General features: G+C 45.9%; 1 pseudogene; it reads right to left on the reverse strand.

The window, feature by feature from the left end:
* Positions 1 to 40,911: 40,911 nt before the first annotated feature.
* LOC124803982 lies at positions 40,912 to 41,029 on the reverse strand (annotated as a pseudogene).
* Between the last annotated feature and the right edge of the window lie 31,060 nt (positions 41,030 to 72,089).

Raw genomic sequence — 72,089 nt, forward strand, 5'->3', positions numbered from 1 at the left:
TCTAACGGAAACTTTTTAATCGATGTAATGATACGTCCGAAAAGCAGTACCTGTTGATGTATGGGCCTATCTGTCCTCTCATTTCCATTTGTTACGTAGAAGCAGACGCTATAGGCACTGCTGCGTGTGATTACCACGTATCCCGATATCCTTCAGCCCTTCTTCGCAGTGAATCACGCACTCTTTCGAATACACCTGGCATTATTTGTGTTGAATAAATGATAATTAATTGAACCCTCAGCTACCGACAGGTGTTGTTGATATACATCGATGGGGACAGCTGAAAATGTGTGCCCCGACCGGGACTCGAACCCGCGATCTCCTCCTTACATGGCAGACGCTCTATCCATGTGAGCCACCGAGGACACGCATGAATAGCAGGGACTTATCCCTTGCACGCTTCCCGTGAGATCCACACATTTACGGATAAGTCCTTGCAGTCGTGCTATTCATCTGTGTCCTCGGTGGCTCAGATGGGATGGATAGAGCGTTTGCCATGTAAGCAGGAGATCCCGGGTTCGAGTCCCGGTCGGGGCACACATTTTCAGCTGTTCCCATTGAGGTACGTCAACAAAACCTGTCGGTAGCTGAGGGTTCAATTAACTATCTTTTATTTCAGAGAAGCTGCACGGTCATCAATGGTATCTGTTCTTTCGAGAACAGTTACTATCTTCATATATATTATTTGTGTTGCGTCAAATGCATCGGTCACACACACTTATAACGCCTACACACTGTCGATGTGTTAGGCACAGGCTAGTGCTTTTAAATTCAGGTCCGGTGAACTGGAAGGCCTTGCTACAGGATCCCCTTGACGAATTCATCACCCATGAAACGTCGCGGTGGGGTACTGTCGCACGGTCCGTACGAAATGAGGTGGTCCTCCTTCGTGCATAAACCACAGTCGTTGTCTTTCTACAAGGGTGACGTTCTCCAACAACGCTGCTACCTTATCGTGGAAAAAGCGGTCATGCACATTTAATGTGCTTGGTAAAGTATAATGGCCCTGTAAGGCTAACTTCGACAGTTCCTGCCCATACATTGATACCATAGCGACCCTGATGCCTCACACGTCCGTGACTGCTCGATGATTTGCTACCCACGTGTGCATGTTGTGCTAATTTACTGTCCCATCGCCGGCCGGAGTGGCCGTGCGGTTCTAGGCGCTACAATCTGGAGCCGAGCGACCGCTACGGTCGCAAGTTCGAATCCTGCCTCGGGCATGGATGTGTGTGATGTCCTTAGGTTAGTTAGGTTTAATTAGTTCTAAGCGACTGATGACCTCAGAAGTTAAGTCGCATAGTGCTCAGAGCCATTTGAACCATTTTACTGTCCCATCTGTTGTACGGCCTACACCAGAGGATAGTACACGTCACTCGTCACAAGGAAACGACCCATACCTCAGCAGGTATTTCTTCTAGTTTGTATCAATACCATCTCCTGTAGGAATATATGAAATGTGTCAGAGGGAGACATAACAAACTGTGACAGCTCCTCTTTCCAGAAACGAATCCTGGATCTGCGCTTGCATAACCGAGGAAAAAAAAAAAAAAAAAAAAAAAAAAAGAAAAAAAAAAAAAAAAACCACGCTATTGCGTCAGCTTCCTGCCCGAAGGCAGAGGCTTCACTTCTGGTGGTGAAAAATTTTCATCTCCAGGATATCCCCGTCGAAATGGTGGCATATTGCCGCTCACAGACAGATTGGCCGAAGTTATATCCAAAGCGTAAGCCGTGCTTGCTGTAGAGCAAGAACACGAGACGCTGTTGAAGATCTGTCGAGAAGGTGGACATTAAACTCGGCAGCCCCTGCGAGGAGCGGACCCGCGCCTGCGCAGTGTTTGGCCCTCACCCTCGCCTCAACAACAGGACAAACACTAGGCGAGGCTGCGCGCCCACTGCTCTGTCATCCAGTCCCGGCAGATGCTCTTCGGGCGCGGACACTCACAATTCAACGGCGAGAGAGCCGACGGTGGGCGAGGGCCTAAAGCCAACTCGCCAGCTGTACAAACTTTGCATGCCTCCCTGCACTAACGCCGTACGTATTAGCAGCAGCTGCTACGAGCTGTTTATACCCAGTTCCTCACTCTTAACAGTCAGTTATAACCCATACACATTACGCATAAAAATGGCTGTTCGTGTGCACCGTGTTTTATGGACTATAAAAGGCTACGGACTATAAGTCGCACTCTAAGTTTTAAGCAAATTTAAAATTTTTTTTTACCATTTTTAACACTAGACTGCAAATCCAGACTAAAAAGTTCTTAGTTTAGAAAACCGAACTGACCTTTAGAATCCCTGAAAATCGTCATCTGAACTTTCTTCTTCCTCGTCATCGTTGTCCTCTTCATATGTGAGATGGTCTTTACTGCCACACTTCTTGAAAGAGTTAACAATAATGTTTTGGTCTCATTCTAGACCACGACTGTTTCATCCACCGACACACTTGTTTGATTGAAGGTCGTTTTAAAGCTCCCTTCAGTTTGAATTCATATTGGGTTTCATCCACCATCCATTTCCTCCACTCCTCTCTCATACACACTTTAAATGGTTTATTTGTCGAGGCATCAAGAAATTGCAATTGTGAAATACGTGCTCCCGAATAACAGCAAGCTCTGTATTTCCGCCGGCCGGAGTGGCCACGCGGTTCTAGGCGCTACAGTCTGGAACCGCGGGACCGCTACGGTCGCAGGTTCGAATCCTGCCTCGGGCATGGATGTGTGTGATGTCCTTAGGTTAGTTAGGTTTAAATAGTTCTAAGTTCTAGGGGACTGATGACCTGAGAAGTTGAGTCCCATAGTGCTCAGAGCCATTTGAACCATTTTGAATCTGTATTCCCTGATTCAATTTCTCTTTCACAGAATTTTCCAAATGACTGACAAACTAATCTAGCACAAGAAGAGACTCTTCTTCAATCAAGCACCTTCCCTTGTCTCCCACACTCTTAATCCGTAAGTTTATACCAGCTTCGTCCAGCCAAGCCCTGTCGTGTACGGTATTTCAGGAGATTCTGGCATTGGTTTGCGCTTGAAAATGATCATTGGATTAAGTTTAGTACTGTCAGCACAACATGAAAGCACAACAGTGCAGTGCATTTTTTCATGTCCTCTTGTTTTTATAGTTACGGTTTTAGCACGTTTCATGGCAATAGTGCTGTTACTCGGCGCATCAAATACCAGCGGAGTTTCGTCCATATTCGCTATTTGGCTTAGTGCCACAGCGGTTTTCTTTCGATGTTGTATAATAATGCGATGGAAAGATAATATTCCCTATTCATATTCTTGTGGCATTTCCTGAGATATTTTCGTTTCGGTTCGCAAAAAAATTGGTTCAAATGGCTCTGAGCACTATGGGACTTAACATCTGAGGTCATCAGTCCCCTAGAACTTAGAACTACTTAAACCTAACTAACCTAAGGACATCACACACATCCATGCCCGAGGCAGGATTCGAACCTGCGACCGTAGCGGTCACGCGTTTCGGTTCGCATGCTAAGTCCATGACACTTCTTAAACTTGTAGCACCAACCAACTTCACCCTTAGAACTCTTACGTCCCACTGTAGCGCTATAGTTCAATTCTTTTATCTTGGCGGCTCGCGCATGCCCGCCCAGACGCGGGAGATTGCTGCGTTGCCAGTTGCACACGACGCACGCGCCAATAGAAGCAGCGCCATAGTATAGCATAGTTCGCAAGCTTACGTTTAGGAGAAAGCGCGCAGTTCATGAAGTAAAGCCACCACGGCCGCATTAACCCTTTCGCTGCTACAAAGACGTGCTCCCTGCATTCCGCGCTGTGCGCGATTTTGTCACTGCACTGCGCGCCTGTGCAGACACATCGTGTTCCGACTGCTTTGACACTCTTATCATTCGATTCCACAAAAATTATTTGGCCCAAAAATTAGATTTTTACACATCTTCTTGACTGATACCTTCCCCCCATAAATGACTTAATTTTGTTTCGATGTTCAACGCAGTTATTATGCAGCATTAAATATAGCAAAGCATTGCACGAAATTTTGAAGAGTTTGCAGAGGTAGAAGTCCATAGAGTATACTTTCCGTATGGTCGATTTTAGTTGCCACAATGTTGAGAATGAAATGTAGACAAGATACCTAAATTTCATATAAAATTTACTTTATAACAATATCTCATTTAATTTAAGTACCACATAGGTGTCGTAGGTAATATTGAGAAATATTCCGTCTTTCGCGACTGTAACAAAAGTTTTGTTTACACTGAGCACGTTTGGCTTTATTTTAAAGCACTTCAATCAATCAAAAGGAAGTAGACTAAATACGTTAAACAAAACTGTGGACTTACAAAAACATTAGGGCTTGAATATACCGTCTATCAGTGAAGTGCTCTGAGCTATGTCAAATATCATTTTTGTGTGTGGCACACACAAACATCATTTATTTGCTAAAACACTGATCAGCCAACACAAACGTTGAATATTGTGTTACCGCAGCACAAAACTACTAAAGGTGACTTGGCAATGGAGGAGACAAAATACTGTTCACTGAAGATGCTTCAAAAGAGAAAAACGCGTCTGGTCTAAATAAGTCGCTTATTACAGTTGCAGAAGAGGAATATATTTCAGTACCATTGGTAAAACTGCGACTGTGGAACAAAAACAAGAAAGAGCACATGAGTACCATTGTGTATGTGCCATACCTTTCATTGATTGAAGTGCTTTAAAATAAAGCCAAACGCGTCCGGTGTAAATAAAACTTTTATTACAGTCGCGAAAGACGGAATATTTCTCAATATTACCTACGACACCTATGTGGTACTTAAATTAAATGAGATATTGTTGTACAGTAAATTTTATATGAAATTTAGGTATCTTGTCCACATTTCATTCTCAACATTGTGGCAACTAAAATCGACCATACGGAAAGTATACGCTATGGACTTCTACCTCTGCAAACTCTTCAAAATTTCGTGCAATGGTTTACTACATTTAATGCTGCATAATAACTGCGTTGAACATCGAAACAAAATTAAGTCATTTATGGGGGGAAGGTATCAGTCAAGAAGACGTGTAAAAATCAAATTTTTGGGCCAAATAGGTTTTGTGAAATCGAATGATAAGCGTGTCAAGGCAGTGGGAATACCATGTGTCTGCACAGGCGAGCAGTGCAGTGATGACAAAATCGCCCACAGCGCGGAATACGGGGAGCACGTGTCTGCAGCAGCGAAAGGGTTAATGAAGAGACAAAGCACTAGAAATTTCAAAAAATTGCATTCAAACGAATATAATTCGTGAAGTAAGCACTTCGATATTGTTTTTAAATAATGAAAATATTAAGCACTGTACAAGGTTTGAACACAGAACTCTTCGCATAGAAGCCAAACACCTTAACCATTACGCTATCACAGCTCGTCCGCTGACAGAATGCCATAAGGACTATTTAACACGTCACGCAAAATACTGACAAACACTGCTGGTATAACTATGAATTACTCACGCTTCGTCGAAGTACAATAGGAAATAAACAATTACCGCTGTTCTTTATTGCGACAAAGCAGTATAAAAGAAAGTCTGCTATCAAGACATTGCTTTTGTTCTATTACTTTATTTATGACTGAACGTTTCTAAAACTGAAGACACTCGTCCATGCTCTGCACTGCAGTCGAGATCTGGCAACGTCGTTCTCTGTTCATTGGCTGACTGTGTTTTGTGACGTCAGATGCGCAGAACGAACCTAAACTCGGCCGCCAACATAAATGACGCGCACTTTAGTTTACTAACATGTATCTGAATCATTTTTGTATTAATTCCAGTGCCATTTTGACGGTGTTCATGAATCCACTTCAATACGTCATCATCTAGTTTCGGCCATTTTGCATTTAGTTCTCTGTTTGCACATTTAGTCTTCTTTTTTTCAGTTCTTCTTTACTAGCTCGCCACAGCGAATGTTTTTTTTTTTTTTTTTTTTCCTGTTGGTGGAGAGTCGAAATGCCGCTCAGCTGCTCTGTTTCTATATTCTTCTGTTACTACTTTCGATTTATAGCCGGCACCATATCAATACCTTTTATTTTTTTAAATTACGAAACTAGCTACTAACAAAAATATTGTACTGTTACAGATAACACTAATCACTTGCAATAGTTATAAGTTCTGGTCCGAAAATGTCAGATGAAATTTTAATAAACCAAGGTGTTCGATAAGGACGCTGTCTATCACCGACATTATTGAATTTATATGTTCACAACCTAGTTATGAGGTGGAAAGATGAAATACACCTAGGTATTAAAATAGGAACTAGCGTACCATTAAATACTCTGTTGTATATTGATGATACGACAATTATACGGGAAAAAGAAGGTAATTTACAAAGAGCAATATAGAGATGGAGCCAAAACGCAATATACTACTACTTAACTACATCTGCAAGTAAGACAAAGATAATGGCTATCAAAGGAAAGAATCCAGTTAGATCGAAAATAATAATAAATGAGAAAATTTTATAGCAAGTAGCCAACTTCAGTTATTTAGGATATGATATTACTTTTAACTATGAAAAGATGAGGAGAAGACGGTTAATAAATACTCAGATGTCTGCGGAACAACTGGAAGAACTTTGGGAAGAAAAACAAGACAATAAACAGGAACGAAATTCTATAAAGTTATGGTATAATTTACTCTTGTATATACAGGGTGTTTCAAAAATGACCGGTATATTTGAAACGGCAATAAAAACTAAACGAGCAGCGATAGAAATACACCATTTGTTGCAATATGCTTGGGACAACAGTACATTTTCGGGCAGACAAACTTTCGAAATTACAGTAGTTACAATTTTCAACAACAGATGGCGCTGCGGTCTGGGAAACTCTATAGTACGATATTTTCCACATATCCACCATGCGTAGCAATAATATGGCGTAGTCTCTGAATGAAATTACCCGAAACCTTTGACAACGTGTCTGGCGGAATGGCTTCACATGCAGATGAGATGTACTGCTTCAGCTGTTCAATTGTTTCTGGATTCTGGCGGTACACCTGGTCTTTCAAGTGTCCCCACAGAAAGAAGTCACAGGGGTTCATGTCTGGCGAATAGGGAGGCCAATCCACGCCGCCTCCTGTATGTTTCGGATAGCCCAAAGTAATCACACGATCATCGAAATATTCATTCAGGAAATTAAAGACGTCGGCCGTGCGATGTGGCCGGGCACCATCTTGCATAAACCACGAGGTGTTCGCAGTGTCGTCTAAGGCAGTTTGTACCGCCACAAATTCACGAAGAATGTCCAGATAGCGTGATGCAGTAATCGTTTCGGATCTGAAAAATGGGCCAATGATTCCTTTGGAAGAAATGGCGGCCCAGACCAGTACTTTTTGGGGATGCAGGGACGATGGGACTGCAACATGGGGCTTTTCGGTTCCCCATGTGCGCCAGTTCTGTTTATTGACGAAGCCGTCCAGGTAAAAATAAGCTTCGTCAGTAAACCAAATGCTGCCCACATGCATATCGCCGTCATCAATCCTGTGCACTACATCGTTAGCGAATGTCTCTCGTGCAGCAATGGTAGCGGCGCTGAGGGGTTGCCGCGTTTGAATTTTGTATGGATAGAGGTGTAAACTCTGGCGCATGAGACGATACGTGGACGTTGGCGTCATTTGGACCGCAGCTGCAACACGGCGAATGGAAACCCGAGGCCGCTGTTGGATCACCTGCTGCACTAGCTGCGCGTTGCCCTCTGTGGTTGCCGTACGCGGTCGCCCTACCTTTCCAGCACGTTCATCCGTCATGTTCCCAGTCCGTTGAAATTTTTCAAACAGATCCTTTATTGTATCGCTTTTCGGTCCTTTGGTTACATTAAACCTCCGTTGAAAACTTCGTCTTGTTGCAACAACTCTGTGTTCTAGGCGGTGGAATTCCAACACCAGAAAAATCCTCTGTTCTAAGGAATAAACCATGTTGTCCACAGCACACTTGCACGTTGTGAACAGCACACGCTTACAGCAGAAAGACGACGTACAGAATGGCGCATCCACAGACGGCGTTATCTTCTATATCTTTCACATCACTTGCAGCGCCATCTGTTGTTGAAAATTGTAACTACTGTAATTTCGAAAGTTTGTCCGCCTGAAAATGTACTGTTGTCCCAAGCATATTGCAACAAACGGTGTATTTCTATCGCTGCTCGTTTAGTTTTTATTGCCGTTTCAAATATACCGGTCATTTTTGAAACACCCTGTATATCCTAATCATGGACAGTAACAAAAAAATCGCGTATACAAGCAGCAGAGAGGAAGTTCATGAGGTACTGTATGTAACAGGCTGTAACAAAGTGTATAAAATAAGGACAAACAATATGACCAGATTTAAAAATCTTTTCAGAGAGAAGAGAAGAGAATAGAATGAAATGGAAGGATCACGTTGACAAAATTACAGAAAACAGATTGCCAATAAAGATAATGAATTATCGGCCGACTGGAAAGAGAGAACTAGGTAGGCCTCGTAAGGGATGGATGGATGGATGAAAGACACCGGAACAGGTGATTGCAACACCTAATACTTGGAAGGAAATGATGACTAAAACATATTAAACAAACATATGAAGAGGAAGAGGAGGAGGAAAAAGAGGAAGAGGAGGCGGCGACAACGAATAAGAATAAAATGACAAGGGAAAAAAGATGTAATGATGAAAGGAAAAGGTGAGATACATACAAAGGGAACAAAATGACGAACTTTGTTTCGAAATGTGACAAAAATCAGTCTGAAATAAAAGTTAAGTCTCTGGTCTGACTGTAACGAAACCCCAAAACGATAATAAATCAGAGTAAGAGATCTTATTTATATTGTTTCACGCCTGCATAGTCTAGTATCCGTGTAAGTTAGGCTGAATTATAATGAAGTCTCTGTCAGTAATTTGGGTTATTCGAAGTACAAATGACACTTGACGGTTTTCAAATGTAAATTTACTCCAGCTACAGATATCTCCACATAAACGCTCCACAACTAGTTAAAAAAAAATAAAAAAAAATTCTAAGAATGTGAAATAGTCTGATTATTTTGATACAACGCGGTAACGCACCTGAGCTCGCCACGCAAAACGCCGCTTGTTGCAAGGTTAATATTAGATAAAAGTACGAATGGCTTCCTCTGTTGCTTCTATATTTTGTTCTCATATCCATTTTTAATAACAGAATATGCTTCGATTTAAAGGAGTTTTACTGTTCAGTTCCCGTCTTCGGATTTCATAAACCCGAACTTAAGTTTACCGAGTGCAGAGCGACTAGCACACCTTCCAAGTGTTACAGCCTATCGAACTATTGGTCGTATGCGCAGGCACGCCCCTCGGCTCACAAAGGCAGGCACGAGGGAGTCCAACGCAGCAGGCTCATGTGTCAACATCAATCACAGACCAGTCTAAACGTAGGGCCGCACCCTACACGGGGAAGGGGGGGGGGGGTGGGGGGGGGGAGGGGGATTCTGGGAGGCTCTTCAAACCGCCTGCTGTTGCCAAAGAAATAGAAATGCTGCCGAGAGCAGCTGAACAAACACGGCATCAAAGTTAATCGTGTACGGCGCAAGAGAACAACACTGCCGCCGTCGCATTCCTATCTTACGCAAATACAGCAATAGCATCTTAGTCCATATATTTTCGTGATCTCGTAACATCAGTGGACTTTACAACTTTTTTTTCAGGAAGAAGACGAGCGTCCCAACTAAATCACAACAGGAACTTGATAGAATACGCTTGATAAAACAACCATATTCGGAAATAATTTCTTGTCAGACTAAAACAGTGTGCCGTAACGGGACTCCAACCCTGTATATTTTAAATCTTCCAGGAAGTTTCAGATCAGTGCACGCCTTGTAACGGCCTTACTTGGTTTATGTTGTTATACTTTACACCTACTACTACTCATCGTTGTCCTGTAAATCATTAATGAAATCTGTATGTATTTTTTCTGTATGTTTTTCTTTTCTGTGTTAACGTTGCTCATCTTGCATTATAATGCTTTTGTATATAGAGAGGCAATGTACTGTATTATGTAGAATCAATATTACTATTTTTTGTGTAGTGTTGTTCCCATGTATTATGTAATTTCGTTGTAATTCGAGAAGCTTTAACCCATTAGAAAAATTAATATCTGTGGAAAGTGTTGCAAAGAGACAGCTGAGGAGCGATAGTGAGTGATTGTAAGCTACAGTTACGAGTAAAGCTGAACACTTACGAGCGAGAGAAACTGTCGTTACTTCAGACAGTGAACTGTGTATGGTCGGGATCCGTATGCTCGAAACCGCTTCTGGAATTTATGTAAGGGCTGGGTTCCTAACAATTTCATTCTGTCGTTGTGAAAAATAAACAGGCGGACTGCGTGTCAGGATGCATAGTCGACCGTCCGTCCACTGTTGTATCCTGGAAATCATCTTGTGTTCTTAATGCTAAATTTACTCTATCAGCCTGTCCCTTCCTTCTGAAACATGGAAAGTTTACTATGGAGTATTTTGGCGAGTCGGACAGCAACGAGACAGCGAAGCATCGACACCAGAGATCCTACAACAGTCGTCTCAGGTAGGAAGTTGCAGCACACATATCTCTGCAAATCGCACTGCCGATTGTCAACAGACAAGACACTGCTGTGAGTTGTCAATACGAATTCCCATTGATAGACATTATTAAAGTGCATTCGTAAATTCAAGTGAGTTTTCAATTTACCCTTCAAAAATTCTCCAACAACATCTCAGATTAGAATTACGTTCTGTGCTGTAAAAAGCTACTCTGAATGCCAGAACTTTACGTAGTTGTCTACAAAGCGTTTTGATATAACCGTGTATACTGAGACCTTTGTAATCACTTAAGTACCACTGTAAGTCAAAACTCCTTACAGACACATTATCTAAAGCCGAGTCATCACTCATTTTTTGCGCTAACATTAACTTTATTCCAATCAGCAATCATTTATTTGTTTGTTTGTTTGTTGATTGTCCTGCTTAATAATTAAAGTTTCCCACCAACCACATTCTGAATTCTAACAGATCTCAACTATTAATATTAATAACCCAATACGCACCAAATTAGCCAGCTTGGTGAAAGGAATTTTCCGTATAACTTGCACTGCCCACCCACATTTCCAGAGTTATTTATTGCAACAGCAGCCCTTACTCAATAAAGTGGGGCTCAGAAAAATGTAGACACTCTTTGATAGTCAATATCTTTAGAACAAAATGACGTTTCGTTGAAATTTTGCGCGGTAGTGCAGCCCATTGTTTTCTCAACAGGTCTTCGCGCTCGTTTTGCGGCAGATGACAGTGCAGCATTGAATGCAGTAAGGTTGTCGTTTGGGCAACGCAAGTGGTACTGGAATTGCGAAAACATGGTGGAGGTACAACGTAAGTGAAGCAATGTGTACGGACCTCAGCCACCAACACGTACATCAATTTATCGTATTTGGGATAAATTTGAAGCCGACAGTACTGTGCAGGAAAGATCTGGCCGACCAAAAACATCAACAAGTCCAGCTTCCAGAGCTGCTGTGTTTACTAGGTCATCTCAAAAATCTGTGAAGTAGGGTGCAGCGGGGTAAGCCGATCAAGAGTGCGACGAATTCTTAGGATTGTGGAAAGTGTACATTTCAAGATCGATGCACGCTATGAACGAGGACGGGCCGGATCAAAGGAGGGAGTACTGCGAATGGTATGGAGGCATGCTTGCGAGGATGAACGATTTGCAGGGATGGTTATCTGGTCTGACGAGGTGCAATTCAGACTGATTGGTACTGTAAACCACCGCTACTGTGTGTACTGGGCTCCTGAATATCGTCACGGTCACGCGAACAAAAATGTTAATTTGTCGGGTGTTAATGTGCGATGTGATCTGTCATTGGTTCAAATGGCTCTAAGCACTGTGGGACTTAACATCTGAAGTCATCGGTCCCCTAGACTTAGAACTACTTAATCCTAACTAACCTAAGGACATCACACACATCCATGCCCGAGGCAGGATTCGAACCTGCGACCGTAGCGGTCGCACGGTTCCTGACTGAAGCGCCTAGAACCGCTCGGCCACAGCGGCCGACGATCTGTCACTGTGCGATTTGATTGAGCCATTGTTCTTTGAGGGTACCATAAATGGTAAGGGGTATCTTCATAAGCTGCAAACATCGATTTGCCTGCCATCCCAGAGGCGTTTGGAAACGAAAGATTTTACCTGCAACAAGATGGCGCTCCGCCTCACTACCGCAGAGATGTCACAGCCTACTTGGATGAAACCCCAACGGGACGATGTATAGGTCGGAGAGGAACTCTTGAGTACCTTCGGACCTTAAACCTCTTAACTTCTACCTACGGGGGACCTTGAAGAATGAAGTTTATCAACAGACCCCAGCTACACAAAACGAGGTACGAGAAACCATCGAGGCATCCTGTGCAGCTATCACACCGGCAACCATGACACCCGTAGTTCGATCAACAGTTCAGCGGCATCGATGTTCTTTGGCTGCTAATGCGGGTCACTTTAAACACACAAAATAACCTTCCCTCCGTACGAGAATGGTAAAGGTATGTCATTTTGTTCCATTACTATTAACTATCAAAGACTCTACATTTTTGTGGGCCCCTCTGTAGTATTTTATCTGTTTGTGTCTCATTTATATGTACTTAATGAATTGCATCCGGGTTAGAATTTTATTAGTCGACCACAATGTTACTGCGCCTGGGGATGAGAGCGCTTAGGTCGGCTTCTCGTGTGTTTTTATCGTGTTATTTCACGAGGACACACTGAATCACTTGATAGTACAGGGTGATCAAAAAGTCAGTATAAATTTGAAAACTTAATAAACCACAGAATAATGTAGATAGGGAGGTAAAAATTGACACACATGCTTGCAATGACATGGGGTTCTATTAGAACAAAAAAAAAAAAAAAAAAAAAAAAAAAAAAAAAAAAAAAAAAAAAAAAAACCCGAAGTTCACTAAATGTCCGACTGATGGCGCTGGACAGCAAAACTGCTACCGTGACGGATGAGAGATACGCCGCGATGATACAGAATCGCATCACCCCCAGCCTGGCTGATAAACACCTGCTAGAAAAATGGTTCAAATGGCTCTGAGCACTATGGGACTTAACATCTATGGTCATCAGTCCCCTAGAACTACTTAAACCTAACTAACCTAAGGACATCACACAACACCCAGTCATCACGAGGCAGAGAAATCCCTGACCCCGCCGGGAATCGAACCCGGGAACCCGGGCGCGGGAAGCGAGAACGTTACCGCGCGACCACGAGCTGCGGACACACCTGCTGGAACGTACAATGTTTATGCAGGATGGCGCTCCACCCCATATTGCTAGACGCGTGAAAGATCTCTTGCGCGCGTCGTTTGGTGATGATCGTGTGCTCAGCCTCCCAGGTCCCCAGACCTCAGTCCGTGCGATTATTGGCTTTGGGGTAACCTGAAGTCGCAAGTGTATCGTGATCGACCGATATCTCTAGAGATGCTGAAATACAACATCCGATGCCAATGCCTCATCATAACTCCGGACATGCTGTTCACAACATTATTCCTCGACTACAGCTACCGTTAAGGAATGATCGTGGACATATCGAGCATTTCCTGTAAAGAACATCATCTTTGCTTTGCCTTTCTTTGTTATGCTAATTATTGCTATTCTGATCAGATGAAGCGCCACCTGTCGGACATTTTTTGAACGTTTGTATTTTTTGTTCTAATAAAACCCCATGTCATTCCAAGCTTGTGTGTCAATTTGTACCTCTCTATCTACATTATTCCGTGATTAATTGCCGGCCGCGGCGGCCGTGCGGTTCTGGCGCTGCAGTCCGGAACCGCGGGACTGCTACGGTCGCAGGTTCGAATCCTGCCTCGGGCATGGGTGTGTGTGATGTCCTTAGGTTAGTTAGGTTTAAGTATTTCTAAGTTCTAGGGGACTTATGACCTAAGATGTTAAGTCCCATAGTGCTCAGAGCCATTTGAACCATTTGATCCGTGATTTATTCAGTTTTCAAATCTATACTGACTTTTTGATCACCCGGTATATGCACGACTACCTTGAAATCATTCATAATATTCATACCTGTTTACTGCAACGTCAGCGCGTCTTTCCGATAACGGCCACGTGAGATTAAGTTCAATAATATCGTGGTCAGGTAGCAGTAATACAGATGTGACTTGTTGATAGTGGTGGTGGTGGTGGTGGTGGTGGTGGTGGAGGAGGAGGAGGAGGAAGACTGTGTGCGTGCGTGCGTGTGTGTGTGTGTGTGTGTGTGTGTGTGTGTGTGTGTGTGTGTGTGTGTGCGTGTGTGTGCGTGCGTGCGTGCGCGCGCGACGCACGTGTGCGTGTGTGTCCAGCAAGAGAACAAAAAAAAAGTCAACATTCCCCATAATGGATGCAGAGTCGGTTAAACTTAAACACAAGGTACTCGCATTAATGAACGGCCAGAAGGCAGCGGCGCGGTCGCGTGGCAACGGCCGCTAGGACGCTGCCGCGCGGCGCCAGTTGGGGCAGACGGGCGGCTGGCTGTATTTGCATTTCCGTGGCGGGGTATTGTCAGCCGGTTGCGGCTGTGGCTGCGGAGAGAGCGCGTATAACGGCGCACCGACCTTCCCAGTCTGGACCGGTGGCGGCGGCGGCCAAATACGGCGGTTCGCCAAGGCACGGCACAGCACAGCACCTGCTCGGCGACAGCTGCGGCCGTTGAGGCGGGCGCTACCGACCTCTACCACGAGTGGACACGGCGGGCCGTGGCTTTTCGGCGTCAACAACAAATGCAGGCGCACTCTCGCCGCATCTCCTAAGGGCGATCCATGTAGATCTACACTGTAGTTGCTCCCACTACTTGTGGTGAGCCATTTGACTCATCATTATACGAGGGTAAGTCAAATGAAAGCCTTAAATTTGTAATAACAAATCGAAATTTATCGCCGTTATCCTGTAAGTTGGTAAGCGTGCAGAATGGCCTGTAGGTGGCAGCATAGTGCAGATGCACACATACCGTCGCAGTGTTAGTATAAAGATGGCCGCCCCACTTGCGACTTGCACCAGGGAAGAACAGCGTTCTGTTATTCGGTTTTTGCGTAGTGAAGGTGTGAAACCTATTGAAATTCATCGACGAATGAAGGTTCAGTACGGCGATGCATGTTTGTCACAGGAGCAAGTCTACGAATGGAGTAGGAAGTTCGCAAATGGTGTGACTTCAGTGGAAATGGTTCAAATGGCTCAGAGCACTATGGGACTCAACTGCTGAGGTCATTAGTCCCCTAGAACTTAGAACTAGTTAAACCTAACTAACCTAAGGACATCACAAACATCCATGCCCGAGGCAGGATTCGAACCTGCGACCGTAGCGGTCTTGCGGTTCCAGACTGCAGCGCCTTTAACCGCACGGCCACTTCGGCCGGCTACTTCAGTGGAAGATGCTCCTCGTCCAGGTCAGGCACAACGAGTTGTGACTCCACAGAACACTGCAGCAGCTGAAGCCATAGTGAAGTAAAACCGCCGAGTGACACTGAATGACATTGCAGCATGTTTACAGATTAGTCATGGGTCAGCACAGCACATAGCGCATGACGTGCTCCAGTTTCACAAAGTGTCTGCAAGATGGGTGCCACGGTAGCTGACTCCTGAAATGAGAGAACGACGTGTTGATGCTTGTGAAAAACTTCTTCGGCGGTTTGAACGAGAAGGTGATGGCTTCCTTGCAAGAATTGTTACTGGGGACGAAACCTGGGTTCACTTCTACCAACCAGAAACGAAGAGAGCGAGCAAGGAATGGCGCCATTCCTCATCACCAAAACCAAAGACGTTTCGAACACAACCATTAGCAGGGAAGGTTATGCTGATTCTCTTTTGGGACGAAAATGGCTTCATTTTGGAGCATTACATGCCTATAGGGACCACTGTCACCAGTGCATCAAACACAGATCTCCGAAAAAATCATCTGCGGCCTGCAATCAAATCAAAGCGACGTGGATTGCTGTCAGCAGGCGTCCATCTGCAACATGACAATGCAAGGCCCCACACTGCCCGTACAACGGAGACCTGCATTTTCAGTGTCTTCCTCATCCACCACACTCGGCAGACCGTGCCTCAAGGGATTTCCATATGTTTGGACCACTCAAAGACGCAGTGGGAGGAAAGAAGTTCCGTTCTGATGGAAAGGTACGCCACACGGTGCATGAGTGGTTGCGCGGACTACCAAACGAATTTTTTTCTAAAAGAATTTGTGCACTTTGTAAGCGCTGGAGGACTTGCATTGAGCGTGGGGGAGATTATGTTGTAAAGTGACACAGCTTTGTACCACTTCTGCACAATAAATATTTAAGGTTTTCATTTGACTCACCCTCGTACTTGTAAGTATGTAGTACTATGATCTAACCGTTGGTGCCAGGACAATCACTGTTAAGTGTAGTCCCTGTGCAGTACAGCCCATTTTCCCAACAGCTGCTGCAAGGTGACCACGTTTTAAACGGTTTTTAAGCCTGCCATGCGTTGCAAAAATTATGCTGTTCTCCAAAATAATGCATGAGAACACTTATGGCTGCTAAATGACACACAAATCACAATTACTTTGATTTATTCCTATGAAATTATAGACAAGACAAATGTCAGACGCGGCAGGTTTAATACAGGGTGTTTATAAATTATTTATACACAAGTAACCTTAAATTATGAAAAAGGTAAATAATTTACACAAATGTTTTATTTACAAATGTTCAATGTGGCTACCTTTTGTAACACGACGAATGTTCCATCTGTAATCAATTGTCCGCAGCTCGTGGTCGTGCGGTAGCGTTCTCGCTTCTCGCTTCCCGCGCCCGGGTTCCCGGGTTCGATTCCCGGCGGGGTCAGGGATTTTCTCTGCCTCGTGATGACTGGGTGTTGTGTGATGTCCTTAGGTTAGTTAGGTTTAAGTAGTTCTAAGTTCTAGGGGACTGATGACCATAGATGTTAAGTCCCATAGTGCTCAGAGCCATTTGAACCATTTTTTGTAATCAATTTCCTGCCAAATCCTTTGAGTACCGTACATGTTCGATAACGTGATGTGGTTTCTGATTACCCCATATCCAAAGATCATGCTGAGTCACTTAACCGCAGGTATGGAAGGTGGCTCAATCTCTGAACACAAGTTTATTGAGAAAATAATCTTCAATCGGCATTCCGTTAAACATTTCTATACAAAATTCAGCTCGCTTTTCTTTGTTACTTTCTCTTAAGGCTTGCAACAGTTCCAATTTGTAGGGTTTGAATGACAGGTATTTCCATAATACCTTCCACACTGTACCACTAGGCATATTCAATTCTAAGCTGGTACATCTCGTTGATTTATCCAATTACTAACAGTTTGTCTTTGACGTGGTGGCTTGCGATATTTATTCCTGAATTTTCTCTGAACTTCAGTATCACCTTTGTATTCATGAAACCATAAACAACACTGAGAACCTTCGGCAACATTGTGCTACTCCATGGTGACTCTTGGGATAAGTTATTCCCGCATGTCATTTAGTGGGAATGTCGTAAACTAACAGTGGTGGGCAGGAATAAAACATGAAGATATAATGCATTCGGTGTTGTAGCAAACATTTCTCTAACTTATTTAACCTTTCACAATTAAAGGTTACTTTTGTATAACTAGTTTATAAGCAATAATAAGATCATGGTATATCTGACATAGAGCTCATGGGAAAGATACTAATAATCACAAAAGTGAATTAATTGCAACCATGAAGTGCCCAGTGATTGTTCTGATGTTAACTGAGAACATGTACTACAGAATGGAATATGGTTCATGTGGCTCTAAGCACTAGGGGACTAGACTTAGAACTAGTTAAACCTAACTACCCGAAGGACATCCATGCCCGAGGCAGGATTCGAACCTGCGACCGTAGCAGCAGCGATGATCCGGACTGAAGCGCCTAGAACCGCTCGGCCACAGCGGCCGGCAATGGAATATGTCACACCTGTGGTTGGAGTTGAACGCAGACTGTTAACTGACTCAAAAAATAGGTGAAGCTTGCAGCGATTGAAATGCTATGAAATGACTTGTTTGCCTAAACATCGTATCTCGGTTGCGGATCGATCTCATCAGCGTTGTAGGTGCACGCTGAAGTGGCTCCAAAATCAGTCATTGACGGCTCCAACAACCTCGTCAACGGGAAAGTGCAAGTCAGCCTGAAAATTGTCTAAGTCCCTCGAGACAGCGGCTCCGGTGGCGGCACTCTGCAGTGACCAACTCGAAGATGGAGGCTCAGCGGAAGTTGACGATGAAGGTGAAGATCAATTTCTGATCGAATGTTTACTACAAGGAAACCTCACGTTGCCACGTTTTACATTTCTTACTGAATTTAGATTAACTAGACTCTCGATCTTGCGAATACTGGCAAGTAAAAACGCTACTTACAATATGCTAGTTCCCTTGCCTGGACCCTCATCTATATGGTTAATCAATAAAGTACGTCCTACCATCTTGCACAGAAGAATGTCGCTCAACCCTCCGTCTCTTTTTGTGACCAATGAGGCAGCCTTTGCCAGCATAGCCGAACTTCTCTATCTAGTTCATTTAAGAAGCCAATCCCGACAATTCTTATGTCATGTAAAGAATTGTTTTTGCGCAATCAAGCGTCTCTCCAGACGCCCAAAACTTTGGGTCCCCATTCCATTTTCAAGTTGGGTGTCTGCAGCGTGTGGTGCCGTACTGAGGAAAAACTCTGCTTTCTGTTTTTCTGCACAGTAATGCTTTCAGTTGAAACGTTTCTCTCTTTCCATGTTGTAAAATGTTGGCGGTGGGAGCTCGCGCCACAGGAGGTCCTATCTGCGTGTGTCCACATAGCTTTACGCACCCCAGGGCAGCGTAACATAGAACTGCCTGGCCATGGGCTATTGACTCTTGCGTCTCCTTCGGGAGGCCTTTTACGAAATGGCTCTATGGACGGCAGCCTACTTCTACTGTTCCTGCACCATCCAAAACGCTTTCGACGTTCTCTCACTTCTACAAGCCATACAATCAAGAGTAAAGTTACATTACTCAGTGACCGATAGTCACTAGTACTGCTGTTTATCGTATTCCACGGTGTCAATAAATATTCCGCTCAGATGGGTCTTTCATTATGAATTTGCTTGTATCATGTGACTATTTCTGAAAAAAGTCAGCCGGCCGGTGTGGCCGAGCGGTTCTAGGCGCTTCAGTCCAGAACCGCGCTGCTGCCACGGTCGCAGGTTCGAATCCTGCCTTGGCCACGCATGTGTGTGAAGTCCTTAGGTCAGTTAGGTTTAAGTAGTTCTAAGTTTATGGGACTGATGACCTCAGATGTTAAGCCCCATAATGCTTAGTCCCATTTGAACCATTTTGAAAAAAAAGTCACATAACACTGTCATTACATCAGCGGGTAACATGGAGTGTGTTCATCAACTGCTGGAGGTCATGGTTTCTGTGGAAGATTTCGAACATTCATGGGTGATTGATGGAGTGGATGGGGAGTGTTCACTGTCACAAGAAAATGCTATTGCAACACGACAACGCTCGTCCCTACCATGGCTGCAATCGCTGAAGTATGGTTCCAGGTACTGCTACAACATCATATTCTCCTGACTTGGCTCTTTAACTTCTGGAGCCCCTAAAAAAATTAAAAAAACATACAAAAATTGAGTCAGTCACGCCTAAAGCAGTGCAGCTACTCGCAGTTCCTGGAAGTCTGTGAAATGCCCCTACAGAAGCTCCTTCATAGATTGAATAGGTGATAATCGGAAGCGGTCAAGTCAGGAGTATTACCTGGAACCCCATTTGAGCGATTGCAGCAGTGGTTTTCCGACTCGAGTAGGACGAGTGTGCTCATGTTGTGTTGCAAGAGCATTTTTTCGTGACGGTGCACACTTTCCAAAACGGTCACCACTCACCTGTGAATATCCTCCTTCCACAGAAACCACGTCGTCCAACGGTGCCGCTGATGATCACAGTCCGTGTTGTCCGCTAATGTAATGACAGCAGTTGGAAAATTGGGCTGTCCTGTGCGGTGATTACACTTCTAGTGATTTTCCTGCCATCTACTTAAATCAAAGTACTACATATTTGCAACTGCAATAGCAAATGCAGCACCGATGGGGAAAAAAGCAAAATTTACACCAATATGGAACGCCCCTCGTACATTTAACATAAAGACTGAACCATAAGTCCACCGCCAAAATTATGGAATTTATTCACAGATTTTTCTGAGCAACTGACTTATCTCCAATCACTCATTACTGAGTAATTGTATTTCGTTTGCTTTCTTAAGGATCCGCCATGTTTGACGCTACAGCGTGATTCCTTGCATACTAACAGTATAAAAATGTATTTAACACACACACACACACACACACAGCAAGCAAGCAAGCAAGCGCTCATGCGCGTTTTGTAGTGTTGGCTCAAGAGCCAACACCGTGTCGCTACTGGAGGCCGAAATGCACGCGTCTAAATACACGCAGACCGGCGTGAGGTCTGGAACAGGACAATGTCTTGAGAATTGCAAGAAAGTACGTAAATCTTGTAATACTTAACTTTAATCCATAATCGGTGTACATCGCTCTTGTACAGATATAATCTCCATTTTTACTATACACTGGTAATGGCGCCTTGCTAGGTCGTAGCCAATGACTTAGCTGAAGGCTATGCTAACTATCGTCTCGGCAAATGAGAGCGTAGTTGTCAGTGATCCATCTCTGGCAAAGTCGGCTGTACAACTGGGGGCGAGTGCTAGTACGTCTCTCTAGACCTGCCGTGTGGTGGCGCTCGGTCTGCGATCACTGACAGTGGCGACTCGCGGGTCCGACGTATACTAATGGACCGCGGCCGATTTAAAGGCTACCACCTAGCAAGTGTGGTGTCTGGCGGTGACACCACACGTTTGCCCTCTTATTTAAAAAAGTACTGTTATTCTTAATATTTTCTGCTATTGCTCCTCAGTTGCTACTTAAATACTTTTTATCTTGTAGATAAAAATAGCTTTTAGTCGTCTTTTGTAACAGAACTTTCATTATTATTGGTTCAAATAGAAAATGTTTCTCTTAAATGTTGTAGCCTCCTCCAGTGTTCTACAAACAAGTAATTGTGGCAAAAGTGAAGCTGTGAGGGTGGGTCGTGAGGCTTGCTTGGAAGCTCAGTCGGTAGAGCAATTGCTCGTGAAAGGCAAAGGTCCCACGTTTGGGTCCTGTTTCGGCATAATTTTACTCTGCCAGGAAATTTCAAAGAAATAATTGTTTAGCTACAAATATTTTAGATTTAAAAGTCGTAATGTTTCATTACAGCACTTTTACTTTACCTTAATATCCACTTTCTTTCAAACGTAAATGATGTAGCAAGGAGGTTGTAAGTAGCAAGATGGTGAAATTCAGTAGACAGATACGTTGTGACATGAAGCCAAGTGGAAACTTATCACGGGAGATTGAGTCCGGAGAGCTTACACAAGAGGCAGTGGACATGCATAAGATGCTGCACACAAAATAAAGTTGACAGACTACACCTTTTACTACTAAATGATGTAAACTCTAAGGTAACCTAAAACTGCTGCAATGAAACACTCATTTCTGAAAACAAAATGTTGTGACTTGGCAAGACAGCCAAGCCACTAGGAGGTGAAGCCGAAAGGCACGTGTTTAAGCTCACGCAGGCTGGCGGGATGTCTGGAACTGGACAAGGTAATTAATATATCCAATAACGTACGTAGCTGCTGGAATACTTAACTTTAATCCATAATTGGTGAACATCGGTCTGACGGTACATGCATCACAAGATAAATAGCAAATGATAATGGCGCCTTGCTAGGTCGTAGCAAATGACGTAGCTGAAGGCTATGCTAACTATCGACTCGGCAAATGGGAGCGCAATTTGTCAGTGAACCATCGCTAGCAAAGTCGGCTGTACAACTGGGGCGAGTGCTAGGAAGTCTCTCTAGACCTGCCGTGTGGCAGCGCTCGGTCTGCAATCACTGACAGTGGCGACACGCGGGTCCGACGTATACTACCGGACCGCGGACGATTTAAAGGCTACCACCTAGCAAGTGTGATGTCTGGCGGTGACACCACACAAAATATTTACAGTCAAACTAAGAATATTTCTCTTGTGTCTTTGTGGATCATCGTAGAGGTCTAAAATAACCGGAGGAAAACACACACACATATATATATATATATATATATATATATATATATATATGTGTGTGTGTGTGTGTGAAAAATATCATTCACCTGCAAAGGGCGAATAACAGTTGCTGCACCCCTCCAAGATAAATATAAATAGGAAGGAAGATTAATGTTTAAGCTCCATCTTCTGATTTACTCAAATTAATATCCCTCATCCTGTACCCCTAGAATGAGCATGACAGCCGCGTATCCCGCTTTTTTCGCTCAGATCAAGTAAGATGCATGGACAAGGAATGCTGGTAGTTCCTCTGAACAGAAAATGATAAACGGCTTACCAATGCACGTGGGCCACTGCGACGTAACCTGGAAACTCGTTGCAAATGGTAGCTGCCGCTGCTAACACTTACCTGAAAACGAAGAATGAAGTTTTAGTAAAATGACGGAAAATTTTATTTATTGATTGATTTATTACTCATTTACTTTCAGTTTTATCAAATTTCTAAGAATAGAACATATATGCACATAAAATTCTATACACAGCACCTAAGGTTTTCGCACAAAAAATAAAAAATACATTTCAGCATTATACGATTTTACGAAATAAAAGTAAGATATGTAATAAATTAGAGAGCCTTCGAGGCAAGGGAGAAATAGAGAGAACAATACTGATATTTAAGAAATAAACGTGTCTACTGCGGTAAGTGAGACGTTATCTGGCCTAGGTTTTTAGGTCTGCGATACTTGCTGCTGCCTTGTGTGAAGTAACACTGTACTTGGGAGTGTTTATCTGGTGGCGCGCATGGACAGCAAGGCGGCAAGCGACCGGTGGAGCGAGCAGGCGGCACGGAAGCGAGCCAAGAGTTGGCCCTGTTTGTCTCTCGCCGCCTACGTACGGCATTGACTGTGCGCTGACTCGCCTGAACGGGCTTGGGCCATTGGAATCTGTTACAGAACGTCACTGCTCCTGCTATGTCGGACACACTGAGGGCATTGGGCATAGGAGTGTGTAAGCGGGCAGCTGTGCTAGTGAGCACTCTCTCCTAAACACATTAGTCAGGGGTATTTGCATCTGTATGCGCTGATGTGTACTGCTGTTCAAATACCGAGATACATGTTATGGGAGAATGCAGCAGCTCAGGGCCACATGGGCTGCACAAGGGATGCTACAGTCGTCTCGGTCATTCTAGTTCATATAAATTCAGATTGTGCTGAAGTTGCTTTCACCGATTTAATTTTTATGGTGTTTCTTAAACACATTTATTATTTTTTATTAAACTGTAATTAATTGAGTCTTGGGTAAATAACTCATTGTTATTTCAATGGATTTGTTTACAGTATCTTTTAAGCATTTCATTTTTAAACTCAGCATGATATGGCAGTCGATTGTGTAAACTTCTTTATTTTATTACGGTACCAAATTCATTTAAATTTTATTGGATTTGAGTTCTATCAAGAACTAGCTGAGCGCCCATTGTTGACCAGGTATGTATTTAATCTGAATCTATTGGACCATCTATTCATTTCCCTCTCTCTGCCCATCACCTCTTCCCCTTCTCTCTGTCCATCTCCACCTGCCCCTCTCGCTATCCAACTGCTCGTCCATCTACTCAGCCACACTCTCTCTGTGTCCACCTTCTGTGTCCCCTGGCCATCGATCTCTGCCCCTCCATCCCCTCTTTACCCTCACTGTCCATCTCCCCCTCTTAACTTTCCCTGCCCATTTCCCCCCTCACCCTGTCTCTCCCTTTTCCCCCCCTCATCTCTGTACGTTATCACCCCTGTACATACATACATACACGTTTATAATTTGTGCGGTTTCATTGCAGTACAAAATTACGAATTCAGTATTTGCTCAGATTGCTTGTTCAAATTGTATTTAGTATGTAAGTGGTCAATAAATGTACAAATGCTACACTTTTAACCCGAACTCATATCAATCGATTCCACCCTTTAATCCTAAAGGCCCTACTGGAAATACGTGTCCATCTACACCCGAACCCACCTGACGTTGTGTGGCGGAGGGTACTTCTGCACCACAATCTGTTCCCTCCTTCACTTTTCCATGCGTGAAAGATGCTCGGGAAGAATGATAGTTGGTAAAACCTCCGTACGAACTCTAATTTATCAGACTTCCTCGTATTGGACATTTTGCGACATGAGGGAAGTGTTGTTACCAGAGTCTTCTTGGAATGCACTATTTCGAAATTTCGACGGTAAGTATCTCTTTGATGCTCGCCGCTTGTCTTACAGCGTCAGCCACTGTAGTTCGTTAAGCGTCTCCGTAATGCTCTCGCGCATACTTAAAGATCCCGTGACGAAACGCACTGCTCAGTGTTTCTGTATCTTTTCTGTTAAATACAGCCCCGTAAGGGTCCCAGACCGATGAGTACTGTGGAACATCCCGTACACCTTTCCGCCGTAAATTGTGGTTGTAAGTTATGTTTTAAATACGACGATTAATCTCGATCTGCGGTTAGGCAAAGTCATGGATAAGGATCAAATGTATATTCATGCCAATCATCTTATTTGGAATATGCAAGAAAGGTCGAACCAGTGTTTATGCTGATGAATGCTCTCAGATCCTTGCAATGAATCTGACTGGCATGTGCTTTTCTTGCAGTCATTCCCTTTTAGGTCGCTTCGTACGATTACACCTAGTTATTGTACGGTTGTTACTGTTTCCAGTGACTTTTCACCAATAGCATTATCAAGCAATAATGGATCTCTTCGCCCATTTACGTCTAATACGTTATATTTATTTATATTGAGAGCCAACTGCCAGTCGCTGTACAATTCATCGATTCTTTGCAGGTCAATCCGTATATATTTCGCTTGTCACGTGGCGTTGCAATCTTCTCGTAATTAACATCAGCGTCTGCGACCAGCGTCAGGGAGCAGCAGATATATTCAGATTTAGTATCCAAAAAGAATTCTGCATGCTGCTACGCTAGTTTACTGATAGTAATTTATAATTCTACGAAACACTATAATACGCTTTCAGATTGAAAGATAGAATCTAAACTGTTGTTGTTGTTCTCATTTGTTTTAGATTGGTAGCGCCTGGCGAGGTACAACACAACTCGGCAATATGGGAAATATATTCGCAATTGCGAATGTTAATCAACATCGGCTCTCGACTCTCAGTAAATATGTCCTCCCTGGTTCAGAATATACATAACACACATGGACGACGGCATATGGAAGTTTGGGTCTGGCCGTCGTTCGTGCACGGATAGCCGAAGCGCTTACGGCGACCGCTGACGTAATGCGGGGAATCCAGGATCGACTCCCGGTCTGACAGTCTGACTGTCGTCATTTCAATATACGTCTGATGATGGTTCATATTCGCTTTTGCCAATAAACTTCCTGTATTTCTTGACGGCTGTAATCGCTGCAGTGCCTGTTCCTTCGGACATGTATGCATGCAAGTTCTGGAAGGACGTCGTGTTTTGGTGTATGCCGTTTGGTTGTAATGCTGTGTGGTTTCTGTCAGTATGTCTCTCCTCCAGACACACTTCCAGCTCGTAGTTTGATACCTGCCTACAGTATATCCTGTTTGTGCCACAGATACACATTCCTTATTAGAATCAACACTCTTTAATTACCAAATCTGCTCCTGCGCTGGAAAGATGTGGACCAGTGTACCGATTTCCCTGCATTCACAGTTGTCTGTGCTGCGATGGCAGCGAATTTTTAGTAAGGCTGACATGGCTCAGCCAACGGCCTTGCCGCAGTGGTAACACCGGCTCCCGTCATATCACCGAAGTTAAGCGCCGTCGTGCTGGGCTAGTACTTGGATGGGTAACCATTCGGTCTACCGAGCGCTGTTGGCAAGCGGGGTGCACTCAGCCCTTGTGAGGCAAACTGAGGAGCTCCTTGATTGAGAAGTAGCGGCTCCGTTCTCGGAAACTGACGTACGGCCGGGAGAGCGGTGTGCTGACCACATGCCCCTCCATATCCGCATCCAGTGACCCCTATGGGGTGAGGATGACACGACGACCAGTCGGTACCACTGGGCCCTAATGGCCTGTTCGGAAGGAGAGTGACATGGCCCATGTCTTATCAAGTAATAAATTTCGCCCTTGGTCGCCGGAATATGTAAACAGTCGTTGAGATATTGATCCGGAATTAAACAGGAGGCCTGAAATTTGCAAGCGATGGACATTCCAGAGCTGTCAGCAAGATTGTGCTCCGAGACGCTGATGTTCAAAAGTTAATGATAAATGTGAAAGGAATAATTTATACAGAATTTCCACAGCAAAGAATTTTGCTATACGTATTGCACAAGAGCGCTCACTGCTTCGAAGGCGCGCGTGACTGAGAATTGTCGAAAAATATGGCATTAGATCCGTCTTCTCCTATCGATATTTACAACGCAATGACAGCAGAGAGGCGCCATCGCGTATTGTTAGTTCCACGCCGTTATCTGTATGAAATAAAAAACACTATTGTAAATGTGTTTATTTGAAAATACGCGTATTACTAATTGCAAAATTACCTAATAATTGATCCAATCGCCGTCATTATCAATTATAGTTTGGCACCTTTTTGGCATGCTTTTCACGAGATTTTTTGCATATTCTCTCGGTGACGATCTCCATATCATCCTGATTTTTTATGACAGCTTCTTCAAAGCATACACTGGCATTCCTTTAGGCTTGTCTAAACACACGACCAAAAAATTTCGATCGGATTTGCATCCGTGGACATTGTGGGCCAATCCATCGTGGACATGCCATTGTCGTGTGTACAGGGTTTACAGAGACGGCTGCGATCTTCCGGATCATTATCCTCTTGAAGCATCCAGTTTGCCTCGTTCGAACCAAAGGACCTCAGAAGGCATTTTCGATAAATATTGCATATCTTTTCAGCGTTTAAATTGACTGTAAATAAGTGCAAATAACCAAAACTGCAACCTACAAAACGAAATATTCAACTCTCAAATTGTTTATCTATACACTGTGCAAAAGCTCATGGAGTGCAGATTCGAGACCACTACCAGAGATTTCGCTGCGGCCGTTACATTTAACATTATGACGTACACTTTCTTTTGGAACTGACTCTCCGTGAGGTTGTTTTGGGTAGAGACAGCAGTATGGAAAAAGCTTCCAGTTCCACATGTGGATGCTACAGGAAGAAACATACACCGTATGGCTAATCGAAGGTATTGGGGCCGGACACTACGACGTGATCTCACTCGACGGCCTTATATTGCAATTTTTTAAGTTCTGTTGAAGGAAGGAAGTAGGAGTATACGAAATACAGCACAAATTCACTTTCTTTTCGTATCGCGAGACAAAAACGTTACAAAAGAGAGACGTAGACAATGCTCCGAGAGAGACGGGTTAACGGCAAGGATTGTGTACGTATACCCGTGTGCAACAAAGTGACTGCTTGTTCCGATAGTCATAGCTCTTTAAGAGTCGAAAAAAAGTTTTCTGACAATACTAATTCGAAAGAAATGCTGTTAACGAGGTCAAGATAAATATTCTTGGTATTTTAAGCCGTAAATCACTCCTGGAAGCTTAACGTCTAGAAACCTGCAATGACTAAAGGGCAAAACACCGCTATGATTAAGTACGTCTTACGACAGTTCAGTCTCGGTGGCAAGTATTTCAAGTTCCTTTAACGATTAACCTCGTCTTTCACTTTTAATGAAAAGTTATTTGTTTCGTACGCCGCTAATTTATTCCTCATTGTGTGAGCTACCCGCGAATGCACATGAACAGCAAAGGCCAATATAATTTTTACAAGTGTCTGCCTACAAGTTCACTTGTTGAACACGGTAGAACAAAAACATTAATAAATCTTGGCGGCTTGTCTTCCTCGTAAGGAAAGCGGAAGGTCGCTTCGACGTGGATTACTACGATTGTTATCTCGGACTATTGTGTTGCAAAACTTCTCTTCGTGCCAGCTAAAGGGAGCAGCGAATGGGATAAAAACGAGGTTAGGCACTTCTTGGTATTTAGCACCGTCGACGTGTCGAATTCGCGGAAGCCTACCGAGACAAGGCGTTCCGTTAATGTTGCTGCTCGTCGGCTGTCACAGCCGTGTCATTGAGGCATTGTCCGACTTGGGTGAAGTACTTCCAGTTCTTTAGCATGCATTCCTATTTGTAATTTTTGTGGACCATTACAAGAATGGTAGTTTGTAATTTCAGTCCCATTTAAGGAAATACATCTTCCACTGTTACATTTGACCTCGATTCGATCCAGTATCTCCTCATTAGTTACATGTTAGTTACGTCTTATAGCTCCACATTTCAAAAACTTTTTATCTTGTCTTAACTGTTTATCGTCCACGTTTCACTTCCGTACAAAGCTAAACTCCTGACAAGTATTTTCAGAAAAGTCCTCCTAACATTTAAGTCTATATTGTGTTCTGTTTTCCAGAAACGATTTTTTTGCTGCTGCCAGTGTGGATTTTCTACTGCCCGTAGTGTCTCATTTCCTCATCTAATTCCCCCAGTATCTCCTGCTTTAATTGGACTATATTCCAGTATCTTTGATTTATTTCTGTTTATGGTCACGTTAAACTATTTTCAAGACACTACCAATTCCTCTCGAATGTTCATCCAATCCTCTGCCGTCTCTGTCAGGATTATAATGTTACTGGCAAACCTAAAAATTCTTATTTTTTATCCACGAACTGTAATTGGTTTCCCAAATTCGTCTTTAGTTTCCTTAATTGCTTGTTCAATGTATAGATTCAGTAATATGAAGGTTCGGTTACAATCAAACCTGACTCTCCTTTCCATTAATGCTTTTCTTTCATGACAGCCAACTCTTACAACTGCGCTCCGGTTTGAGTACTACTTGAAGGAAACCCTTCGCTCCTCTTATTTTATCGCCGATATCTTCCGAATCTCAAGGAGTGAATTCCAATCAACAATGTCGATATCTACAGAATATACTATTACAAACGACTTCCGGAAAAAAAGGTACTAGAGTACATCTATATACAAACTCTGCAAGCCACCACTCGGTGCATGGCGGAGTATACCTTTCTTTCCAGCCGGCCGCGATGGCCGAGCGCTTCTAGGCGCTTCGGTCCGGAACCGCGCGACTGCTACGGTCGCAGGTTCGAATCCTGCCTCGGGCATGGATGTATGTGGTGTCCTTAGGTTAGTTAGGTTTAAGTAGTTTTACGTTCTTGGGGACTGATGACCTCAGAAGTTAAGTCCCATAGTGCTCAGAGCCATTTGAATCATTTTCTTTCTTGGTCCACTTGTAAATGGTGTGAGGAAGAAACGACTGTCGGTATGCCCCCGTAAAGACTCTAATTCTTTATCTCTTCGTTGTGCTCATGCGAGATGTACGTTGGAGCCAGTCGAATTGTTCTTCAGTTAGCCACAAAAGCCGGTTATCTAAATTTTCTCGATAGTGTTTCGCGGAAAGAACCACATATTCCCTCCATCTTCCCATTTAAGTTTACGGAGCATTTCTGTAACATTCGCGTGTTGGTCGGATCTACCGGTAACAAATCTAGCAGCACGCCTCTGAACTGCTTCGATGTCTTCCTGTAATCTCACCTAGTGGAGATCCCACACGTTCAAGCAGTACTCAAGAATTGGACGCATAGATGTTCTGTACGAGATCTCCTTTACTGATGAGCTACACTTTCCTAGATTTCTCGCAATAATTCGAAATCGACCATTCACCTTCCGTACTACAGACCTTACGTGTTCGTTCCATTTCATGTCGCTTTGGAACATTACACCTCGATATTTAATCGACGTGATAAGCGGAAAACCATTAATACGGTGCTCTAACATTACAGAACCGTTTTTCTTACTCATTTATATAAATTTTTATTTATTTAGAGTAAGCTTCCGTCAATCAAACCGAATAGGAATTCTGTCCAATTCATCCTGTATCATTTCCACAGTCACTCAACGACAGTACCTTCCCGTGCACTACAGCGTCATCAGGAAACAGCCGCAGACCGCTGCTCACCCAGTCCATCAGGTCATTTGTGTATACAGAGAACAACAGCGGTGCTACCACGCTTCCCTGGGGTAGTTCTGACGATAATCAAGGCTCTGCTGAACACTCGCCGTAAGCGACAAAGTACTGTGTGCTTAAGAAGTCTTCGAAACAATCACATACCTGGGACAATACTCTATATGCTCCGACCTTCATTAACAGTCCGCTGTGTGGCACTGAGTCAGACTCTTTCCAGGTATCTAGAAATATTTAGCCATGGTGAAAACAGATCGCTGTCTTCCCAAGACACCTGAACAGTCTCCACGTCAACACAAAATTTACTACGGAGGTAGAAAAAGACCAACAGCTATCCTTTCCGGATGCGCTGGTTACGAGGGTTGGTGAGGACGTTGGACAAAGCGTGTATCGAAAACCGACACACACACACACACACACACACACACACACACACACACACACACACACAAAGCGCGCGCGTGGACCTGCACAAGCTGCCAAATCAATATAGAAAAGTATTTCACACTCTTTTTCGCGCCATAACAACTGATGCAAAAGTATTTGCATCCTCCCGCGGACTGCGGTGATAATCATAATAGACAATGAGACACAGCTTCACACCAGCAGAAGACATCACTGAATATCAATTTCTGCTCCACCTCTCTTTAGATGTCCGCAGCTCGTGGTCGTGCGGTGGCGTTCTCGCTTCCCACGCTCGGGTTCCCGGGTTCGATTCCCGGCGGGGTCAGGGATTTTCTCTGCCTCGTGATGACTGGGAGTTGTGTGATGTCCTTAGGTTAGTTAGGTTTAAAAAATGGTTCAAATGGCTCTGAGCACCATGGGACTTAACATCTATGGTCATCAGTCCCCTAGAACTTAGAACTACTTAAACCTAACTAACCTAAGGACAGCACACAACACCCAGTCATCACGAGGCAGAGAAAATCCCTGACCCCGCCGGGAATCGAACCCGAGTTAGGTTTAAGTAGTTCTAAGTTCTAGGGGACTGATGACCATAGATGCTAAGTCCCATAGTGCTCAGAGGCATTTGAATTCTCTTTAGATACCGTCTTCAGAAGAAAACAGTAAACAAAAAGTTCTATGTTAATTGAGTTTAAGACAATTACAATATATTTTTAAGTAACTATTTTCTGAATGCATAAACGCCTGAAGAAAAATGCTCGAAACACGTCGCAATATGTTAAGTTACAAATAAAACAAATAAAAGTGACAGGTAGCGTAAAATACACGTAAATAATTATTCCACACAGCCACTGTCTCCAGTTTAATTAAGGTATATATAATCTGCGGTCGTGAGCTCGACTCCCAATCAACCACCAGCAGTGGAGGGTGGAGCTTTGACAATGCCAGCGACTCGTGGTGGCGTAACGCCAGAAAAATTTTCGGATAAACGTCGACCAAAGAAACCGACACATATGCCGAACAGGCAATTTGTCAATATGGAATCTGCCTGCTAACGTGTTGGAGGAAAGGTGCCTTGCTGAACACGGCTACGAGGCTCTGGTGGGCAAAGCGAGCACGTGTCTGCTTGTAGAGGCGGGACACGCGTGGCGAGCTGTTACGAATTCCGGACAGGAGCAGAGCAGGAGCAGGGGGGGAAAAAAGAGTCAAGGGCGAGGCCAGAGCGGCGCACAGCGTCGCCTTTTAAGCCTAGCCACGGCCGGCGGCTGGTCGCTGCCGCACCACGCTTCCAAACATCACCTCTCACTCTCTACAACTGCTTCCTCAACGATGGAGCACACCAGCGGAAGTCATTCTCATGCAACAGGTATATTACTTTGCACGTTGTAACGCAGCCTGCTCAACAGACATGTCACACACACTCGCAACAAAGAGGGCCATGATGATGATGATGATGAAGACGACGAAGACGACGACGATAAGATTTTGAGGGCGCACTACAGCAAGGTCTTCAGCACCCTTAACAAAGCGTAATGAAACAAGTGTGGAGGATTATCATAAAATGACTAAAACGAAAACTGCGAATAAAAACGGAAAGAAAATCCTGAAAAAATGGAACACACACACACACACACACACACACACACACACACACACACACACACACACAGCAACGAAAACGACATCGGCAAACCGAACAAAATGGAAAAAGCAGTGGGAAGTATTAAAAGAGGACAGCTGACACCTGAGGCTGGCTGATCGCTGGGAGAAAAGGGTGTGAACCCGCCAGTGTGCAACACATTAAAGTGTCCAGCCTAAAAGATTATGCGGAAGACCAGATATACCACAAAATTTTAAAAGCTTCATCACACTCGTCTCGTTATCAAATAAAATAGAGGGCGGATCCTCAACTAAATTTTGCTTCTGACCGCCCACGAAATAAGATGCACTCAGTTAAAATGTAGCGTACAGGGATCACAGAGAGGGGTGTCCTCTCGCCAGAGTAAAATCCCTTATGTCAGGGGACAGTGTCCAGTGCGGAGGCAGGTCGGGGCCGCTACATCGCACTTCAGCGACTGGCATGAAGGTCTGGTTGGCCGGATAGTCGGCTTCACTAAACGTAGCTTATTGTCCCTCATCACCAGCCACTGCTCCTTCCCTAAGTGCACGGATCTGTGACCCACCAGCGAAATAACAGCCTGCATCGAAATGGCGCATTCTGTAACGGCGTGTTCCCTGCAGGCCTTCTTCACGGCTTTGACGACCTGTTTATTTCCTCAAATTCCCACGTGTCATGGTACCCAGCGGAATGACACCTCCTTCCGCCGCCGCTGTAGGAAGTACGGCTGGTCCTGTACGAGCGGCACACATTTCCCTGCAGGGTACATATGCCGCAACGATCGTAGCGCACTGCGCTGAAGACATCTCATCTGCTCCAATGCCTTCAGGATCGCATGGAGCTCAACAGAAAATTTATTGTGGGCGTGTGAAAGGCGAATATTGAAGACACGCTCAGGGAAGACGAAGGGACAGCCAAGGAGCCATCTGTATACACAATTGTAAAACCGTGTGCTCGTGTAACACATTAAAAAAGAGAGACTGAAACGTAAAACTGTGAGTACAATCTTTCTCAAAATTCGTCAGATCTAAAATAATCCTGGGCCTCCGTAGGGTTGGTTGGTTGGGTTGTTTTGGGGGCAGAGACCAAACAGCAAGGTCATTGGATTAGGGAAGGACGGGGAAAGAAGTCGGCCGCGACCTTACAAAGGAACCATCCCGGCATTTGCCTGGAGCGATTTTAGGGAAATCACGGAAAACCTAAATCAGGATGGCCGGACGCGGGATTGAACCGTCGTCCTTCCGAATGCGAGTCCAGTGTGGTAACCGCTGCGCCACCTCGCTCGGTCCTCCGCTCTAATCTTGGTCTAAAACGTTAAAACCAGCCACAACACACACAGGTAGACCTTTGCGCGAATGCCATAAGGACTCGTCGGTCGCAGTCGAGCACGAGAAAGCCTCCCATTGGAGGCCGAGCAACGCCATGGGGTGCAGGCGCATGTGACGTTTTATATGCCTGGAGCACAAAGAGCAGCTCCACCCTGATGTGAAACGGAACGAGGGAGAGGTACGACTCTTCATTGTTCTTATGTATCATCCCGTATAAACGAGTGCTTCCTTTTAACAAAAAGCTTAAATCACGTTAAAAAAGCAATCACTTAGCGATAATTTCGGTATCGATGCTTTCGTTCCGGTTTTATTAAGGTGTCTGTACAGCTTTACTATTGGTGTCAACAGAAAATCTCGTACCATATTTGGTACTGGAAGTCCGTAATGGTGGAATACACCTGACGCGCTTTTCACACGGACCTACAACTGTCTGCGCTTGCATCTCTCTAAGCTCAGCATCGTGGCCTTTACAGTTTGAACACTGATAAAACCGACGGACTAAAGGGACAAATTGTTGACTGCTAATGGAGGAAAAAACATCGTATGAACTTGTGTCCGAAAACGGATCGTTGCCACGGTAGATGGCTCTCACGAATGACAGTTCCTCTGACCATGTTCCTTGTGTCTTGCAGACTGTGCGATTGACGCACCGTACTGTAAGCAGCAAAATGGTCTGGTATTCATGTCGGGAACAAGCCGAGATGGTGTTTGTGTACAGCCAAGCAGATGGAAACGGTCGAGATGTAACACTGCTACACCTAACAACATACACCAACCACATCACATAACATTTCAAGCTATTTTCGGCCGCACGGGATTAGCCGAGCGGTCTAGCCGCTGCAGTCATGGACTGTGCGGCTGGTCCCGGCGGAGGTTCGAGTCCTCCCTCCGGCATGGGTGTGTGTGTGTTTGTCCTTAGTATAATTTAGGTTAAGTAGTGTGTAAGCTTAGGGACTGATGACCTTAGCAGTTAAGTCCCATAGGATTTCACACACATTTGAACATTTTTGTTATTTTCGGGCGTTTGTGTGATCATGGGTCCTTTCAGATAGACGACTGTGCAGTTAGGCGGCGGACTGTGCTTGCACCATAATTTGGATGACTGGATTCTACAGGATATTGAGCCGAACCCGAGTACAAGCTCCAGCTAAGTGGCCCATCAACGTGGTATGGTTCAAATGGCTGTGAGCCCAATGGGACTTAACTTCGAGGTCATCAGTCCCCTAGAACTTAGAACTACTTAAACCTAACTAACCTAAGGACATCACACACATCCATGCCCGAAGCAGGATTCGAACCTGCGACCGTAACGGTCGCGCGGTTCCAGACTGTAGCGCCTAGAAACCGCTCGGCCACTCCCAACGTGATATAAGCCAAAGTACTATCATGTGTAACCTGCATGACAACCGCTACAATATCACCTGCTGTCCCATCGAGGCCACATTGAACATCTGTTGTGACGTGAATGCGATGCAGTACTGTAGTGTGCTCCGGGACGATTTGTTGTCGTCGCACACACACCGTCCACTTCCGGACAAATGTTCATTGCGACCTTCTCTCCCCCATTTCCAGTCAGAAATCCGTCCCTGCGGTTTATCGGCTTTATTAACGTTCACTCTGTATGTTAGAGCATGCAGCATGTTTCTTGTCTCATTTTGACATGCCGCCTCTTGACATTTTATATGGCACTCCGGGATGCACGACCTCTTTCTTGCAACGACTCCGTTGGAGTTGACTAATCGTGCAAATCTTCTTACAATGTAAACAAAGTGACATTTAGAATTTCGCCTAAGTTTGTTTTCTACGAGACGGTGTCCGCTTCCGATCTGTAAGGAGTGAAAATACTGTTACTTCGTGGCTTGACGAGAAATGCTCTTATCGTTTTCCGCTGAATCGGCGGAACGCCTCGAAGCACTGCGGTGCTTCCTTGTACTCCGTGATGAATCGGCGTACAACCGCTTCCTACTGATTTGCAGAGAACCTCGTTTCCTCACGGAAAGTGGTTCCCGGAAGATCACGTTGGCACACCCGCCATTGTGCATCAAACCCTTTGTGAAAATTCCTTCATTATCACGTAGAAAAGCAGTCAGGAAGTTTGAATAACGTAGAAATAACTGCGATGGATATCCATTTAACGACCAGAAGACAGGATGTGAGTGAACAAAAATACCCATTAAGTCGAAAATGACTCTCCCGCTCTCTCTTTTCAACAACTACACTCCGTTTAACATTTTTGGATGTATGATTGCTGTTAGTGAAAGCAGTTGATGGATCAAGCAAGATAAAACACTGAGACAAAATTCCACGTATTGCGAGTACATGGTGGCGCCGAGCTCAAGTAAAACACCAGGAAGACTGTTTGTAACCCGATTTCTTCTTTATATCCCTAGCATATTTTCTTTATTATCCTAGCATATTCTGGCGGCGCCCTGAGAAGTCTGAGCAACCAGAATCCGAATGACGCAGCTCGGTTATTTCTGCTGATGTATCTTGCTGTTTCGTTTACTTTTACGAGTTCCGGGTAAGTTAAATTTTAGTTTTACAATATTCGTTGCATAGCTCACACCAATAGTCAAGAGAGGAAATGTATTCCGCTGAATTACAGCTGAATCCTACCTTCCAAACTTCACAGATGCTCTTCCGCGAACCTTGCAGAACTAGCACTCCTCGAACAAAGTATAGTGCGGAGACATGGCTTAGCCACAACCTGGGGAATGTTTCGAGAATGAGTTTGGAAAGTAGGAGACGAGGTACTGGCAGAACTGAAGTTGTGATGACGGGTCGTGAGTCGTGCGTGGGTAGCTCAGATGGTAGATCACTTGCCAGCGAAAGGAGAAGGTCCCGAATTCGAGTCTCGCTCCGGCACACAGTTTTAATCTGCCAGGAAGTTTCATATTAGAGCACACTCCACTGCAGAGTGAAAATCTCATTCTGGTACTATACGTTTGATGTTGGCGACAAACGCAATTAACTACGCTCTTTACATAAATATTCATAATCTATAGCGCCACTACATCCTCTGTGGATTTATCCCCCACCCCCCCTCTCTCTCTCTCTCTCTCTCTCTCTCTCTCTCTCTCTCTCTCTCTCTCTCACACACACACACACACACACAATCTCATCTCATTGACATAAATGTTCCAAAACGCTGCGCAAAAAACGGGACCTTTCCAGGTTGTATTGGCGACAGACAGGTACAGTCAAGTGTTTTGGATAACTCTTTGTAGGGTCCATTTGTATACCCAACAGAGGGATCGTCTTGTATGTATGTTGTATGTTAACCGGGGACCTAGAAACGACGGAGAGGCTCCGTCCCCGCCGCACCGCAGTGGTCCACAAGTTCACGACGACTACCGCAGTCCACTTCATCCCTCCGCCGCCCCACACCGAACCCAGGGTTATTGTGCGGTTCGGCCCCCGGTGGACCCCCCAAGGGAACGTCTCACACCAGACGAGTGCAACCCCTATGTTTGCGTGGTAGAGTAATGGTGGTGTACGCGTACGTGGAGAACTTGTTTGCGCAGCAATCGCCGACATAGTGTAACTGAGGCGGAATAAGGGGAACCAGCCCGCATTCGCCGAGGCAGATGGAAAACCGTCCACAGACTGGCCGGTTCACCGGACTTCGACACAAGTCCGCCGGGCGGATTCGTGCCGGGGACCAGGCGCTGCTTCCCGCCCGGAAAGCCGTGCGTTAGACCGCACGGCCAACCGGAGGGATCGTCTTACTGTAACTATCCAATAGTACAGGGTCAAAGTTTGAATATTACACACTTCCTCCAGTTTAGGCACATGGCGGAAAGCTGTGTGTTCTGATCACATTAGACGTGATCTACAGTGCCCCCTTAAAGCGCTTGTGGAGCCACCAACAAGTTCAGGAACGGTTCTCAAGGAAACCCGAAAACAGCGTTTTTCGCAATTTTTCGCCGTGAGTAGCACATATTTAAATAACAAACTGCAGAAAACTTAAATTTTAACGGTATATTCTCTAGACATTTATCTAGAACTGCCATCTTAACGTTTTCAACAGTCCGAGGAACACCCCACCAACATGGTTTTTGGGTGCCAAAACCGAGCCGCGGATTGCAGTACTGATATGCACAGGTGAAATTATTACGATATATTCCCAACATCCCGATCTCTAACAACCTTGAAAATTTTCTTGGTATCCTTCAAAGTCACCCTATTTGTACAAGTAAAATACGTACGTTCTGGTGTGAGGCGAAAATGTAGTTTATAATGGGTCGTAGCACGGAGAAATATGCTGCACAGTGTCTCCGTTATCATCAGAGGTGTTCTGGGAACCCCATGTTCTAGTACTTAAGCACATGAAAAATTTTTGTGCAGCGAAAATCCGCGCTGTGATGTAAAATTAGTTTTGAGTTATTTCAATTTCACATAAGCAAACTATCAAAATTTTACTGTCCCTTAGAATTCATTTCGTATGAATGACGTGTCCTGGTGTAGCAGGGAAAAGAAGGGAACCAGCGGAAAAACGCTCCTACTGGACCACAAAAAAGGCTATATGCTCCTGTTTTAACGACTGAATGAAAAGTGGGATAAAAACTGCCTCAGTCTACCTTCCTCAGCATCTCTAAAAAATTTCTCATAAATTTTGGCTTGCGAACATTTTCTGGCATTTTTATGCTGAGTGAGGATGAGACTGTGGCAATGGGAAAGAGATGTGAAAAGTAGTAAATACTGGAAGGTAGTAGATAGTGATTGTGGTATAGAAAGAGCGAAGGAGACAATGACAGTATGAGAGAAAGAGACGGACACAGTTACGGTGGATCACAGTTGATAGTGACAGAACAGTGCTACAGAAAGAGTGAAGGAGAACGTAGTAGGGCAGAACGAAGGAGATTGTAGCCTTGAGAAATGAAACAGTGCTAGTTGGAGAGACAGAAAGAGATAATGTCACTGAGTTGGGTTGAATGACTCAGTGGGAATGGGCAAGTGGGAGTAAATGGGTATGGTCGACTTACAGTGGTTGAAAAGTTTTTGGGAAAATTTTTGAAGGTGCTGAGGAAGGCAGAATGGGGCAGTTGTATTCCACTTTTCAGCCAGAGTCTTTTTTTGTGCTCCGATAGGAATACAGTGCTAGATACTAGTAAAAGGTTGTATATTTACAACCATCTGATGCGAAATAAACACTAGTTGTGGCTATCTCCTGTACAATACACGCGAGCTGACGGAAGGTGCCCTTGCGCTGAGTGACCAGCAGGCGGCGAGGAGCGGAAGACGCACGTCGTGAGGAGAGACAGCAGTTTATTTCGCTTGACAGCCAGAGTGAGGAGAGTTCGTCTGCGGCTGGCTGCATGCAGTGTGCATGGGGAAGGGGGGGGGGGGGGGGGCTTGAGAGGGAGGGAAGAGCTACAAACAGCGGGCCGATGCGGAACGCTGCCCGCAGCCGCCGCCGTGCCGGCGAAAAGGTCACGTGCGCATGCGCCGAGCGCGGAAAGTAACAGGAGACACCGCCTAGGGGCAACGCTCGGTTCTCCAGGCCAGCCGGCAAGCCTCCCTAGTCACAGGCTTGTGGGCTACACAACGCCATCGGCCGCACACGTCCAAAACAAGCCCATTCTATAGATAGAGGGGATCGATATAATGTAAGGACGTGAAGCCAACAGGGCAAACAGATGCTGTCGTTGTGGTCTTCTGTCCAAAAGCCGGTTTGATGCAGCTCTCCATGATACTCTGTCCTGTACAAGACTCTCCATCTCCAAACAACTACTTCAACCTGAACACTTCTGAATCCGCTAGCTGTATCAATCTGTTGGGCTGTCTCTACAATCCTCCACCCCGAATCCCTCGAACACTAAACTGGTGATTCCTTGATGTCTCATAATGCGTCCTCTCAACCGCTCTCTTCTTTTAGTCTAGTTGTGCAACAAATTTCTTTTTTCCGCAGTCCTATTCAGTACCTCCTCTACCGGCCCAATCTTCAGAATTCTTCTGTAGCACCACATTTCAAAAGCCTCCATTTCCTTCTATTGTCCATTCTATTCAGGGCTGCACTCTAAACAATTATCCTCAGAATAAACTTCCTAATAATTAAGTCTGTATTGTTGGATGTGAGGTCCGCCAGTTATTCAAAACACCGTTTTTTCTCAGTACCCAAACATGCTTCGGCACCACTGTGCCATCATCGGTGGGTTTTCGTTTTTATTTACTCTGCAATGTGAACATTTTTGTTAAATGGTTATAAAATTTTGTGTATCTTTAGTTCAAACAACAGATCGTTTCTTTCTGTAAATACCTTTACATTCGGTGTGCATGAATTTTCTGGATCACTTGTGTGTTAGTTACTACAGGTAGCTTCTCATCTGCAACCAAACAGTGTTAATGAGAAAGTTTTTGCTGGGAGTTAACCTATCTTCTAGAATGTAATTTAGTTTGTCGCGATGTTTTCGCGCCTATATTCGTTTTTACTTGCGTTTTAGTGTGGCAAGCACTTCCATTCTCCGCATCATGCTGAGGTGTTGTGATGCACACGTAACTATAACAAGTATTTTCCACAAATAACGTAGTAAAAACACTTTTCGCTTCTATATCCAAACGGTCGGTCAGTTCATTACCTGGGATATCCACATGACTTGGGAACCAGAGGAAAACAACTGAGCAAGCAGTAAGACCAAGGTCAGAGAGAAGGTAATGATAAGCGAGATATCACTGGCTGACAAGACTAACATGGATCAGCACCCTGGAGACAGGTCACTGAGTCACAACAAATTACAACGCGATCTAGGGAGGTCTATTTACTAAAACTTAGGTCTCTCTTGATGGCACCGAGCGAGGTGGCGCAGTGGCTAGCACACTGGACGCGCATTCGCGAGGACGACGGTTCAATCCCGCGTCCAGCCATCGTGATTTAGGTTTTCCGTGATTTCCCTAAATCGCTCCAGGCAAATGGGGATGATTCCTTTGAAAGGGCACGGCCGACTTCCTTCCCTAATCCGATGAGACCGATGACCTCGCTGTTTGGTCTCCTCCTTCCAAACAACCCAACCGAGTCTCTTGATGGTTGTCAACTCCACGCCGCACGTCGTCCCACCGGCAGTTGTCGAGACATCGTTTCTGACAACCGGCGACGCACATCGTCCGGGAAGAAAAACTCTGTACGTTCCCAGCAACAAATGTTGTTCCTGACCAGCACGAGAGTAACAGCATTTCCCCTCCTCTCCTTATTCTAGAGCCACCATTATAAATGATAACACACTGATGTTCAACAACGGAGAGGAACAGACACCGAAAGGTAATGGTGATGACCGAAGCTTTAGGTCCTTGATATAAAAGCAGCACTACGTCATCAGGCCACAAGTGGCCCTTCGGGACCATCCGCCCGCCGTGTCACCCTCATCTGAGGATGCGGATAGGAGGGGCGTGTGGTCAGCACACAGCTCTCCCGGTCGTTACGATGGTTTTGATGGTTTTCTTTGACCGGAGCTGCTATTATTCGGTCGAGTAGCTCCTCAATTGGCATCACGAGACTGAGTACACCCCGAAAAATGGCAACAGCACATGGCGGTCCGGATGGTGACCCATCCAAGTGGCGGCCACGCCCGACAGCGCTTAACTTTGGTGATCTGACGGGAACCGGTGTATCCACTGCGGCAAGGCCATTGCCCAGGTCCTTGATACAGACCAGTCCCAATTCGTGGTCTGGGTACAAACGAAAGAGGCGGGGAAAGAGGGAGGAGGTTGCTGGAACACAAGGGGAGCACATTGTAAGGGATTAGGCGGAGGATGCGGCAGAGAGCCTCGAGACTCCTAGGACAGGGCTTAACAACTGGCCGGTTTTGAGCGCGAGTACTCGCGTCTGCTCAGGCACGTGCTCGAGAGCAGGTGCAAGGTCGAGGAGTAGGGAGGGAGGGGAGGGAGGGGAGGGAGGGGAGGGAGGGGAGGGAGGGGAAATTCGTGCGCACGTTTGAATGTGATCTCGCGTTCTTAGCAGATTTAACTAGCCATCTGAATGCTTTGAACATTTTACTACAAGGTAAAGATCTGCTAATTACTCATTTCATAGATCGAATACGAGCTTTTAAAATGAAAAAGTCAGCTGGGCCGCGGGGCTGCTACGGTCGCAGGTTCGAATCCTGCCTCGAGTATGGATGTGTGTGATGTCCTTAGGTTAGTTAGGTTTAAGTAGTTCTAAGTTCTAGGAGACTGATGACCACAGATGTTAAGTCGCATAGTGCTCAGAGCCATTTGAACCATTTTTTTTGAGTCAGCTGGAAACAGGAAACCTAGCTCATTTTCCTAAATTATCACCCATGCAAGATGTTCACAAAGACTTTGAACGTTATTCACATAGTTTAGTTGATCAGCGCTTTCAAGATCTGACAACACTAGACAGTGATTTTGATCTGTTTTCTCCATATTCAGCGAATATTTAAGAGATTCGTCCTGAGCTGCAGCAAGAAATTATTGACCTGCAGTGTGACAGAGAATACAGAGACAAATTTCAGAACAAGAAAAACATTTTGGAATTCTACAGACACTTCCCTCAGGACAGATTTCCTCGTTTGCACAAATTGGCGGCTACAATAATATCAATGTTCGGTTCCACGTATGTTTGTGAACAACCGTTCTCTGCAATGAAATGTAACAAGACGCGCCTGAGAAACGAATTGTCTGATCGAAATTTAAACTGCACGCTGCGCCTAAAATGCACAAGAACAATTACTCCGAACATAGACGCAATTGTACAGGGCTAAAAGTACAAGATAACCGAGAATCCCACACTTCAGTGACACCTTTTATTGTGTAACAGTTCACAAATTAATGCGAATGTAGAGGCATACACTAAGCTAATAAAATTATGCGGCATGTGTACATTCTCCTTTATTTGTTTCATTTGTCGCAGTAATAATTCGTGAGTGATATCCCTGCAGGTGGCCGCGGATTTACATTGACTGGCGGCAGCTGTTGTGTGCCCCACGTGACTTTCCCCACTCTCCGCTCTGGTCCGGTAGTGGGGGTAGCATGCTCGCGCTGCTCCGTGCTCGCGCCTTGCTGCTCACAGCTTGCTCCGCGAGCACGTATGTTGTGAAGCCCTGTCCTAGGAGATGGCGGGTGTCGGAGTCTGTGGTCCATGTAAACAAGACGAACTGGTTGATTAGAATGGTGTTTTCGTAAATGAGCAAGACTAAGTTCCGTCGGGAACGATAATTGACTTTGGGAAAAGAAGGAAAAATAACAGTGTCAAAGAGTTTCAGATGCGTATGTTGCAAGCGTTACTCTGAGATGAGGAGACTTGCACTTACACACTGCCGAAAAGATAGTAAATCCGGAAAGACTACGTCGCCTGAGGGATAATAGACGAACTGAAAATGGTTTCAACTTCGTCCGCCAATAGTGAGTGCAGTGGCGTAGCTACCAGACTAACACATGTGCCTATTCTTTTAATAGGAAATGCTCACAGCCAGAATGCTCAGTGAGGGGCAAACGTGAGAAGCAAGCAGGAAACCATGCCACGGAGACGCACTCGTGCTTCCTACATATAGCAAAGTGAGCAAGTTTGAAAGGGATCAGAGCCGGCCGGTGTGGCCGAGAGGTTCTAGGCGCTTCAGTCTGGAACCGCGCGACCTCTACGGTCGCAGATTCGAATCCTGCCTCGGGCATGGATGTGTGTGATGTCCTTTGGTTAGTTAGGTTTAAGTAGCTCTAAGTTCTAGGGGACTGATAACCTGAGGTGTTAAGTCCCATAGTGTTCAGAGCCATTTGAAAGGGGCAAATTGTGGCTTTTCGGAGAAATGCCGTACGAGTTGGACGTGCTGCGTCACTTGAGCACCGATTCCGATATCTATGGTCACGTGATCATTCTCACACCCGCAGACGAGGTTCTGGACGTCCACGTAGAACAGACGTCCTCCACTATTGTCGTCTTGTAAAGGGCAGCAGTGGTAGATCGTACAGCCAGGACAGCACAGGTAAGAGTGCTTGTGAGCCTAGATGTGTCAACATAGACTGCTACGGTTATTAAAAGTGGGTATACCGGCACGCACACACGCCACTGCATCGACGTACACGGCTCGTCTGAATCCGTCAGAGGACCAGTTGGAAGATGGAATGGCGAGCCGTAGTCTTCAGCGATGAACCCAGATTCTGTCTGCGCGCAAGTGATGGTTGTTTGTACGTACGACGTAGACCTGGCGAGCGTTGCCTTGTAGACTGTATTCGTCCACGACAAACTGGCCCCAACTAAGGCCTTATGAGCTGCAGCGTCATAAGCCAAAACTCTGTAACACCTTTGGTGTTTCTGGAGGAGGCGATGACCAGCGCTCGGTACGTGTATAATGTGTTAGATCCGTTCTTTCGAGAGGAAAGTGATGTGTAGTTCCAACAGGATAATGCTCGCCCGTACACTACCCGTGAAACTCAAATGTGTTCTTCAAGAAGTACAGCAACTACCCTGGCCAGCACTATCTTCACACTTATCTCCAGTCGTACACATGTGGGATAGGACGAGACGAGAAGCGACTCGTCAACAAGAACTCTTACGGGACTATGCTAACAGGTCGAGCGGAAGTGTAATAGCGTATCACAGCGCAGCATTAGCCAACTGTAGGATCGACTGGACGCCAGAGTCAGCGCCTGCACTGCCGCCAATGTGCCGTTCAGCATGAGTCGATACCTGGTACCTCGAAACTGCGTGAAATATTGATCTGTAAATGTAATCATCTGCCGGCCACGGTGGCCGAGCGGTTCTAGGCGCTTCAGTCCGGAACTGCGCGACTACTACGGTCGCTGCCGGCCGAAGTGGCCGTGCGGTTAAAGGCGCTGCAGTCTGGAACCGCAAGACCGCTACGGTCGCAGGTTCGAATCCTGCCCCGGGCATGGATGTTTGTGATGTCCTTAGGTTAGTTAGGTTTAACTAGTTCTAAGTTCTAGGGGACTAATGACCTCAGCAGTTGAGTCCCATAGTGCTCAGAGCCATTTTACTACGGTCGCAGGTTCGAATCCAGCCTCGGGCATTGATGTGTGTGATGTCTTAGGTTAGTTAGGTTTTAAGTACACTACTGGCCATTAAAATTGCTTCACCAAGAAGAAATGCAGATTATAAGTGGGTATTGATTGGACAAATATATTATACTAGAACTGAAATGTGATTACATTTTCACGCAATTTGGGTGCATAGATCCTGAGAAATCAGTACCCAGAACAACCACCTCTGGCCATAATAACGGCATTGATACGCCTGGTCATTGAGTCAAACAGAGCTTGGATGGCGTGTACAGATACAGCCGCCCATGCAGCTTCAACACCATACCACAGTTCATCAAGAGTAGTGATTGGTGTATTGTGAGGAGCCAGTTGCTCGGCTACCATTGACCAGAAATTTTCAATTGGTGAGATATCTAGAGAATGTGCTGGCCAGGGCAGCAGTCGAACATTTTCTGTATCCAGAGAGGCACCTACAAGTCCTGCAACATGCGGTCGTGCATTATCTTGCTGAAATGTAGGGTTTCGCAGGGATCGAATGGAGGGTAGAGCCACTGGTCGTAGCCCATCTGAAATGTATCGTCCACTGTTCAAAGTGCCGTCAATGCCAACAAGAGGTGACCGAGACGTGTAACCAATGGCATCCCATACCATCACGCCGGGTGATACGCCAGTATGGCGATGACGAATACACGCTTCCAATGTGCGTTCACCGCGATGTCGGCAAACACGGATGCGACCATCATGATGCTGTAAACAGAACCTGGATTCATCCGAAAAAATGACGTTTTGCCATTCGTGCACCCAGGTTCGTCGTTGAGAACACCATCGCAGGCGCTCCTGTCTGTGATGCAGCGTCAAGGATAACCGCAGCCATAGTCTCCGAGCTGACAGTCCATGCTGCTGCAAACTTCGTCGAACTGTTCGTGCAGATGGTTGTTGTCTCGCAAACGTCCCCATCTGTTGACTCAACGATCGAGACGTCGCTGCACGATCGATTACAGCCATGCGGATTAGATGCCTTTCATCTCGACTGCTAGTGATACGAGGCCGTTGGGATCCAGCACGGCGTTCCGTATTACCCTAATGAACCCACCGATTCCATATTATGCTAATAGTCATTGGATCTCGACCAACGCGAGCAGCAATGTCGCGGTACGATAACCCGCAATCGCGATAGGCTACAATCCGACGTTTATCAAAGTCGGAAACGTGATGGTACGCATTTCTCCTCCTTACACGAGGCATCACAACGACGTTTCGCCAGGCAACGCCGGTCAACTGCTGTTTGTGTATGAGAAATCGGTTGGAAACTTCCCTCATGTCAGCACGTAGTAGGTGTCGACACTGGCGCCAACCTTGTGTGAATGCTCTGAAAAGCTAATCATTTGGATATTACAGCATCTTCTCCGTGTCGGTTAAAATTCGCGTCTGTAGCATGTCATCTTCGTGGTGTAGCAATTTTAATGGCCAGTAGTGTAGTTCTGAGTCTAGGGGACTGATGACCTCGGATGTTGAGTCCCATAGTGCTCAGAGCCATTTGAATCATTTCATGTACTCCATATGTACTGTTGCGACAATAAATCTTTAAAAGAGTGTACTAATTTTTTTACGGTAGCGTAGAGGAAGGGCGAAGGAGAGATCGTCATGCGTCAGCCGAACTTTGTACTGCTTGTAGCTTGTAGATGCTGGCGACAGTGTGCCACCGTCGGCGCCGGTGAGAAGCTAGCCGCGCCTCTGGGGCGTCGGCTGGCGACCTCTCCAATTGCGGCGGTTATCGTCTTAACGAGGGGCGGCCGCGGCTGCTCTTGCCGGGAAATGACGACACGAATTAAGACTCATCACCCGGCCAGAGCGCCAGCGCCCCGCCAGCCGCCGGCTCCCCTCACGTCGCTGCCCGGCCTCCAATCTGCCAGGCACCGCTCCGCCGGCGACTTCTCGCCAATCCGGCGACGAGGCGAGCCTCTCATCGTCGTAAAACTGACAGCTCCGCGCGAAGGCCGAGGCACTCGCAACGGGAGACGCGAAAGCTTCACTGCAATACGATGTCGCAGGTACGTCACGGTAGCGCCTGTCTGAAATGTCTGTACCGGCGACAAGGACTGGAACTAACTGCGTACCAGCTTCAGAAACGCCCTGTCATCCAAAGGCACCGCACACAGACTTAGTTTGACGTAAAAAGACGATGCGAATGAGGTAGGACGAGGAATGGATAAACATAAACTTACATTCCCTGTGACTGATCGATCTCCTTCTTCGTATCTGTGAAGAAGATGTGAAACATATAATACAAAAACAATAAACTGGTAGCCAAGATCGCAGGAATTCTTCTTATTCCATCATTACCGGTTTCGGCGAAACTAAAGTCGCCATCATCGGATCTTAGGACACATACAGGTTACACCATCAAGGCAAACAATTGTGATATTAATAGTTGCCTGTAACATGCAGCCTTACAAAATAGTCGTAAGTAGCACATAGGCGTGCAAGAGAGACACTTAACATTTTTAATGACATCTCTCTTGAACGCCTATGTGCTACTTATGACAATTTTGCAAAAAAAAAAAAAAAAAAAAAAAAAAAAAAAAAAAAAAAAAAAAAGAGAGAGAGAGACGCAAACCGTCTGAAGATGAAGCATAACGACTCGAAACCGGTAACGGTACCCTTTGAAGAAAGGAACTGAAATTAAATTTGTGGCTGGTTGCTGTCCCAAACACCAACAATTAACCTGTATGTGTCCTAATATCCGATGATGGTGACTTTAGTTTCGCCGAGAGCGGTAACCATGGAATAAAATGAATTCCTGCGATCTTGGCTACCCGTTTATTGTTTTACAAGCATCTAGATCGCTCCCACATGAGCACAATGTGCTCCCTACACAATTCACATATAATACACTCAATGGGAAAAAAGAAGACGCAGCACGATGAAATAATCTGAATGGACGGAAATCGGTAGACCTGATGTACATGTACACACAAACAAATGATAACAATTTCAGAAAAATTGGATGATTCATTCAAGAGAAAGAGCGTAACAACTCAAGCAAGTTAATAACGCGTTGGCCCACGTCTGGTCCTTATGCAAGCAGTTATTTGGATTGGAACTGATTTGTAGAGTAGTTGGAAGTCCTCCTGAGGGATACAGTAACAAATTCTCTCCAACTGGTGCGTTAGACCGTCAAAATCTGGAGATAGTTGGACGGCCCTGTCCATAATGCTCCAAACATTTTCAGTTGGGGGGAGAGCCGGCGACCTTGCTGGCCAGGATATGGTTTCGCAAGCACGAAGACATGCGGTAGAAACTCTTGCAGTGTGGAGGTGGGCATTATCCCGCTGATATGTAAGCCCACGATGGCTTGCCATGAGCGGCAACAAACCGAGACGTGGAATATTGTCGACGTACTGCTGTCCTGTAAGTGTCGCGTATTACAAATGTAGTGTACACAGTTCCGCGTAGTCAGCGCGTACACAACTTTCCCACTAGAGCGCGCCCCGCTAAGCACAACAGCGCAGGCGCAGCGCTCGTCCGTCTCCGCACTACGAGATGGCGCTGCCATAGAGATGGACCAAATTTTGCTTCCGCCGATCCGCGTATTAATGTGTAACGCAGCCAATGAGTACGGACCTCTGATTAGTCAGCCTGCATTTGTCTGCACCAGTCTGTACGAGTTCTACATTTGTCTGTACCAGTCTATAGTCAAGTTTCAGTCTGCACCTAATAAGATTACCATATTCCTGTACATAGCCATGAAGATAAATATATAGACACTTTTGTCCAGTATCAGAGATATATGTGAAAATAAGATTAACATACCAGTACCAAAGGAACTTCAGAGTGTCAATTTTGGTTACCATCAATCTGCTACTCTAAGCGTGCAAGTGGAATTTCTATTGTCTGACCTAACGGCAGAAGATAAACACGCCACAATAAGACCACGAGACATATTGCTGAAACTCGCCTACTTTGTTAGAGCGACAAGTCAAATAATCTGACGGTGTGTGTACTGAAGGTCTTACAGTACGCACACCACAACAAACAAAGCGGCTCTGCTACGAAGTAACACCTGGTTGTCTGACAGTATGGCAGGCGACAGTTAGTTTGCTATTCCACCGCTGTCCGGGGATCTCCACACACGTCTTCGGCCTGGAATCACACTGAGTAGAGTAGTTTTTTCTCCAGTGACGAGTCCCGTTTCCAACTAAGCCCCGGTCACCAGCGAAGACGTGTCTGGCGACGCCCCAGCAGCCATTGGATACCAACCTGGCCCCTGTCCGCCTTACAGCCGGACAAGCAGTAGTGATAGTCTGGGGTGCCATTTCTTTTCATGGCCTACCCCTCTGGTTGTCATCCGCAGCGCTCTTCCAGTACTTACACTGATCAGCCGGAACATGATGACCATCGACCTACAATCGATATAAACCCGTCCACGCGATAGCACTGTCACCTGGGCGAGAAACCGCAGCTAGTCAGACACAGATGCGGTGTACTAGTATCAGTGAGCGTGTTGTCCGTGTGTACGAGGGGCGTTTGTGATGTCCGTGCAAAGTCCGAAAGATGGTACCACCGGCGCGTATCAAGGTCATGTTTAGTTAGTAGCATCTTTGGAAAAACACACCAAGGTTCAGCCACATTGGTGTATTTCTTTGTGTTTGGCATTCGTGTGAATCAAGGAAATCGAGTGATTATCAAAAAATGGACGTAAAAGAATTTCGTGTGGTGATTAAACTTTACTGTATGAAAGGCAAAACGCCTCATGAGACTGAAGAGAAGCTTTATAAACATTACTGTGACCCTGCACCTTCGATTAGAACAGTTTATAAGTGGTTTCAAAATTTTCGGAGTGGCCATATGCGCACAAGTGATGCTGAACTTTCTGGACACCCTGTGGAGGTTACGACAGTAGAAATAAAATCCGTGATAATGGTGATGGATGACAGAAGAGTTAAGGTGCGTGAGATTGACAGTATTGTGGGCATCTCGAATGAATGGGTACATAACATTTGGACATGAGAAAGCCTGTAATATGGGTTCCGCGATTGCTCACGCTTGACCAAAAACGGAATCGTGTGAAGTGTTGCAAGGATCGTTTGCAGCTGTTTAGGAAGAATCCACAGGACTTTAAGCATCGTTTCGTCGCTGTGGATGGAACATGGATACATTACTATACTCCTGAGACCAAACAACAATCTAAACAACCTAAACAATGGGTTACCAAGGGAGAATCTGCACCAAAAAAGGCGAAACCATTCCTTCGACTGGAAAGGTCATGGCAACTATCTTTTGGGTTTCGCAAGAGGTAATCCTCATGGACTATCCGGAAAAGGGTAAAACTATTATAGGTGCATATTATTCATCGTTATTGGACCGTTTGGAAACCGAGCTGCAAGAAAAACGCCGGCGATTGGAGTGCAAAAAAGTCCTTTTCCATCACGACAACGCACCAGCACATACCTCAGCAGTTGTGGTCGCAAAATTAATGGAAATAGGATTCAAACTCGTTTCACACCCCACCTATTCTCCAGGCATGGCTTCCTCGGACTACTAATTGCTCCCCAATTTGAAGAAATGACTGGCGGGATAAAGATTTTATTCATACGAGGAGGTGATTGCAGCAACTAACAGCTATTTTGCAGACTTGGACAATTCCTGTTATTCAGAAGGGATCAACAAATTAGAACAGCGCTGGACGAGGTTTAAAAGGAGACTATGTCGAAAAATAGAAAAGGTTTACCCCAAACACGTCGTAGTTTTTATTTTTGCACGGACTTTTCAAACGCCCCTCGTAGAATGGGGAAGGCGCGCGATCTATGTGCGTTTGACCGACAGCAGATTGTGATGGCCCGGAGGCTCGGCACGAGAATTTCGGAAACTGCACGACTTGTCGGGTGTTCGAAGAGTGCTGCGGTGTCTTCACAAAAGGCGAAACCAAAGTGAAACTACGTCCAGATGTCGTAGGGTTGGAATTGTAATCTCGGACGTCGTAGCCTGGGTAGAGTGGTAAAACAGGACAGGCGGCGAACTGTGGCGGAACTAACTTCAGACTTGAATGCTGGTCAGAGTACAAGTGTGTCTGAACACACAGTACACCGAACACACCTAACTATGGGCTTCTGCAGCCGACGACCCATGCATATGCCCAGGGCTTCCCAACGTGTAGTCCGCGGACCCCTTAGGGATCCGCCGGCTCTTTCTAGGGGGTCCGTGGCCACCCTTCACCAAATCGTGTGAAATAATGAGTAAAATTATTGAATAGAAATGTGAAAATCAAATTCATCACTTTTTTTCGTGTGAAAAAATGTGTACTTTTACTTCAGGTCGTATTCCCAAGCAGCCTTTGCGGTTCCTAAGTGAGCTCGCATACACCGTTTAGTGCCAGAGAATGCGGCTTCTCTGATCGACTGTTTCGCGACAATACGGGGGCCGGATCACGGCGGTAGATGCGCCGAAACCTTTTACGCGCGCGCTGAGTGAGCTTTGTCGACCAATCACAGCACTTGCTGGCACGTATGCCGGCCCCAGGAATCATTAAATGTTAAACTTGCTTTGTCAGTGCACTACCTATTTCATAAGTCGATTTTTGACCTTCAAGTTGTTTTCATTCATCTCTAAACGAAAGACTTTTGATACTTCGGGGGGGGGGGGGGGGAGGCGGGTCATTGGGAACAGACTGGGGGTCCGCCATGGATTTTCGACTGAAGAAAGGGTCCAACAGCTGAAAAGGTTGGGAAGCCCTCCATGTGCCAATGTTAACACCACGACATCGAGAGCTACGACAGAAATGGGCATGTGACCATCGACACTGGAGATTGGCCCAGTGGCAGAGCGTTGGCGTGATGAATCCCGATACCTTCTTAATCATGTCGATGAGTGGACGTGAATCCGTCATCTTTCAGGGGAACAGCTCCTTGACACCTTTACAGCGGGATGGAGACAAGTTGGCGGCGGCTCCAATATGCTCTGTAGAACAGAGCTCCAGTGGAGCTCTTGCATGGCACCATAACAGCCAAGGAGTATCGTACACTGGTTGCAGACCACGACACCCATTCGTGACGATCATGTTTCCTGACGGAAGTGGCATTTCTCAACAAAATAATGTACTATATCACAAAGCAGGTAGTGTCAGGTTCGAGGAACGTAATGGCGAGTTCCTATTGGTGTGCTAGCCCCCGAACTCGCCAGACCTTAATGCGATCAAACACATAAGGGATGTGATTGAACGTGGCGTCAGAGCTCATCGCTGGAGAGCTGGAACTTGTGTGTGCAGATGCGGTGCCAACTCCCTCCAGCGACCTACGCAGGCCTCACTGCTTCCACGCCGCGACTCATCGCCGCTGTTTTCAGTGCCAGAGGTGGACACACCGGCTATTAGGTAGGTGGTCATAGTGTTCTGGCCTATCAGTGTACTAATATGTATAAATTATGGTTGGGTGTATGGTCACGAAAAAATGTTCAAATGTGTGTGAAACCTTATGGGACTTAACTGCTAAGGTCATCAGTCCCTAAGCTTACACACTTCTTAACCTAAATTATCCTAAGGACAAACACACACACCCATGCCCGAAGGAGCATTCGAACCTCCGCCGGGACCAGCCGCACAGTCCAAGACTGCAGCGCCCTAGACCGCTCGGCTAATCCCGCGCTTCTATGGTCATGAAACCAGCAGCCAATAAATATGAAATCCGTATATTTGTAGCGAAGTATTATAGCGAATTATTTTCCCATCGCGAACAGTAGCAACAGTATGTACATGAGAAGCTTAGCTGAAGTTCGGATGCACCCACTGTAAAAGCTGTTTCAAAAAGGTTCATTCGATTTCACAAGACTTTTATCTTCTACACGAGGGGGGGATGAAAATTTGTAGTGAATTTCAACTTACGCATCGAACTTAAAAATTTACCAAGGTTACTGTCTAAGCTGCTTGTTTATGCGGTTGCCGATGTGGGTCTCCCAGGTAGAATTAGTCCATTCGCTCCTTCTTCACCTTCACCTTCAAGAGGGAGGTAACACAGCTAGAGCTGAATATAAAGACGGTGACGACCTAGGCCGGAGACTTTTCGGCGTCCACCCCTTTCCGTCTTCCTCCCTCCCACAAAGGAGATTCTCTGAGTTACAGAATGACCTTATGAAAATTGATGACATATTGAAACCAACAAAAAATTAAAATCCCGAAATCGTGAACATAACCACCAGACACGGATTAGGCCCTAGGCCTGTTCCAACTGGCCGACTGTTGCGTATAAGGCAGTGCGAGGAGCGATCTATAATCGTAGAACACGTGACTGGCATGTCGCCAATCCATCCAGCCATTATTCTTAGTAGATGAATCCTCATTATGCCACTGCTTGTTTATTCGAGCTGCTCCACATTTGACTTCACAAGTGCTGAGTGGTCTATGCACTAGGCCTCCCGACATCAGAAAAAACCAGATGACCTACCGGGAAACAAACTCGCTTACTTCCGCGCCGAAGGCAGCGTCACTATCCATTCCGCTACGGAGGCGGTCTTTAAACTCGTAAAAGGAACTTTTTAAGAAACCTGTATCCAGAAGTGAATGATAAATGGCTAATGACGATGACTCACATATTAGTACAATGTTATGCAAATCTTTCTACTCCTACAATTTATGGGCCATTCAGAGTGAAAACTCTCCTGGCAACGGCGGACGTCAAGATTTTCGGATCGTAGTCACCTCCGGCGGTGGAAATGCAACACGGAGAGTGGCTATTTCTTTGACAGAAGAGAGGCAAAGCAGCAAAGGTACCTTAAATTAATACACTGTCTGACAAAAAAAGGGAAGTACTTAGAAGAGATGGTGGGATGTCAAAATTACTTTGTACACATCGGTGTGACGACAGGCGTACTCGTTGTCAAGGTTAAGGACGAACACGTGTGACCACCACAAGGGAGGATCGCCTTAGTGTGCACCAAGAACATTGTAATATTTTCACATCTGCTTCTGCCATCTGGACACAAGCAATGGACTCGCTGCAACGTTGTACATCATCCCGCACCACTGCTCGGAGACTAGCATCAACCAGATTAGGGAATTACTGTTCGACGCGTAGTTTGCCTGAACACTACTACACTAAAGGCTGCATTTGGAGTGGGGCGGTGACAGGGAAGCATAAACTGCTTATGAACGGCGTCGCATTTTCAGTGATGGATCGCGATCCTGCAATATCTGGATGGCCACCGTCGGCTAGTAAGGCGGCGTCTCGGGCAAGTGCACTGTCTCGGAATTGCCGCCTAAGAGTGTCCACGTACACTATGTTATCAAAAGTATCCGGACACCTGGATGAAAATGACTTATAAGTCTGTGGCGCCCTCCATTGGTAAGGACAAAATTCAATATGGCCCACCCTTAGCCTTGGTGACAGCCTCCAATCTCGCAGGCATGCGTTCAAGTGCTGGAAGGTTTCTTGAGGAATGGCAGTCCATTCTTCACGGAGTGATGCACTGAGGAGAGGTATCGATGTCGGTCGGGGAGGCCTGGCACGAAGTCGGCGTTCCAAAACATCCCAAAGTGTTCTATAGGATTCAGGTCAGAACTCTGCGCAGGTCAGTACATTACAGGGATGTTATTGTCGCATTATGAACAGGTGCTCGATCGTGTTGAAAGATCCAGTCGCCATCCCCGAATTGCTCTTCAACAGTGGGAAGCAAGAACGTGCTTAAAACATCAGTGTAGACCTGTGCTGTTATAGTGCCACACAAAACAACAAGGGGCGCAAGCCCTCTCCATGAAAAACACGACCCCACCATAACACGACTGCCTCCACATTGTATACCGTGAGTCGTCACTCCACGCAAAGTTATTCCAGTGTTCAATCGTCCGATATTTACTCTCCTTACACCAAGCGAGGCGTCGTTTGGCATTTACCGGCGTGATATGTACCTTATGAGCAGCTGCACGACCATGAAATCCAAGTTTTCTCTCCTCGCGCCTAACTGTCATAATACTTGCAGTGGATCCTGACGCAGTTTGGAATTCCTGTGTGATGGTCTGCCTCTATTACACATTATGACCCTCTTCAACTGTCAGCTGTCACTGTCAATCAACAGACAGGGTCGGCCTGTAAAGTTTTGTGCTGTACGTGTCCCTTCATCTACATCTACATCTATATGGATATGATCGATCCTCCCTATGTAAGCCGTTGCCAACAAAATATTTTGGCATTCGGAGGAGAAAGTTGGTGATTGGAATTTCATAAGAAGATTCCGTCGCAACGAAAAATGCCTTTCTTTTAATGAAGTCCATCCTAAATCCTGTATCATTTCTGTGACACACTCTCCCATGTTTCGCGATAATACAAAACGTGCTGCCTTTCTTTGAACTTTTCCAATGTACTGAGTCAGTCCTATCTGGTAAGGATCCCACACCGCGCAACAGTATTCTAAAATAGGACGGAAAAGCCTAGTGTAGGCAGTCTCCTTAGTAGGTTTGTTACAATTTCTAAGTGTCCTGCCAATGAAACGCAGTCTTTGGTGAGCTTTCCCCACCCATTTTCTGTGTGTTCCTTCCAATTTAAATTGTTCGTAATTGTAATTCCTAGGTATTTAGTTGAATTTACGGCTTTTAAATTAGGCTGATTTATCGTGTAACCACTCATGTGGATGACCTCGGACTTTTCGTTATTTAAGGTCAACTGCTACTTTTCGCACCATTTCGATATTTCCTCTAAATCGTTTTGCAGTTTGTTTTGAACTTCTGATGACTTTATTAGTCGATAAACGACAGCGTCATCTGCAAATAACAGAAGACGGCTGCTCAGATTGTCTCCCAAATCGTTTATATAGATAAGGAACAGCAAAGGGCCTATAACACTACCTTGGGGAACGCCAGAAGTCACTTCTGTTTTACTCGATGACATTCCGTCAATTACAACGAACTGTGACCTCTCTGACAGGAAATCACGGATACAGTCACATAACTGAGACGATATTCCAGAAGCACGCAATTTCACTACGAGCCGCTTGTGTGGTACAGTGTCAAAAGCCTTCCGGAAATACGGAATCGATCTGAAATCCCTTGTCAATAGCACTCAGCACTTCATGTGAATAAAGAGCTAGTTGTGTTTCACAAGAACGATGTTTTCTGAACCCATGTTGACTGTGTGTCAATAGACCGTTTTCTACACGTTTCCACTTCAGTATCACATTGGAAACAGTGGACCTAGGGATGTTTAGGCGTGTGGAAATATCGCGTACAGACGCATGACACAAGTGACACCCAATCACTTGACCACGTTCAAAGTCCGTGAGTTCCGCGAAGCGCCCCATTCTGCTCTCTCACGATGCCTAATGACTACTGAGGTCGTTGATATAATCTGGCAGTAGGTGGCAACACAATTCACCTAATATGAAAATGTTTGTTTTTGGGGGTGTCCGGATACTTTTGAACACAGTGTATTTAGCCCTGATAAAACGTTCACGCGTTACCCCAACACAGCACAAATCTAGAAAAAAAATTGACTATATATGCAATAAATCGCTAATAATTCCTGCAAGCGCACAATAGATCTCAGTCTAACCTCTCAGAAGATAACGTTCTTGAAATCACTGTATGAGCAATTCAGAAAAGCATCAGCACTTGGATACCTGGTCGAATTGGTAAGTAAGCTTTCCAACACTATAAAATTATAACGATCCCACGGATCTTTTTGAGTGAAGCTCTTAATTAATTATAGAAATCATCAACACACCACAAACTTGAGTACCGTACAAATTACTATTAGTGAAAATTATACGGGACAGTCTTACACCACGTAACTCGTTACTCAGATAATAACAACGTTGTACTTGGCATTATATTATTTAGTTAATTAACCCTACTTCTTAATTACAGCACTACATATTTCAAAATGTATAAAAGGTTCTGCAGTTAATGACTTTTATAAAGCAGTTGTCGTCTCAGCCCAAGGCTGTATTTGTTACTGCCGGCCGCGGTGGCCGTGCGGTTCTAGGCGCTGCAGTCCGGAACCGTGGGACTGCTACGGTCGCAGGTTCGAATCCTGCCTCGGGCATGGATGTGTGTGATGTCCTTAGGTTAGTTAGGTTTAAGTAGTTCTAAGTTCTAGGGGACTGATGACCTAAGATGTTAAGTCCCATAGTGCTCAGAGCCATTTGAACAATTTTTTTTGTATTTGTTACTACGGAAACAAACAACAGTTGTTTATCCTCCGATTAGCGGTACCTCTGTTAATGGAGTTTAAATATAGTCTTTTGTATTGACTCAGAATTAATTCGTAAGTAAATCTTTGCGTATTGGTTTATAATTGGCAGCATTTTTTAATTGTAACTCCAGTGTTACCTTTCAATAGTAAATAGTAAACTGTGCGTCGTTAAACTTTGATATCATATTTCTCTGCTTCGTTTTTAAAGACTCGTGATTCATTTCTTTATATTACATCGGTGACTTGAGCGTGCTTGCTCTACTTGTTATACGTCAGATCACTAAACTTTCACTGCTTATTGTTTTCTTTCTTTTCAAAGTTCAAATCTGGGTTTCACTTTATTTAAAATAGTGTGCAAAACGATAATACGGGGACTTGGTTTCAATGAATCAGATCGATATGAGCGAGTGACCACAAATCTAATCCCCACATTGGACCAGTCATAAATAATAAAAAAAAAACACACACACAACATAAAAGCTATGCGCCACGTCGTCACACGTATTTGTGGATGAAATGATGCATGTGACTTTAATAAATGATTATGTGAGTAAGCAAAAGCACGTTTCATACACTGTAGATGACTCAATGAAGACAAATGAAATCTTTTTTAAAAATTCTTACAGCCTGTAAGTGGAATCGTGAGGGAGTCAAATAGGCGTATCCTTTGAAGCTGTGTGTGTTCTCTCACTAAAATCTAGCTAAAGACTAAAAATAGAGAAAAAGTCGCATACTGAAGAGACAGTGAGAAGTATGACGGAATATATTTCTCCGGAATGATGATGCGTCAGCATGCACCGCAACGGGACACCACCCGAGCTTAGTAATTGTCTTCTTGGGAATGTAGCCATGGCAGGTTGACGTAAATGTCATTCGCGGCGCCGCTCGTTTTCGTTAAGGGAATAAGGTGCCATATAAATCAGCCTCGCGTCACCCGAAGTGTGCTTAACGCTAGGATGGTCCAACTATACACTGACGAAAAAAAAATTGCAATACCTAGAAGCAGTTGCGCGACGTAAACAAAAGTTTGTAGGTGTGTTTCTGCATCTGAAAATGATGTCTTTTCAAATTTGGCGCAAGTCGCATAAGAGTGGCGTTAGTAGCACCAATATGAGGATGCAAATTAGCTTTGCTTTAAACACTCTACATCTACATGGTTACTCCGCAATTCACACTTAAGTGCCTAGCAGAAGGTTCATCGAACCATTTTCATACTACTTCTCTGCCAGTCCACACTCGAATGGCGCGTGTGAAAAAGGAACACCTTTCCGATCGAGCTCTGATTTCTGTTATTTTATTATGATGATCATTTCTCCCTACGTAGGTAGTTGTCAACAAAATATTTTAGCATTCGGAAGAGAAAGTTGGTGATTGAAATTTCGTAAATAGATCTCGCCGCAAACAAAACCGCCTTTGTTTCAGTGACTGCCACCCCAACTCGCGTATCGTATCAGTGACACACTCACGCGATAACACGAAACGGGCTGCACTTCATTGCACTTTTTCGATGTCCTCCGTCAATCCTACCTGGTAAGGATCCCACACCGCGCAGCACTATTCCAGCAGAGGACGGACATGTGTAATGTAGGCTGTCTCTTTAGTGGGTTTGTCGCATCTTCTAAGTGTTCTGCCAATAAAGCGCAGTCTTTGTTCCGCCTTTTCCACAATGTTATCTATGTGGTCTTTCCATTTAAGCCACTCGTAATTGTAATTCCTAGGTATTTAGTCGAATTGACAGCCATGCCAACTGCCACTTTTCGCACAAAACAGAAATCCTCTCTAGATCATTTTGTAATTGGAATTGATCGTCTGATGATTTTAACAGACGGTAAATTACAGCATTATCTGCAAACAATCTAAGGGGGCTGCTCAGATGGTTTCGTGGCCAGCAACTGTATATATGTTCAAGCATCCATTTCTCGCGGTGTTTCTATATTTTTGTCCAACCCCTCTACATTCCCGAGGTCTGCGAGCGAGCCGGAGGTAGGCGTCATCGAGCAATAAACACCAGAACAGTCCTTTTTCGTTAAGAGGCTCCACAAGCGACTGTTTCACAAGCATAATCCCAGTGCGATTGTAATCTAATGACTCAGCACATTGTTTTCCGTCAACAAACGCTTCAGCCCTCGCTAAAGTATCTTATAATTCCCCTATTTTTCAGAATTCCCTGAGAATTCGCGATTTTCCAGGTTCCCCAGACAATTCTTCATCCTGGTATAAAGTGGAAAAAACAACAACAGCGGAAAAGAAAATGACGGGTTTCCACCTTGACCCAACAACATCGTCAGTTATGACTACAGTGGACATGGGATCATCGAGATTCGGTCGCGGGATCAATGTAAACGCATCGCCTGGTCAGATGAATCCCGTTTATTGTTAAACCAGGCTGGTGGTCGTGCCCAGATACGCCGACATCCAGGCGAACGGCTGCAGGAACAAGCAGCGCGCTACGGACGCAGGCCGATGGGAGCATCGTTGTGTTACGGGGGACATTCACCTGGGCTTCCATGGGACCTGCCGTAGTAATCTAAGACACCATGACAGCTGTGGACCACGTGAACATTATTAGGGACCACCTGTAAACCCCTTATGCTTGGTGTCTTCCGCAACAGCGATGGCATCTTCCAGCAGGATAACAGTGCGTGTCACAAGGTCAGAATCGTGCTGCAGTGGTTTCAGGGGCGTGACAGTGAACTCATACTGATATCTCGGCCATCAAATTCGGCTAACCTGCATCCGATGAAACCCAACTGGACACTACCGGGCGCCCACAAACGAACCGCCCGTAAATTACGGGAAGTTTGTGACCTGTTAGAAGGCATCTGGTGCCACAAGCCACTGGAAACCTATCAAGTACTTGTCGAATCCATAGTACGCAGAATCACTGCTGAAATGCTTTCCATTGGCAAACCAACATGGTTTTAAGTAGGTGGTCATGTTTTGGGTAATCAGTGTAAATAAAAATGTAAATTTTTGTTTTTCAAACTGCTAAATTTCCAAAAGTTCTACATCAATTGCTTTGAAATCTTGAAACAACGTTGCATTCGAATACGCGCGTTTTTTATATGCCTGCTTTTACGAGTTATCAATCGTCTGAGTGATCTGCGGCGATCCGCCTCTAGTGTACCCAACCTCTGCACCTCAGAGCAGCCCTTTCATTACCGGCTGGATGTCTTCGAATCTCCGTCTCCGCCTACAGTTTGTACCCCTCTGTACCTCCCTCTAGTGGTGGTGGTGGTGGTGGTGGTGGTGGTTAGTGTTTAACGTCCCGTCGACAACGAGGTCATTAGAGACGGAGCGCAAGCTCGGGTTAGGGAAGGATTGGGAAGGAAATCGGCCGTGCCCTTTCAAAGGAACCATCCCGGCATTTGCCTGAAACGATTTAGGGAAATCACGGAAAACCTAAATCAGGATGGCTGGAGACGGGATTGAACCGTCGTCCTCCCGAATGCGAGTCCAGTGTGCTAACCCCTCGCTCTAGTACCATACAGGTTAGTCTCTGATGTCTTAATACATGTCCTACCATCCGGCCCTTCCTGTGAGTGTTTTCCATACTTTTCTTTCTTCGCTGATTCTGTAGAGATGTATAAATAAATAGTATAGATGTATAAATAAATAGTAAAATATAAAGGGGATGTGTTATTACCAAATATCTCGAAAACTTATTCACCGATTTACTTAAAATTTTTACACTGTTCTCCAATGAGATCTCTACGCAGAGATAAAAAAAATTGTTCAAATGGCTCTAAGCACTATGGGACTAAACATCTGAGGTCATCAGTCCCCTAGACTTAGAACTACTTAAACCTAACTAACCCAAGGACATCACACACATCCGTACCCGAGGGAGGATTCGAACCTGCGACCGTAGCAGCAGCACTGTTCTGCACTGAAGAACCTAGAACCTCTCGGCTGCAGCGGGTGGCTGCAGAGATAAAAGAGCGGAACGAAAATAATGAGGTAGATCAAGAAAAAAATTAACTGAGTTTCGTATAGTACATCCTAGAATGGGGCTTTAGAGAAGAATATTAGCTACCACACAAAACTAATCGGATAAAGAGCGTTAATAGTGCTGTGTCATAGCATTCACTTACGCTTCTGGCTACAAAAGAGGGACAATCAATATACGTAACGGCGTGACCACTTATCTTAACTGGTTCAGTAAAATCGCCTGATCGAATGGTATTGTAGTCGCTGTTCCCAAAGTTAGTTCCAATCTGTGGAATGATGATAAAAAGTAGGAGATACGAGAACTCACCCTAGCGCGAGAATGCTAAACTTCCTATATGTCTGTTGCCAGTGTCTATGAATGTAACTGCAGATTAATTCGCTCCATGAGACAAAGTAGACACAGAACTGACAATGACTTACAGCCTCACGGGCCACTATCTTTCACAAAAAGTTATCTCAATTAAAACAAAAGATATGTTCTGATACCGATATAGGTCAAGGTCGCATCACAGGAAATACGATGTTACTTCTCCAGAATGTAATGTCATTTAAATTTCGGAAGCTTGCGGTAGTAATGATCTGCGCCACAAGCGATCGTAATAAATGGTTCCAATGGCTCTGAGCACTATGGGACTTAACTGGTGAGGTCATCAGTCCCGTAGAACTTAGAACTACTTAAACCTAATGACATCACACACATCCATGCCCGAGGCAGGATTCGAACCTACGACCGTAGCGGTCGCGCGATTCCAGACTGTAGCGCCTAGAACCACTCAGTCTGGAATCGCGCGACCGCTACGGTCGCAGGTTCGAATCCTGCCTCGGGCATGGATGTGTGTAATGTCCTTACGTTAGTTTGTTTTAAGTAGTTCTAAGTCCAGGGGACTGATGACCTCACATGTTAAGTCCCATAGTGCTTAGAGCCATCTGAATCATCATCATTTATATTTAATTTTCATCGTTCGTCACGTAGTACAAACGTATACTGCAGCGTGTTATTCTTATAGTTTAAGGTACTTCACGCTACTTTAACTTCTGGCAGTGCTTATTGCGAGAAAAAGGCCAGGCTCCACTGTGGTTCGGGTTCCACGTTGAAGTGTTACGATCCCCCTTAATAAATAAACTAGTTGAGAGGTGGAAGGAAGTAATGCCTAGTAAAATAGTCTATCTGGCACGGTTCGAGCTGGTGATCGCTGCACTTTTCACGCCGTCTCGTGCTTGTACAGCTAACTCAGTGTAGGAGTGGGTCTGCGTCTTGAGTACCTACAAACATTTCCTGGAAGTCAGTGCAAGACAGCATTCTGCAGAAATTTCTTCTATGCACTCTGCCGGCCGGTGTGGCCGTGCGGTTCTAAGCGCGTCAGTTTGGAACCGCGTGACCGCTACGGTCGCAGGTTCGAATCCTGCCTCGGGCATGGATGTGTGTGATGTCCTTAGGTTAGTTAGGTTTAAGTAGTTCTAAGTTCTAGGGGACTGATGACCTCAGTAGTTAAGTCCCATAGTGCTCAGAGCCATTTAAGCCATTTTTTCTACGCACTCTCAGAACCAGCTCATGCGATCTGTAAATATGACGATTTATGTACATTCTTTTCTGCGGAGGATTTGATGCTGGAGATTGTATATTCGTCTCTGTCTCTGTTTTTTGAGTCATCAGTCTTCTGACTGGTTTCATGCGGCCCGCGATGAATTCCTTTCCTGTACCACCCTTTTCATCTCTGAGTAGCCTACGTCCTCAGTTATTTGCTGGATGTATTCTAATCTCTATCTTCCTCTTCAGAATTCCCGTCCACAGTTCCCTCTAATACCATGGAAGTTATTCCCTGATGTCTTAACACCTGTCCTATCATGCTGTCGCTTCTTCTTGTCAGTGTTTTGCATATATTCCTGCCCTCGTCGATTCTGCAAAGAGCCTCCTCTTTCCTTACCTTATCAAAACACCTAATTTTCCTCCTTAGGGGAGTCTGAGCGATGGTCAAACGACGGTATCTTTGTGCGAGCCTCCTAAGTGAACGATTTCTTAAAAGCGAAATTTGAAACTTCGGCAATCATTTCTGCAACCAGCCGACATTCATCATGGATTTACTGGGCACTTTTGCGTTTCAAATCCAGCAACTTTATCACATTACGATCCTCAATTTTCTTTATCTCAAATCTCAGTCACTTCAGGCGCTTACTGTAAAAACAAAATGAACATACACACATCAAAGAAAGTTTTGCATCACCCCGGTTCCCAGAACTCCTGAAGATAGACGTTGACTGTGAATATTGTTCACAGACACAGTCCCTGTGACTGTTCAGAGATGTCACTAAACCAGCCCAGAGATGTAAACAAACACGCATGAGCAGCGCCTATTACACGAAGGGGGTCCAACAGCCGATTAGTTCCAGTCATTCCACCAGGAAGGAGGTACACGGCTCGTCTCCGTAGTTCAACCATACCTAGACGGTAAATACCGCGGTTCGATCGCGTCCGCATTGTTATTTTGTGCCAGGAAGGGCTCTGGACAAGGGAACTGTCCAGGCGTCTCGAAGTGAACCAAAGCGATGTTGTTCGGACATGGAAGAGATACAGAGAGACAGGACCTGTCGATGACATGCCTCGCTCAGGCCGCCCAAGGGCTACTGCTGCAGTGTATGACCGCTACCTACGGATTATGGTTCGGAGTAACGGTTGGTTGGTTGGTTGGTTGTTTGAGGTTAAAGGGACCAAACAGCAAGGTCATCAGTCCCTTGTTTCAAATAGACTCCATTCTGCTAACGGGACATCTCAGAAAAGTCAGAACAATAAAACGGAAAAAGGGGAAACGTAAAAGGGCAGTCACGTTGTCAATAGTAAAAACAAATGAGGGAAGTTGGCAAGAGAACGAACCCAACACTATGCTGAAGCAGCATAGCCAAGACCACCTGTGACTTAAAAGGTATAACTGCTATAATGCAGAAGTACGTATGGGAATAGAAAAACGAACCAAGCCTTAAAAAGAGGGGGTAAAAACAGAGTAAAAGGGAAAGAAAAGAGGATTCCGGTCAGGGAGGTGAATCGGGAATCTCTGAACACTGCCTACAGTGGGAGACACCCAAACACTCACCGCCCTGCCCCAACACCAGAGGGAGATTAAAAACTTTAAAACTGAGAATAAAAACCACTCTCCCGGAGGAAACCTAGAACCAGAGAGACCATCCGGGAATCGTCAGCCAACATCAAAGGTAAAGTGTGGGGGAGTCTGTACTTAGCACGCAGAGCCAAAAGAAGGGGGCATTCAACCAAAATGTGGGCCACTGACTGGAAGGCTCCACAACCACATAGCGGGGGTGGCTCATCACGCAAAAGGAAACCATGGGTCAGCCTGGTATGGCCAATGCGGAGACGACACAGTGTGGTCGAGTCCTTGCGGGAGAGGCGAAAGGAAGAACGCCATGGGCCTGGATTCACCTTAATGGCACGAAGTTTATTAGACAGTGGAGTAGCCTCCCAAGAATTGGCCCATGACTGTGCAAAGTGGGATTTGATGTGAAGCCGTAAATCCGCTGCAGGAGGTGTGACAGAAAACGGGGGGTAAGTAACTGCTCCCCCAGCCAAACGATCAGCGAGCTCATTACCCGGGATACCCACATGGCCCGGGACCCACAGGAAGTCAATGGAACAAGCAGCACGGTGAAGATCAGCGAGGTGGTCATGGATGGCAGAGACCAAGGGATGGCGCGAAAAACACCGGTCAATAGCAAGAAGGCCACTCATCGAGTCCGTACATAACAAAACGCGGTTGTGTTGGGATTGTTTAATAAAGGTAAGGGCCCGGGAAATTGCCATCAATTCCGCAGTAAACACCCCACATGAGGGTGGCAGTAGATGATTTTCCGTTCCAACAAAGGACGTGAAGGCATACCCAACATGATCAGCAGATTTAGAGCCATCAGTGTAAAAAACAACAGCATCCCGAAACTCCCATAAAATTTGGCGGAAAAAGGAACGGAACACCACCGGGGGGATGGAATCTTTCGGACCGCGGTGGAGATCCATCCGAATTCGAGGCCGAGGAACTAACCAAGGAGGGGTGGAGGGGAGGGAGCGAGGAAGACAGGACAAAGAAGGAAGCCGAAAATCACGGTTAAGAGACGCAAGGCGCAGTCCAACCGGTAAACCCGCCCGAGGGCGGGAGTCAGGCGGGCGACGTCCATGGTCTGGGAATAGGATAGAATAGGAAAGATGAGCGGGAGAAGAACGGATAGTAAGGGCATAAGACACCAGAAGCTGGGACCGCCGAACAGAAAGGGGGGGGATCCCAGCTTCAACCAGGAGACTATCAACAGGGCTAGTAGGGAAGGCACCGGTGGCCAAACGGATACCACGATGGTGGACCGGATCCAGCACGTGCAGCGTGGAAGGAGCAGCTGAACCATAAACTTGACAACCATAGTCCAAACGTGACAGAACTAAAGCACGATAAAGACTGAGGAGGAGGGAACGGTCCGCACCCCAAGAGGAGTGGGCAAGGAAGCGAAGGACATTGAGTTTACGGAAACATCCTACCTTCAGGAGTCTGATATGGGGCAGCCAAGTGAGCTTGTTGTCGAAAAGAAGACCTAGGAAACGAAACTGTGGAACCACAGGCAATCCTTGGGCAGCGAGATAGAGCTCTGGATCAGGGTGGACCGTAGTACGGCGACAGAAGTGGACCACCCGCGATTTTAAAGGAGAGAATTGAAACCCGTGGGAGAGGGTCCATGCAGAGGCACGCCGTATAGCCACCTGGAGCTGCCGTTCTGCAGATGCCATCGAGGAGGAACTAACCCAAATGCAGAAATCATCCACATACAGGGCAGGGGCGACCAAGGGACCGACAGAGGCCACAAGTCCATCGATAGCAATGAGGAAAAGAAGGACACTCAAGACAGAACCCTGTGGGATGCCCGTCTCCTGGGTCCGTGGAGAACTAAAAGCAGTACCAACTCGAACTCTGAATGACTGATGGATCAGGAACTGGCGGATAAAAATCGGGAGTGGGCCCCGAAGACCCCACTGATGAAGGGTTAGTAAGATGTGATGGCGCCAGGCCGTGTCATAGGCCTTGCGAAGGTCAAAAAACACTGCAACCAAATGGCGGCGGTGGGAAAAAGCCTGCCGAACTGCGGATTCCAAGCGAAGTAAATGATCGATTGGAGATCGTCCCTCTCGAAAGCCACACTGGTAAGGGGACAATAGATCCCGAGATTCGAGGACCCAAGTGAGCCGACGGGCTACCAGCCGCTCAAGTAACTTACAACCAACATTGGTCAAACTAATTGGCCGATAGCTGTCAACAGATAGGGGGTTCTGACCAGGCTTAAGGACAGGAACCACAATGCTATCCCTCCACTGAGAAGGGAAGTCACCCTGGAGCCAGATACGGTTAAACACCCGAAGAAGATGGTGCCGTTGTGGAGCACTGAGATGTTGAAGCAGCTGGTTATGAATGGAATCTGGGCCAGGGGCCGTATCATGAGAAGAAGAGAGAGCAGAAAGAAATTCCCATTCAGTGAAAGGTTCATTGTAAGATTCTGACTCACAAGTGGTGAAACATAAGGTGACAGCTTCAGCCTGCTGTTTTTGATGAAGGAAAGCAGCTGGATAGGAGGCCGACGCTGATGCCACTGCAAAATGAGTCGCAAGATGTTCTGCGAGAACTAATGGGTCCGTACAAATGCCATCTGGGAGGTGAAGGCCTGGGAGGGTGGACTGCCGATGGCAACCTTGGAGAGAGCGAAGTGTAGCCCATACCCGTGACAGAGGGACAGTGGAACCAAGGGAAGAAACGAATCGTTCCCAACATATCCGCTTGCTCTGTTTGATTAAATAACGGGCTTTAGCGCGAAGGCGCTTAAAGGTAGAAAGGCTGGCTACAGATGGGTGCCTCTTAAAGTATTGCAAAGCTCGACGGCGATCACGGATGGCAATGGCAATGGCCGTACTCCACCACGGGACTTGCCGACGACGAAATTGTCCAGATGAGCGCGGGACAGCAAGGTTAGCAGCGCGAACAATCGCGTCAGACACGTCACGTAGGACGTCATCAATACAACCCGACAAAGAGAGAGAAAACTCGACCTGTGCAGTATATAGAGGCCAATCGGCGCGGTGGAAAGACCAACGAGGTAACCTCTCCATCGGGGAGCGGGAAGGGAGCGTGATAATCAACGGGAAATGGTCACTATCACAAAGGTCGTCGTGTGGCGACCAGTGTAATGAAGGGAGGAGAGAGGGAGAAGAAAGAGAAAGATCAATGGCAGAAAAGGTACCATGACCAGCACTGAAATGAGTAGGGGAGCCATCATTAAGAAGGCACAGGTCATGGTCTGCAATAAATTGGTCTATAAGAAGACCTCGTCTAGATGGAAAGGCACTGCCCCACAAAGGATGATGAGCATTAAAATCCCCAAGGAGGAGGAAGGGAGGAGGAAGTTGCTGAAGAAGGGTGGATAAGGCAGCAGGTGTAAGAGTCCTGTCAGGAGGGAGATAAAGATTGCAAACTGTGACTGCAGAGTCTAAGTGGACCCTAACAGCAACCGCTTCCAATGTAGTTTGGAGAGGAATCCACGTGCTAGCAATGTCTGTACGGACCAACGTACAAACGCCACCAGAAGCCCGCAAGGGTCCGACCCGATTTCGACAGAAAACACGGAACCCACGGAGGGTCGGTGAGTGAGCATCAGTAAAATGAGATTCCTGGAGAACCACACAAGCTGCAGAGTAGGACGAAAGAAGGGATTTTAATTCTGGAAGGTGACGATAGTATCCATTACAGTTCCATTGGAGAACCACAGAACGATGGTTTAAAGGAGGGCTGAACATGCTAAATCCAGTCATACCGCCGGGTCCCCACCCGTCACCGACAAGGAGGGGGCGACATCCATAAACGACAGGTCAGAATCCGGTTGTGAAGTCGGGGAAGGGACCTCCGGTGACACCAGAGGCTCTTTGTCCCGGGACTTACGTTTCTTCTTCTTTTCAGGCTGAGATCGAGGAGGGCTGTGTGGCATAATGGAGCCAGCTGCAGCAAGATCAGGAACAGAAAGAGACCGGGCGACCTGGGGGCCGATAGACCGCGGCTCTCGTGGTCGCCGCGCTGCAGCAGACCTTTGACCTGGAAGGTGCCGGGAAGGGGCATCCCGGGAGAGGCGCCCTTGACCGGCAGACGCCGAAGGAGTGGGACACTTCTCCGGCTGGGGAGGGGGAGCAGCGCCCAGAGGAGAAGGTGTGGGAGCCGCAGGGGAGGGGGGAAGGAGAGGGGTCCGGGATGGGGGTAAGGAAGGGGGAGGAAGGGATGAAGATGTAACCAAGGCGTAGCTAGATGTCATGGACACAGGGTGCAATCGTGCATATTTCTTACGGGCCTCTGTGTAGCTTAAACGATCAAGGGACTTATACTCCTGTATCTTTTTTTCTTTCTTATAGACTGGGCAATCCGCTGAACGTGGAGAATGACTACCATGACAATTTACACATACAGGAGGGGGAACACAGGGACTCCCCTCATGGAGTGGACGTCCACAGTCACCACAGAGAGGGTCCTGAGAACAGCGAGAAGACATGTGGCCAAAACGCAAGCACTTAAAACACCGCATAGGAGGTGGGATGTACGGCTTCACATCACAGCGATAGACCATAATCTTAACTTTCTCAGGAAGGGTATCCCCTTCAAAGGCCAGGATAAAGGCACCAGTATCAATACGATTATCTTTAGGACCCTTCTGAACACGCCGAACAAAATGAACACCCCGCCGTCCGAGATTGTCCCGAAGTTCCTCATCAGTTTGAAGGATGAGGTCTCTGTGAAAAATCACACCTTGTACCATATTTAGAGACTGGTGAGGGGTAATGGACACGGGAATTGTGCCAAGATGGGTACAGGCACGAAGGGCCGCAGATTGGGCAGCCGAAGCAGTTTTTATCAGCAACGAACCCGACCGCATCTTGCTCAGGGAGTCCACTTCGCCGAACTTGTCTTCAATGTGTTCCACAAAGAATAAAGGTTTGACACTGGTGAAAGTATCTCCATCAGTCCTGGTGCAAACTAGATAACGGGGGAAAGGTTTTGCCCCTAGACGACGGGCCTGACCCTCCTCCCAGGGGGTAGCCACGGAAGGGAAGGCCGAAGGGGCAAGAGAAGAAGCACTTGAGGAATCAGTACCACGCAGAGAGACGGCCGCAGAAGAGCGGCCAGAGTTTTGGACCCGTATGCGTTTCATCTGCATAGCGTCCGCCCTGATACCACCCACTCTGATCAGGGGCTCTCCTCACGGGCGCCACCCAGCCACAGCAAGGGCCGTCTGGCACGGCGGCCATTGCCGGGAGTTCCGATGCTCCAGGATGACGAGCAACCACTCCAAGGCATGCATGAGGAGGTCACAGCTCAGGTATCAGAAGTGTGATCCCTGTGTGTTCAGGGGGCTCAACCAAAAGGGTACATAGCGACCCCACCACACGGGCTGGCTACCGTGCTGGCTATGCACCCTAGCATCAGACAACGACGGAAAACAAAAGGTGGAATGTAGTAGGAGGGCACACGTCGGAGACACTAGGTAAGGTGCTCTTCCCCAAATGGCTCACACTACGGAAGAGAAATTTTGGAATGGAGGTCAAACCCCAGAGGGGGACCAAGGAATGCCAAAAGGAGGAGATGATTACGCAACAAAGCCGGAGTGTAAAACCAACAGAACCAGGAGGATAGCGGGGGCCAACATAAGCAAGGACACCAATAGAGGGAGAGGAGAGGGCGAGGGGAAAGGGGTATGGAGGGGAAAGGAGGGGAAGGGAAAGGAGATGCAGCCCGGGAGAGAAAGAAGGCTGCAATGGCTCGGGGCCCCGTGCTCGCCACGCACGTATCCACAAAAGAGTTGTGGACCCCCTGGGGGGGTTCGGAGTAACCCTGACAGCAACGCCACCATGCTGAATAATGCATTTCGTGCAGCCACAGGACGTCGTGTTACGACAAACTGTGTGCAACAGGCTGCATGATGCGCAACTTCACTCCCGACGTCCATGGCGAGGTCCATCTTTGCAACCACGACACCATATACCGCTGTACAGATGGGCCCAACAACAAGCCGAATGGACCGCTCAGGATTGGCATTACGTTCTCTTCACCGATGTGTGTCGCATTTGCCTTCAAGCAGACAATCGTCGGAGACGTGTTTGGAAGCAACCGGGTCAGGCTGAATGCCTTAGACACACTGTGTCAGCTCGTGGTCTAGGGACTAGCGTTGCTACCTCTGGATCATGGGGTCCCAGGTTCGATTCCCGGCCGGGTTGGGGATTTTCTCTGCCCAGGGACTGGATGTTTGTGTTGTCCTCATCATTTCATCATAATCATCATCATTCGTGACAATGGCTAGATTGGACTGGGTAAAAAAATTGTAATGTATAAAAATTGGGAATGTGTATGGTCGCTGATGGCCGCGCAGTTGAGCGCACCACACACCAATCATCATCACACCGTCCAGCGAGTGCAGCAAGGTGGAGGTTCCCTGATGTTTTGGGGTTGCATTATGTGGGGCGGACGTCCGCCGCTAGTGGTCATGGAAGGCGCCGTAACGGCTGTACGATACGTGAATGCCATCCTCCGACCGATAGTGCAACCATATCGGCAGCATATTGGCGAGGCATTCGTCTTCATAGACGACGATTCGCGCCCCCATCGTTCACATATTCTGAATGACTTCCATCAGGATAACGACATTGCTCGACTAGAGTGACCAGCATGTTCTCCAGATATGAACCCTATCGAAGATGCCTGGGATGGATTGAAAAGGGCTATTTATGAGAATCACCAACCACCCTGAGGTATCAAAGGCGAATCGCCGTTGACGAGTAGGACAATCTGGTTCAACAGTGCCTTGATGAACTTGTGGATAGTATGTCACGATGAATAGCAACATGCAATGTGTTGTTTTCAAGAGCAATAAAAAAGGCGGAAATCTACATCTACCTGGATATTCTGCAAATCACATTCATGTGCCTGGCAGAGGGTTCATAGAACCACCTTCACAATTCTCTATTATTCCAATCTAGTATAGCGCGCGGAAAGAATGAACACCTATATCTTTCCGCACGAGCTCTGATTTCCCTTATTTTATCGTGGTGATCGTTCCTCCCTATTTAGGTCAATGTCAACAAAATACTTTCGTATTCGGAGGAGAAAGTTGGTGATTGGAATTTCGTGAGAAGATTCCGTCGCGACGAAAAACGCCTTTCTTTTAATGATTTACAGCCCAAATCCTGTATCATTTCTGTGACACACACTCCCATATTTCGCGATAACACAAAACGTGCTGCCTTTCTTTGAACTTTTTCGATGTACTCCCTCAGTCCTATGTGGTAAGGATCCCACACCGCGCAGCAGTATTCTAAAAGGGAACGGTCAAGCGTAGTGTAGGCAGTCTCCTTAGTAGTTCTGCTACATTTTCTAAGTGTCCTGCCAATAAAACGCAGTCTTTGGTTAGCCTTCCCCAGAACATTTTATTTGTATTCCTTCCAATTTAAGTTGTTCGTAATGAAGTTTATGTTGACCTCTATTCAAATTTTCTGTACAGGTTCCCAACACTCGGAGCCGAAGTGATGCAAAACTGTTTTTGATGTGTGTAGTTAATTGAAATTTCTATATTATGTACCAAGGAACCAAAATTTCATCAGTGTAGTATGACAATTTCCGGGTGATAATTAGAACTTGACGATACCCCTTGTTCCTCAGGAAAGCTAGTAAGAACTTGTTGAGTCTATATCACGCGGAATCGCTGTTGTACTGTGTTCCAAACGGTGGCCGACACTGTTTTTAGTAGATGGCCACAATATTTTGGCTCAACAGTGTACGATATACACACCGGGCACAACTGTGCGAGTGTTACATTAAGGTATCCAAATTGGATGGAGCTCGCGCCCCGTTTCTGCGTGACCTGTTGGCTGGCTGACTGGCTGGCTGGCTGGCTGGCTCCGAGCGCTAATGGACGCCGACCGGACGTTCCACGACAGAAGCGACTTGTAACGTAAGACTCGCCGGCGTGGGCGTCGGTAGCAGCGGCCGGTGGAAAACAAACGGGCAGCGGCTTGCACGTGCGCCCTTAATGAGCAGGCGGCGCCACGACGCGGCAACTGAGGCCGCCCACGCAGCCGGGCCACGCCCACCAGGCACACGTGGAACGCACTACTCACTGGGACGTGCTCACGGGGAACATCCAAGTGGCGGCCCATCACGTAATAAACTGCTCAAGAAACGCTCTGTACCATCTTTTTTTTTTATTTTAAGGAAACCTCTCTCTTAATTCTGTACAGTTCAGTCACATACATTTTTTTAATTCCGTGATAAAGTGTGAATCCATACATATTATAAAAATGAATGTATATATGTACGTACGTATGTACGCATCGCATCTCCTCCTGACCCGCTGGACCGATTTCGACCAAACTTCGTACACGTATCACTTACTGTCTGAAAAGAATTGCAGTGGGGTAAGAACCTCCTACCTCTCAAAGGCGTGGGGGTGAAAAAGCAGTGTAGCGCACGAGGCGCGATTACCCATAGTTCAGTTACCCGGTATTTGAGAATGAGAGCACTTACAGACTTGCAACAAACTTTACACATAATT

The sequence above is a fragment of the Schistocerca piceifrons genome, chromosome 6 (genome assembly GCF_021461385.2).
Source record: "Schistocerca piceifrons isolate TAMUIC-IGC-003096 chromosome 6, iqSchPice1.1, whole genome shotgun sequence".
Classification (NCBI taxonomy): Eukaryota; Metazoa; Arthropoda; class Insecta; order Orthoptera; family Acrididae; genus Schistocerca; species Schistocerca piceifrons.